The 72,089-nt window shown below is 43.4% G+C and overlaps 1 protein-coding gene and 1 long non-coding RNA gene across 2 annotated transcripts in view; one reads left to right on the top strand and one right to left on the bottom strand.

Annotated features, from left to right (window-relative positions):
• LOC120044596 overlaps positions 1 to 681 on the bottom strand; it is an 18,216-nt gene extending 17,535 nt beyond the window's left edge. The window contains exon 1 of the long non-coding RNA XR_005476565.1: positions 633 to 681. This is a non-coding gene — a long non-coding RNA (uncharacterized LOC120044596). The remainder of the gene's footprint in view (positions 1 to 632) is intronic.
• A 33,351-nt stretch (positions 682 to 34,032) lies between these two features.
• On the top strand, positions 34,033 to 66,626 carry LOC120044595 (phospholipid phosphatase-related protein type 5-like). The gene is made up of 6 exons (XM_038989266.1): positions 34,033 to 34,236; positions 59,465 to 59,585; positions 62,754 to 63,004; positions 63,155 to 63,331; positions 65,607 to 65,734; positions 66,518 to 66,626. Exons 1-6 carry the CDS (start codon positions 34,033 to 34,035, stop codon positions 66,624 to 66,626), a joined length of 990 nt encoding a protein of 329 aa, XP_038845194.1.
• Positions 66,627 to 72,089: the final 5,463 nt, after the last annotated feature.

Here is a 72,089-nt window from a genome sequence, read left to right as displayed (position 1 = left end):
TGTTGCCATGGAGTAGGTTAGTTAATGAAGTGCTCACTGTTAGAGGTGTGTCAGTCGTCTATGACTGACAGGTTGTTTATCAGTATTGAGTGGGTCACAAAAGCAGCTATTTTAAATGCACAGCTTATATTAATGTGCACCAAGTCACAGTCATCTCTCCTATACCAAAGGCAGGGATTTGTGTCTTAAACTTTGCCAATAGAGTGAGGTGACAAAGTTCTTCAGTTCAGGAATGCCCAAAAATGACCATTTATTATTTAACATCAGGCAGTCTATTGTGAAATGATGCAGGTACTTGGTTTTTACACTTTGAACAGGAATACAATGAAAGCTGAAGAGATTAATTTCACATGATATTCATACAAATGTGTCATTATATTGAACCAGCCCAGTTATAACATTATAATAAGCAATGTTGCAAAACAAAATCAATTTTTTTTAAAGATCTGTGGCACAACCTCAATGTTGAATAATATTGCAAAATGGGATCCAACTTGGTACAACTTCATGGGATATGATAATACGAAGTTGACCCGCAGAGTGGACTTTTAAAAGAGATGATGAGCTACAATAATTTACATACAACTGAAATGACGTGTAAAGCATTTGAACAAATAGGTAAATAGCCTTACCTTGCGTAACTTTCACTCGCAGTTGGAATGTAGAACAAGCGCACAGAAAGATATGGTTCAAGGACTCAGGTTGAAAAAGTTATGAACTCTTCAATCAGATTTGACTGTATTTTCCACCTCTACGATGTGTAACGTTTGGTATGAAAACTGCTGGGAAGTTAGTAAGAAAACACGAATTCGTTTGTGGGAGTGACCACAAAGTTCAGTGAGACGTAATAGGAGGCTAGAGTAGCCCACTCCATAAGGAACACTTCGGCGCGCCTCTCGTTCAGGGAAGGTACCAAGGAAGAAGAATAGCATGCTCCAGAAGAATGCTCGAGACCGTTAACTACCGCAGTAGTCTTAGCCTTTTACTTTCTAAAAACAGTTTTAGAATATGTCTTGCTGCCAGGATAGGTAGCTAAAAAAAAAAGTGAAACGTTAACTTGAGGTCGGCTGTTCTTGGTTATCTCATCAGTTTTCATGGGGGTCGGTTAAGTTAAGATAACAAGGTGCAGCCTATGGCCAGATACCAGATACCGTATGGGCCATATGCCACACAGTAGACATGTTAGGGACCCTTCCATGGTATGTGCTCTATTGTAAACGTCATTGTCACATGTCTGGAAAAGGCCTCAATATGTATAAGCATACCTATACATTTAAAAAATATATTTAAACCATTGAAAACCCATTGATTATTACTTGATAATTCAGGAGAGGGAAGCCATTTAATCCACTAATAGTGTCTGCTTGGCTGACTGCATGGTCTATCACCAAGGCAGAGTGGAGTCATTATGGGAGTGCTCCTTTGATAGTGTACACATGAGACAGTGATTAATAATCAGCTCTGTAGGAGGTGCACTTCTTGTCATTATAATGAGCTTGTGTCCCCAGCCAAATTTGACAAATGGGATATTTTCTGCATGCAGGTTTTCTACCTGTCATTTGGGATGCCAGCCTGCTCCAACCTGAGTAACCTTGTAGCGGCATCCATTAAAATGAGCCCTGTGCTACCTACATTTCCATCTCATTAACACCCTAAACCTCAGTGTACTCTGCCTCGGGACCCCATCTGGTGTGTTCACAATAACATGCATCATTTCCCCCATGCCTGAAGGCTTTTCTGGGTCTTTCTTACATGAACAAGAAGCTCCATCAGAACCTGTAAAAATAACTGAAGCGCGTAAAACAAAACAGCATCAAAACATCTCACCTAGTCCCTGTCGCTTGCATGGCCAGCCCACTCATTGTATCCATTCCGTCCATATTTATTACACCAACCCGAAGCAGCCCAACACAAAGTATAGACTACAGTACAGCTCCAGCACTGCGAGCGCAAGCATGGAGACCACTCTAGCAGACATTTGCATAAGGTTAAGAGAGGTCAGTCAGGCATTTGCGAGGCTGACTGAACATTGTGTCACACCTTTTGTCGCTCTGAGCACCCTCTCCTCTCACATCTGTGTTACCTAACTGCTCATTTGGTTAGGGTTAACGCTAACTGATCATTTGGTAAGGGTTAACTCTAACTGATCATTTGGTTAGGGTTAGGGTTAACGCTAACTGATCATTTGGTTAGGGTTAGGGTTAACGCTAACTGGTCATTTGGTTAGGGTTAGGGTTAACGCTAACTGATCATTTGGTAAGGTTTAGGGTTAATGCTAACTGATCATTGGGTTAGGGTTAACGCTAACTGATCATTTGGTTAGGGTTAGGGTTAAGGCTAACTGATCATTTGGTTAGGGTTAACGCTAACTGATCATTTGGTAAGGTTTAGGGTTAAGGCTAACTGCTCATTGGGTTAGGGTTAGGGTTAATGCTAACTGATCATTTGGTAAGGGTTAGAGTTAACGCTAACTGCTCATTGGGTTAGGGTTAACTCTAACTGATCATTTGGTTAGGGTTACTGTTAACGCTAACTGATCATTTGGTTAGGGTTAACTCTAACTGATCATTTGGTTAGGGTTAGGGTTAACGCTAACTGCTCATTGGGTTAGGATTAACTCTAACTGATCATTTGGTTAGGGTTACTGTTAACGCTAACTGATCATTTGGTTAGGGTTAACTCTAACTGATCATTTGGTTAGGGTTACTGTTAACGCTAACTGATCATTTGGTTAGGGTTAACTCTAACTGATCATTTGGTTAGGGTTACTGTTAACGCTAACTGCTCATTGGGTTAGGGTTAGGGTTAACACTAACTGGACATTGGGTTAGGGTTAGGGTTAACTCTAACTGGTCATTTGGTTAGGGTTAGGGTTAACTCTAACTGATCATTTGGTTAGGGTTAACGCTAACTGGTCATTGGGTTAGGGTTAGGGTTAACTCTAACTGGTCATTTGGTTAGGGTTAGGGTTAACGCTAACTGCTCATTGGGTTAGGGTTAACTCTAACTGATCATTTGGTTAGGGTTACTGTTAACGCTAACTGCTCATTGGGTTAGGATTAGGGTTAACGCTAACTGGTCATTGGGTTAGGGTTAACTCTAACTGGTCATTTGGTTAGGGTTAGGGTTAACGCTAAGTGCTCATTGGGTTAGGGTTAACTCTAACTGATCATTTGGTTAGGGTTACTGTTAACGCTAACTGCTCATTGGGTTAGGATTAGGGTTAACGCTAACTGGTCATTGGGTTAGGGTTAACTCTAACTGGTCATTTGGTTAGGGTTAGGGTTAACGCTAACTGGTCATTGGGTTAGGGTTAACTCTAACTGATCATTTGGTTAGGGTTAACTCTAACTGAACATTTGGTTAGGGTTAGGGTTAACTCTAACTGATCATTTGGTTAGGGTTAGGGTTAACTCTAACTGGTCAATTCGTTAGGGTTAACTCTAACTGATCATTTGGTTAGGGTTACTGTTAACGCTAACTGCTCATTGGGTTAGGGTTAACTCTAACTGATCATTTGGTTAGGGTTACTGTTAACGCTAACTGCTCATTGGGTTAGGGTTAACTCTAACTGATCATTTGGTTAGGGTTGGGGTTAACTCTAACTGGTCAATTCGTTAGGGTTAACTCTAACTGAACATTGTTTTGTTTCTCAGTGAGTCGAGCAAGGCAGATCAAGGCCAAGAGTATGAGACTGTTTAGACAGCAGACCAAGCAGAGGAATGTACAGATGTAGGATTTTCATTTAACCTATATTGTCACAGCAAAATAATCCTGCAGCAGCAGGATTTGAACGTTTATTCCATAATGTTGCTTGATCGGTGGTCAGGCTATTAGCTGGACAAAAGTAGGCTACATGAAAAGTGCATTACTGTTAATATACCATGTGTATTGTGTGTTTTCAGTGAATTTATATAAATCACAAAGCTTATCTGCATTTTCTGCGGTCAGGAAGATTCTCACCAACAAAAGACTGATCATATTAAGATCCTACATCTGTTGTCTATTGTTGTGTGTCTGTTTAATGAGTTGCCCCTATGCACCACAGCTGGAGGCTTGGCTTGGCATTGTATGTGTGCACATATGTGTATATGCGTAGGCATGCACATGTGTCCTATTTTCCAGTCTTTCTGCAGACTGATCTTCCTGAGTGGAGGGTGTCCATGTAGGAAATGTGTTATGCCATTACATTGTTAAAGGAAATATGCAGTCATTTCTGCAATTAAATCCAAACCTCTGGATTTGTACTGCTATTTGTTCAGTTCTCTGACAGCCCATCAGACTGACAGCCCAATACTGCAGGATCATCACATTCTTTATATTGCATGGATGCCCATCAAATGTCAGACTCTCACAAAATCAATCACGTAAATAATTCAAACTGGTCAGTATGCAGGTGTTACAGGCAGTACAACCGGACCGGAGGTGCTTACGTATTCACATACATGTACAACATATATGAATATTAGTTTGGTGTATGCTCGTGCAAAGTGCATGTGTAAATGTATGTGTACATCCCATAAAGTCCACCCATGTTGGGTTTGTCTTTTTGTGTCTCGGTGTGCAGTGTAGATACATGGTTACCATGGTAACCACACATCCACATCTCCCACAGTGAGAATACCCGGCCCCTTCCACCTCCCTCTCTCCTTACCGCCCTCTATCCCTCCCTCTTCTCCCCATTTCTCCTCTGTCTGTATTGATCAGTCAGTAAGACAGCTCAGTTATGTTCTCACCGGGCAGGGCAGGGGAGGGAAGGGGAGGAGAGGAGACCCATGGGACAGACATCCAATGTGCTGTAACCCTAACGGCCTAATAATGGGCAGATTCCTCATTTCCACAATGCCGTAGCCATATCTCATCCCCACTCTGACAATCCCACCGAGCCAGAACAGCAATCCATGCTCAGCGCCTGAGTGGTAGTGAGGGGAGAGCTGGGCCTGTGTCTGGTGCTAGGGCTAGGGCTAGGTGAGTGAGCCAAACACATAGAAATATAACAACAGAACAAAACATAGAAAAACAACATAGAATGCCCACCCCAACTCACGCCCTGACCAACTAAAATAAAGACATAAAAAAGGAACTAAGGTCAGAACGTGACACTAGGGCTATAGAGCTGGGCAACTATCCTTTTAGTACAGCCCTAACATCCACATAATAGTCCCCATTTATATTTGACCATTGACTGACTTACTATGGCTATGATTAAATCAAATTTTATTTTATTTATCACATGCTTACAAGCCCTTCCTAACGAGTTTAAAAACAATAATAAAAAGAAAAAATGTTAACACAATTATGATAATTGTTTGTATACAGGCCATGCACAACTACAAATAGAAGTATAAACAGTCTTGCATTGCTTTATGCTTGCCTAGAGGGGTTACCCCCAGTGGCTGTGTTGATTTATGCTGTAGGTACATATTTATATACTGTATGTGTATAGGTCAGATACTATACAGAGAGCACTGTGTGTTAGCTAATGTGGCTAATGCCTATCAGCCTCCCAGTGGTAATGCTATATTAATGAAGGTGAGTGAGTCATTGTGGAGTTACCCGTGGTTGACCTGCTGATTCATTTAACACCTCAGGGTGGAATGGGGAGCACTTAGAGGTCCTCTGCTCATATAAACACTCCCACTAAAACTCAAGAGCTTTTCTGGCCACAAGGCATTTGGGCTCCTGAGTGGTGCGGTGCTCTAAGGCACTGCATCTCAGTGCCAGAGGCATCATTACAGACTCTGGTTCGATTCCAGGCTGTATCAGAACCAGCCATGATTGGGAGGTCCATAGGGTGATGCACAATTGGCCCAGCGTTGTTTGCCCTTGGGTAGGCTGCCATTGTAAATAAGAATTTGTTCTTATCTGACTTGCCTAGTTAAATAACGGTTAAATAAAAGATGCTCCTCACTACTGTCCAATCAATGTTTCAAAGTGCTAATGAGCATGTGTGAGAAGCTGGGGTTTTGAGACTAGACAGAATTGGGTGGGCATAATGGGGTCTATTAAGAAGACGTGTACTATGATTCAGATGTGAGCTGACTGCGGCTGTATTAAAACCCCGCTGGCTACCGAATGAGGACATTCTTCATGCGGTGAAACTGTGAGCCCCAGATCTTTGCAGTGTGATCACATAGCAAAGTTTGATGCGTACTTTCATCAATAGCCTGAGCCCACAGTCCCTTCCCCTGGAATGTTACACACACATTAATAATAGGCCAGACTGCCCCCATCAAGAATATCAGAGCGTGGCATTGATATTGTTAATGTGATAAGCCTTGGCATGCACATGTATGTCGGGCGGCAGCGTAGACTAGTGGTTAGAGTGTTGGTCAAGTAACCAGAAAGGTTGCAAGATCGAATCCTCGAGCTGACAAGGTACAAACCTGTCGTTCTGCCCCTGAACAAGGCAGTTAACCCACTGTTCCTAGGCCGTCATTGAAAATAAGAATTTGTTCTTAACTTGTGATCACACTGCAAAGATCTGGGGCTCTGGGGCTTGCCTAGTTAAATAAAGTTAAATAAAGGTACGTTTAAAAGAAAATTGTCGACGCCCCTCAATTTAAGGGCTTTATTGGCATGAGAAACATACGTTAATATTGCCGAAGCAGATAATACACAAAAATGAAATAAACAATAAAGATTAACAGTAAACATTACACGCACAAGAGTTCCAAAAGAAGAAGAATAAAGACACTACAAATGTCATTATGTGCAAATAGTTAAAGTACAAAAGGGAGAATAAATAAACATAAATACAAACATAAATATGGGTTGTATTTACAATGGTGTTTGTTCTTCACTGGTTCTTCACTGGTTGCCCTTTTCATGTGGCAACAGGTCACAAATATTTCTGCTGTGTGGTATTTCACACAATAGATATGGTAGTTTATCAAAATGTGGTTTGTTTTCGAATTCTTTGTGGATCTGTGTAATCTGAGGGAAATATGTGTCTCTAATATGGTCATACATTTGGCAGAAGGTTAGGAAGTGCAGCTTAGTTTCCACCTCATTTTGTGGGCAGTGTGAACATAGCCTGTCTTCTCTTGAGAGCCAGGTCTGCCTACGGCGGCCTTTCTCAATAGCAAGGCTATGCTCACTGAGTCTGTACATAGTCAAAGCTTTCCTTAATTTTGGGCCAGTCACAGTGGTCAGGTATTCTGCCACTGTGTACTCTCTGTTTAGGGCCAAATAGCATTCTAGTTTGCTCAGTTTTTTTAACTTCTTTCCAATGTGTCAAGTAATTATCTTTTTGTTTTCTCATGATTTGGTTGGGTCTAATTGTGTTGCTCTCTCTCTCTCTCTCTCTCTCTCTCTCTCTCTCTCTCTCTCTCTCTCTCTCTCTCTCTCTCTCTCTCTCTCTCGCTCTCTCTCTCACACTCTCTCACTCTCACTCTCATTCTCTACACTCTGATTCTCCCTTCCACTATAACAGTTCCCTTCTGGCTGTTGACCCTGTCCTGTTTAACAGTGGCAAGCAGGCAGCCAGCCCCTATCTCTTATCAGTCCTGACCTGCAGTATTAAACCCGCACCAGCACTAGATCAATAGCCATGTATTCATTGGATTGTGTGCCCTGAGGCAGGCAGGCTGCAGCCCGACACAGAAGCACACCTGAGCTCCCCCCCTCCATCCCTCTCTCTCTCTCACACACACACCACTCTGTTTGGGTTTTACATCCCCTCCCTCCCTCCATCCCTCTCTCTCACACACACACCACTCTGTTTGGGTTTTACATCCCCTCCCTCCCTCCATCCCTCTCTCTCTCACACACACACCACTCTGTTTGGGTTTTACATCCCCTCCCTCCCTCCATCCATCCCTCTCTCTCACACACACACACCACTCTGTTTGGGTTTTACATCCCCTCCCTCCCTCCATCCCTCCCTCTCTCTCTCACACACACACCACTCTGTTTGGGTTTTACATCCCCTCCCTCCCTCCATCCCTCTCTCTCTCTCTCACACACACCACTCTGTTTGGGTTTTACATAATCTCCCTCCCTCCATCCCTCCCTCTCTCTCACACACACACCACTCTGTTTGGGTTTTACATCCCCTCCCTCCCTCCATCCCTCTCTCTCTCTCTCACACACACACCACTCTGTTTGGGTTTTACATCCCCTCCCTCCCTCCATCCCTCTCTCTCTCTCACACACACACCACTCTGTTTGGGTTTTACATCCCCTCCCTCCCTCCATCCCTCTCTCTCTCTCTCTCACACACACCACTCTGTTTGGGTTTTACATCCCCTCCCTCCCTCCCTCCCTCCATCCCTCTCCATCCCTCTCTCTCACACACACACCACTCTGTTTGGGTTTTACATCCCCTCCCTCCCTCCATCCCTCTCTCTCTCACACACACACCACTCTGTTTGGGTTTTACATCCCCTCCCTCCCTCCATCCATCCCTCTCTCTCACACACACACACCACTCTGTTTGGGTTTTACATCCCCTCCCTCCCTCCATCCCTCCCTCTCTCTCTCACACACACACCACTCTGTTTGGGTTTTACATCCCCTCCCTCCCTCCATCCCTCTCTCTCACACACACACACCACTGTTTGGGTTTTACATCCCCTCCCTCCCTCCCTCCATCCCTCTCTCTCTCTCTCACACACACCACTCTGTTTGGGTTTTACATAATCTCCCTCCCTCCATCCCTCCCTCTCTCTCACACACACACCACTCTGTTTGGGTTTTACATCCCCTCCCTCCCTCCATCCCTCTCTCTCTCTCTCACACACACACCACTCTGTTTGGGTTTTACATCCCCTCCCTCCCTCCATCCCTCTCTCTCTCTCACACACACACCACTCTGTTTGGGTTTTACATCCCCTCCCTCCCTCCATCCCTCTCTCTCTCTCTCTCACACACACCACTCTGTTTGGGTTTTACATCCCCTCCATCCCTCCATCCCTCTCTATCTCTCACACACACCACTCTGTTTGGGTTTTACATCCCCTCCCTCCCTCCATCCCTCTCTCTCTCTCTCACACACCACTCTGTTTGGGTATTACATCCCCTCCCTCCCTCCATCCCTCTCTCTCTCTCTCTCTCTCTCTCTCTCTCTCTCTCTCTCACACACCACTCTGTTTGGGTTTTACATCCCCTCCCTCCCTCCATCCCTCTCTCTCTCTCTCTCTCTCTCTCACACACTCCACTCTGTTTGGGTTTTACATCCCCTCCCTCCCTCCATCCCTCTCTCTCTCACACACACACCACTCTGTTTGGGTTTTACATCCCCTCCCTCCCTCCATCCCTCTCTCTCTCACACACACACCACTCTGTTTGGGTTTTACATCCCCTCCCTCCCTCCATCCATCCCTCTCTCTCTCACACACACACACCACTCTGTTTGGGTTTTACATCCCCTCCCTCCCTCCATCCCTCCCTCTCTCTCTCACACACACACCACTCTGTTTGGGTTTTACATCCCCTCCCTCCCTCCATCCCTCTCTCTCACACACACACCACTGTTTGGGTTTTACATCCCCTCCCTCCCTCCATCCCTCTCTCTCTCTCTCACACACACCACTCTGTTTGGGTTTTACATAATCTCCCTCCCTCCATCCCTCCCTCTCTCTCACACACACACCACTCTGTTTGGGTTTTACATCCCCTCCCTCCCTCCATCCCTCTCTCTCTCTCACACACACACCACTCTGTTTGGGTTTTACATCCCCTCCCTCCCTCCATCCCTCTCTCTCTCTCTCACACACACCACTCTGTTTGGGTTTTACATCCCCTCCATCCCTCTCTCTCTCACACACACCACTCTGTTTGGGTTTTACATCCCCTCCCTCCCTCCATCCCTCTCTATCTCTCACACACACCACTCTGTTTGGGTTTTACATCCCCTCCCTCCCTCTCTCTCTCTCTCTCTCTCTCTCACACACCACTCTGTTTGGGTTTTACATCCCCTCCCTCCCTCCATCCCTCTCTCTCTCTCTCTCACACACACACCACTCTGTTTGGGTTTTACATCCCCTCCCTCCCTCCATCCCTCTCTCTCTCACACACACACCACTCTGTTTGGGTTTTACATCCCCTCCCTCCCTCCATCCCTCTCTCTCTCACACACACACCACTCTGTTTGGGTTTTACATCCCCTCCCTCATTCACTGCGAGAGAGAGGGAGGACAGAGAGAGAGAGGGATGGAAGGAAACACGTTTTGAATACAAATGAGCTTCTCTCTAGTGGCACAGATACCACACATCCCCTCTCTCTCTCTTACTCACACACGAATACACAATCTTCCACACACGCTGCCTCTCGGTCTGTATTGGAAGACAGCACATGCAGTAATTCCCGCCACTTAATTGATTAACCCAGGCTGCTTATTTGAAGTGGCTAATTAGAGGGGGAGTGTGTCGAGTGTGTGAGGAGGGCTGGGGAGTCGCTGGCGTGCTTTATCTCCGTGCGCGCGTGTGTGAGTGTCTGTCTGAGGAGCTCCGGTACCACACTTCACTCTGGAGCAGGAGGAGGAGAGAAGAAGAAGAGAAGAGATAGAGAGGCAGCTGGGTGGGGAGATTTTCACAGCACTCTCCCTCATCTGACATGGCCTCCGCGTAGGAATCTTGTGCCACTGCAACAGAGGAGCTAGGCAGCAGCGAGGTGTCTAAGGTAAGAGGGAGGGGGTGATGGGTTTTCCTCTCCTCTGTCTGCATGGGTTGCAGTATGAGGAGCATTAGCATGTTAGCATTGCGTTGTATGTCAATGGTTCAGATTGTGGTCTGATGCAGAGAGGAAAATGAGAGTGTTTTGGTGTTTATGTAGAGGTGAGGAGTGTTTCACCGTGGTATTCCCCAAAGGGAAGCTCTAATAACCTAGCGTTCTGAAATCCTATTAGCCCCCCCCCCCCCCCCCCCCCCCGCCCTACCTACACCCTCCACCGCCCTATTAATAGCATGAAGTGGAATTGTCTCTCTGGCAGTGGGGTAGTGTATGTTTTTATTACCGCATGTAAGTGAAGGAGTAAGTGTGTGTGTGTGTGTGTGTGTGTGTGTGTGTGTGTGTGTGTGTGTGTGTGTGTGTGTGTGTGTGTGTGTGTGTGTGTGTGTGTGTGTGTGTGTGTGTGTGTGTGTGTGTGTGTGTGCGTGTGTGGTGTGTGTTTATGCATTCTGCACACTGATATCTGCAGATTCAGCATGTGGTCTGGTTTGAGTGGAACATGTCTGTCAAGAGCAAGGCACACACACTCAACATACTACCATCCTGCATGCTTACTACACACACCTTGGAAATGCACCAAGACAACAGTACAGTGATTAAAGGGACTTGGACTGATCTCTTTGAACGTGATTGGTTATAGGAGAGTATTCAGCAGCACAGGATAGCCACACACAGGGTGAAAGAAAGAAGCAGACAGTGCCATGTAAATGCTGCATTGGACTGTACGAACACATTGAATATACTACCTTGTACCTCTCTGAGTAGTACTGTGTCAGGGGGATGGCTACATTCAAGGATGAAAGGATCAACCAGACTGCCATATACAGTGCCCTTCACAAAGTATTCCCACCCCTTGACTTTTTCTACATTTTGTTATGTGACAGTCTGAATTTAAAATTGATTTATTTTATTTTATTGTCACTGGCCTACACACAATACCCCAAAATGTCGAAGTGTAAATATGTTTTAAAAATTAATTAAAAATGAAAAGCTGAAATGTCTTGAGTCAATAAGTATTCAACCCCTATGTTATGGCAAGCCTAAATAAGTTAGTGTATACATTTGGGAGGTTTTCCAATGCCTCACAAAGAAGGGCACCCATTGGTAGAGGGGTAAAAAACAAACAGCAGACATTGAATATCCCTTTGTGCATGGTGAAGTTATTAATTACACTTTGGATGGTGTATCAATACACCCAGTCACTACAAAGATACAGGCAACCTTCCTAACTCAGTAGCTGGAGAGGAGGGAAATGATTCAGGGATTTCACCATGAGGCCAAAGGTGACTTTGAAACAGTTACAGAGTTTAAAGGCTATGATAGGAGAAAACTGAGGATGGATCAACAAGATTGTAGCTACTCCAAAATACTATCCTAAATGACAGAGTGAAAAGAAGGAAGCCTGTACAGAGTAAAAATATTCCAAAACATGCATTCTGTTTGCAATAAGGTACTAAAGTAAAACTGCAAAATTAAAAACATTATCGTGAGAATACAAAGCGTTATGCTTGGGGCAAATTCAACACAACCGATCACTTCACTTCATATTTTCAAGCATGGTGGTGGCTGCATCATGTTATGGGTATGCTTGTCATCGGCAAGACCTAGGGAGTTTTTTAGGATAAAAAGTAATGGAATAGATCCTAAAGGAAAACCTAGTTCCGTCTACTGAGAGACTGTTGAGAAATTCACCTTTCAGCTGGACAATAACCTAAAACACAAGGCCAAATATACACCGGAGTTGCTTACCAAGACGGCATTGAATGTTCCTGAATAGGCTTGAAAGTCTATGACAAGACTTGAAAAGGGCTGTCTAGCAATGAACAACAACCAACTTGACAGAGCTTGAAGAATTTTAAAAAGAGTAATGTGCAGATATTGTACAATCCAGGTATGCAAAGCTCTTAGACTTACTCAGAAAGCCTCACAGCTATAATCGCTGCTAAAAGGTGATTCTAACATGTATTGACTCAGGGGTTTGAATACCGATGTAAATGAGATATTTCATTTTCAGTAAATTTGCTCAAATGTTTTCACTTTGTCATTATGAGGTATTGTGTGTAGATCGGTAAAAAAAAATATTGAATCCATTTTGAATTCAGGCTGTAACACAACAAAATGTGAAATAAGTCAAGGGGCATGAATACTTTCTGAAGGCACTGTACATTGTACTTTGCTCTTTTATGTTCATATAGAATATTGCAATATACATCTGTGCAGATGAAATATATCTCTGCGCAGTTGTAGTATCTCTCAGTATGTGGTAGAAATAGCTGGACGTGAAGGCAGCCGTGATACAGATTGTAGTGTCCAATTAGCCTTTGTGTCCCCGGGCGGTGTGTGTCTGTACATGTGCCTGTGTGTGTGTGTCGCACGCGTGCGTGTTCGTGTGTGTGTGTCTGAGGGAGGAGAGTGGACATATGATTTCCTGGGCTCCTCTCCTAAGACTGTGGATTCAGACCAGCAGGATATTGTATAGTTCTCCTCCTCCTCCTCCTCCTCTGTGTCAGCTAACTAGTCACTTTATTCATATTAACAACCTCATCCTCTTTCATTCCCTTCACATGTCCTTTCCTCCTAACCCCCATCTCTCATTCCAGTGTTCATTCTACTGTTTTCCAACAATAGTTTTGCCTCCTCCCTCTCTCTTTCCCTGGTATTTTCCTCTCTTCCCTCAATTTCTCCCTCTTTTGTGTGTGTGTCTGTGGGCTGCAGTGTCTCAGTGACGACAGGCTGGCTGGGCTCTCTGATGGATGGCAAGCCAATAAGATCAGGACTCCTGTCACCCTGCCTCCCTAATCAGATCAAATCCAGCTGTACTCACGCACACGCAAACACACACACACACACACACACACACACACACACACACACACACACACACACACACACACACACACACACACACACACACACACACACACACACACACACACACACACACACACACACGCATGCATGCGCAGGCAGGCATATGCTAACAAACAACACTCTCTCTCTCCTATCTCTGGGTAAATTGCCCCTGGTGTCCTACTTTTATCTTCCTCAACAAATCTCCCTCTCCTCCCTCTCCTCCCTCTCCCTGCCCACCCATAAGGTTTCTACAAAATACTACATCTTGTCTATTCGGTATGTAGCACATATGGACACAAAGGTTTTCTCTTTGACAGACACTGTCCCATCTCGAAACAGCAACACCTGTGTTCTGACCTGCTCCCATCCCTCCTCCTGACATCCTGATCTTAGGGACGTTAGATACCCGGCCGTCCACTCAGGCTGCATTACACTTCCCATCTGTTGCTGGGATCAGTAGAGCAGGATCACCAAAATATCCTGGATGATTTTCCCTTACCTGGGGCCTCAGCTTGTTCACGGTCACAGCTACAAGATGTTTCCTGGCCGTCCACTCAGAGAGAGAGAGAGAGAGAGCGCTTTCTAAAAGCAGCCCCGCTTTGCGTTGTTCTCTCTGCAGCTAAGAGCCCAGTCTCATTCCTTATTCATCCTCACAGCCTATTCTCTGACATCCTGCCTGACTGACTGTCAGTGTGGGGGGAAAAGGGAAAGCTTTCCAGCACACAACACTAATTTCCCCAGAATAGAGGTCAATCTGACAACGCCCAGGAAATGAGAACTCTCACAGACCAGATCCAAGCTATAGGATCTCTTCAGGATGAGTTCTGGTCCACTTCAGAGGTTGGATGGCCGTAAGAAGGGCCCTGAGTTTCACCTGACCACCTGACTAGCAATAGCCTATGACTAGGGCCTGAAGTTTTTCCTGTAGTCAAGGAAAACCTAAATTCTGAGCTCAGGAGACTGTTCACTGACTGGGCACAATGTCCAGTTTGCATTGTTCCTATCTGTCCCTTAGCCTTGCCTTGAACCGATAAGGCTAGCGTGTTGTATTCTTCCGCTCAAGCTAATTCTGCTGGGGATACAGTGTATTTATATTTTATTTCACCTTTATTTAACTAGGCAAGTCAGTTAAGAACAAATTCTTATTCTACCAAAAGGCAAAAGGCCTCCTGCGGGGACAGGGATTGTGATTAAATATAGGACAAAACACAAATAAAGACAAGATAGACAACACAACACTACATAAAGAGAGACCTAAGACAACAACATAGCAAGGCAGCAACACATGACAACACACCATGGTAGCAACACAACATGACAAGAACATGGTAGCAGCCCAAAACATGGTACAAACATTATTGGGCACAGACAACAGCACAAAGGGCAAGAAGGTAGAGACAACAATACATCACGCAAAGCAGCCACAACTGTCAGTAAGAGTGTCCAAGATTGAGTCTTTGAATGAAGAGATTGAGATAAAACTGTCCAGTTTGAGTGTTTGTTGCAGCTCTTTCCAGTCGCTAGCTGCAGCAAACTGAAAAGAGGAGCTACCCAGGGATGTGTGTGCTTTGGGAACCTTTAACAGAATGTGACTGGCAGAACGGGTGTTATATGTGCAGGATGAGGGCTGCAGTAGATATCTCAGATAGGGGGGAGTGAGGTCTAAGAGGGTTTTATAAATAAGCATCAACCAGTGGGTCTTGCGACGGGTATACAGACATGACCAGTTTACAGAGGAGTATAGAGTGCAGTGATGTGTCCTATAAGGAGCATTGGTGGCAAATCTGATGGCTGAATGGTAAAGAACATCTAGCCGCTCCAGAGCACCTTTACCTGCCGTGTAAAGCGTGTAGACATGACATTGAAAAAGACATGCAGACAGAGAGTTGCGCCTTGGTTGGAATATAATCTAATTCAGTATAGATGTGAACATAAATGTGATTATGCAAATGTCAAGAGCATATTTCTAATCTAAGACTACTTTGTAGCATGCATCATTAAGATATGCTATTTCCATGTTGTGTATTGGCTGGATTTATGTTTATTCTAGCTCATAAAGGTTCCATTCATTATAGTGGCATTCAGTGTTAGACACAATCTGTATTTTCATTTCAACACTGACTCATCAGGACTGAGGGAGAGGCTCATTACAGCACACTGATAGGCTTATTTGATACTATTTAGTTGTTTCTTTGTGTGTGTCGGGGAGAGTGGGAAGGAGTGTGTGGGTGGGGGGTGGGGGGGGGTTCTTTGCACTTTGTCTCATGGCCACAGAGGTAACATGTAAACAAAATTGTTATTCTGTATAAGAACATCAAGACCCATTGTTCCATCCAACGCTACATTATTGTCATAGGATAAAACTTAATGTTATACTTTGAACTTGGCCTCAAGCTGCCTTTAGATCAAGACAACTCTTACTGACCTGGAACGCTCTTTCCTTCACAGGTGTGAGGAGAGAGAGAGTGCTGGAGAGAGGACAGGAGAGAAAGAACGAGAGAAGGCAGGAGAGAGAGAACGAGAGAATGATGGCGGCGGAGGAGGAGAAGCCGGGTTTGAAGAGCAGCAGCTCCATCGTTCCCTGCTTCTTGTTTGTTGAGGTGAGTTGCCATGTCTTTCTTTTCCTGATTGGCTAAAATGACACTACTGGGAGGAGCTGATGAAATACCCTCCAGTAGGGCCTCTTCATGCTGTTTGATGATATCTCTTTATGGGGAATTTCCATATCCCTTAACCTTCCCCATATTCAGTTTCTCACCCCCCTCCGCTCCTCTCAGAGCTCAATGAGCTCCATTCATTCTACTACTTGACCTCAATTGGCTGTTGTCTGCTGTCCAGCCACCAGGGAACACTTTCTCATCTTTAGCTTCGGTGGAAAATGTTATAAATATTGTCAGCTCAACACACATCCACCACACTGCCACGGTCTCTCTGCCATGGCTGAGACAGTAACGTGGACATGGTATAAAATAGTTGTTATAGTATGTAATCTGTTCAGATGGCGCTTCCCGTCTTCACACTGCTACAATATGTGATCTCTGCTTACTGTTTATATGAGTCTTTGCATCTGATCCATTGAAGTATTTAGTGATATCACAGCTAACTGTGTTTTGTATAGTTACTGGATGCTCTGCACACACTGTCAGGCACACACACACACACACACACACACACACACACACACACACACACACACACACACACACACACACACACACACACACACACACACACACACACACACACACACACACACACACACACAGACTCACATACAGACTACAGGCGCGCACACACACACACACACAGACACAGACTCACATACAGACTACAGGCGCGCACACACACACACACACACAGACACAGACTCACATACAGACTACAGGCGCACACACACAGGACAAGGTCTCTCCCGTAGGCGTGTCCCGTATTGCTGTGGGAGCTACATTACTCAGAGGGTATTGAAGGTCTCTATGCTGCTAGATTATGGTCCACAATAAAAGCACTCCCTTAGTCCACTGTGCCATCCCTCGCACATATTTAATGTGAGGTGGAATAGGTGATATTTGAGGTACAAGGTGTTCTGTGTCATGTGAAATATGGAGGTCTATATGTGAGGTGTGATGTATGACATGGAAGGTGAAAAGTATTGTATAAGGAATGAAGTGCTATATTATATTGAATGTAAGACCTTGTGGTATTCAGTACAGTTGTAGTGATATGTGGGATTTGTGAAATCATAATGTGCAATAAATGGGGTAGCAGTGAGTGAGTGCAGAAGATGTGACAGTGTGGTCTGACTGAGACCCAACCATTTTAGCTCCTCTGTCCCTCTCCCCTGACCCTCTCCCCATCCCCCTCCCCTCCCCTCCCCAGCGGTGTGTCACAGACAGACAGTGATTTAGACTGAGCCAGGACCTGCTCTTTTATTTAGACTCACACCTCATCAGCCCGTTTCCATGGAAACCAATCAGTTGGATTCATTTTCTCTCTGTCTCTCTCTCTTCTGCCTCCTTTCATCCACTACCTACCCTCTTATGCAGGCTATAGTCTCTCTCTCTCTCTCTCTCTCTCTCTCTCTCTCTCTCTCTCTCTCTCTCTCTCCCTCCCTCCCTGAAAGTCATAGATATTTGTTAGATATAGATATCTCCTTCCGTCTCTTCTATCTGAATGTGAATTTCAACATCAATAGCGCTTATACAGGTCAGTTTCTCTCAGCACTGGGTTGATACAAAAGATGCATGGAAATGGCATTGTCAGAACATAGACATGCTTTTAGGAAATAATCCACTGTGTGGATAAGTAATCAGGTGTAGCAGAGAACACAGCTTTGGGGTTGTAAAGGCCACATTAACATAAACAGTTATCCAGACCAATGGAGGAGGAAATACAAGCCCCTCTGCTAGCTTTGGATGTACTGCTATTGGACAGCCGGTGTCATGTGATTGGGGTGTGTGGTGCATCATGTGACCTAATATTGATATGTCCTGTCCACACAGGACCATGTATGGGTTGTCACAGATTCCGTTTATGAAGTGTAGGAATGTGTTTTGTATAATGACTGCAGCTGTAATGTGGAAGCAGGAATAACCTAATAGTTGGAAACATCACCTTCAATGAACAAAAATAAATAGTAAAATAATATGCTCTACACACACTCTACTCTAACATTAAAAGCAACGATAACCTGTTTTACTCTCAATTTTTCAAATGTTTTATTTGGACTTGAAAATTACCCATTCTGTTATACATTATGTGCTTTAGCCTCTTATCGAACATGTCGCACTTTTCTCAGCCACTGTTATGGACTGAATGGTTATGAGTCAGAATCATTGTGATGTTGGAGATTTCCTTGACTGCAGGGGTGTTTGTCTTTGGCATGAGCAATACTCATAATTGTGTTTGTGTGGGCATCATCTATCTCTCACCACATGCAGTGTGATGGACCATTCCCCTTGGCGTTTCATGCAAGGACTCTATACCCACCAGAGGGCACTGTTGATGTACTGTTAAGGCTTTCAGAGCTGCTTTTGGAAGCTCAGTAACACTGTTTCGTCGGGGTTTTGTGTGTCTAACCAGAGTCAATATGTCTTTATATTCTGCTAATGTTGAATTTAGCCAATGAAGCTCAGTTTTGTTGTGTTGGTTTATTCACAGTAAGGACAAGGAATGGTAATGGTGACAATTTACTGTAATGAAAATTCCACATTTGTCAATTTGAAAAGGAGTTGCCTTGATTTTCATAGAATTGTAATTAATGTTCAGAAGAACGCACACACACATACACACACACACACAGCCTCATTAACACTTGAAATAGGTGAAAGAACATCTTTCCTTCTCTTTTGCTTCCTCCGTCTCTAAAAATAACCCCAGTGTGTGATGGTGGGTAACACTTGTGTAATCACACCTGTCGGAGAGAGTCTTTCAAGTGAAGTGCACAAAGAACACACACACACACACACACACACACACGTTTTTTTTAGAGTGCTGTTATCAGCTGGAGCGCTAAGACACAAAGAAAAAATGACTTTTCCTTTGGTTGCCATCTGGTAAATGTCCATTAAAGAGCTGCCCCTGCTTTATGTTTTGGCCTCTGAATCAAAGCAGGGGGAATGCACTCAGCACTCAGCCAGCCAGCCAGCCCAGCTTGAGGTAGCTACAGCACAGTGTTTTCAGCAGCTCTGCACTGTGGAAGGGAAAGTAGTTGTTCAAGTTAAATAATGAGAGAAGCATGAATGACTGGTGAAAATACTTTGAGATTCGGAGGTCCCTATTTCAGAAGTATTTGGACAAATTCATTGTTTGTTTTGCTTTTGTTTCAGATTATGTTGTACCCAATATAAGTGTTTCATGGAAATAATTCTGAATAATGATGAGTGAGAAAGGTACAGAGGCATAAATATCATGCCCTCCAAAAACTATGTATTGTGGGTGTGGCCTTTGTGCTTCTGTAACTTTCTCACTCATCATTATTCATGATTCATTTATGATTATCCGTAATCATGGTAGCATCCACATTAATGTAGAAGTGGTCGGAAAAACATATTTGATTCTTATTTAGAATAAAATTACTCCAAATTGGCACCATACATTATTTACCATTCATTTCTATTGGGCAAAAAATTATCTGAAACCGAACCAAAACAAACAGCAAATACATCCAACAAGTTTGTAGTCACAAGCTTGATGTAGTCATTGCTTGCTAGGAATTAAACGTCCTTGAGATGTTTCTACAACTTGATTGGAGTCCACCTGTGGTAAATTAAATTGATTGGACATGATTTGGAAAGGCACACACCTGTCTATATAAGGTCCCACAGTTGACAGTGCATGTCAGAGGAGAAACCAAGCCATGAGGTCGAAGGAATTGTCCGTGGAGCTCCGAGACAGGATTATGTCGAGGCACAGATCTGGGGAAGGGTACCAAAAAATGTCTGGAGCATTGAAGGTCCCCAAGAACACAATGGTCTCCATTACTCTTAAATGGAAGAAGTTTGGAACCACCAAGACTATTCCTAGAGCTGGCCGCCCAGCCAAACTGAGCAATTGCGTGGAGAAGGGCCTTTGTCAGGGAGGTGACCAAGAACTCAATGGTCATTCTGACAGAGCTCCAGAGTTCCCCTGTGGAGATGGAAGAAACTTCCAGAAGGACAACCATCTCTGCAGCGCTCCACCAATCAGGCCTTGATGGTAGAGTGGCCGGACGGAAACCATTCTTCAGGAGAAGGCACATGACAGCCCACTTAGAGTTTGCCAAAAGGCACCTAAAGACTCTCAGAACATGAGAATCAAGATTCTCTGGTCTGTTGAAACCAAGATTGAACTCTTTGGCCTGAATGCCAAGTGTCACCTCTGGAGGAAACCTGGCACTATCCCTACGGTGAAGCATGGTGGTGGCAGCATCATGCTGTAGGGATGACTAGTCAGGATCGAGGGAAAGATGAACGGAGCAAAGTACAGAGAGATCCTTGATTAAAAACCTGCTCCAGAGCGAAGGTTCACCTTCTAACAGGACAACGACCCTAAGCACACAGCCAAGAGTGGCTTCGGGACAAGTCTCTGAATGTCCTTGAGTGGCCCAGCCAGAGCCCGGACTTGAACCTGATCGAACATCTCTGGAGAGACCTGAAAATAGCTGTGCAACCTTACAGAGCTTGAGTGGATCTGCAGAGAAGAATGGGAGAAACTCCCCAAATACAGATGTGCCAAGCTTGTAGCATCATACCCAAGAAGACTCGAGGCTGTAATCACTGCCAAAGGTGCTTCAACAAAGTACTGAGTAAAGGGTCTGAATACTTATGCAAATGTCATATTTCAGTTTCTTATATTTAAAAAATTCTAAAAACCTGTTTTTGCTTTGTCATTATGGGGTATTGTGTGTAGATTGATGAGGGGGGAAAACGATTTAATCAATTTTAGAATAAGGCTGTAACATAACAAAGTTTTGAAAAATTCAAGGGGTCTAAATATTTTCCGAATGCACTCTAAGTGAATTTGTCAAAAAACTTATGATGCCTTCACATTTTACCTTTATTTTACTAGGCAAGTCAGTTAAGAACAAATTATTTTTTACAATGACAGCCTACCCCGGCTACATTGTAGAATAATAGTGAAGACATCAAAACTATGAAATAACACATGGAATCATGTAGTAACCAAAAAAGTGTTAAACAAATAAAAATGTATTTTAGATTCTTCAAAGTAGCCACCCTTTGCTTTGATGACAGATTTGCACACTCTTGGCATTCTCTCAACCAGCTTCATGAGGTAGTCACCTGGAGTGCTTTTCCAACAGTCTTGAAGGAGTTCCTACATATGCTGAGCACTTATTGGCTGCTTTTCCTTCACTCTGCGGTCAAACTCATCCCAAACCATCTCAATTGGGTTGAGGTCGGGTGATTGTGGAGGCTAGGTCGTCTGATGCAGCACTCTATCGCTCTCCTTATTGGTCAAATAACCCTTACACAACCTGGAGGTGTGTTTTGGGTATTGTCCTGTTGAAAAAACAAATGATAGACCCACTAAGCGCAAACCAGGTGGCATGGCGTATCGTTGCAGAATGCTGTGGTAGCCATGCTGGTTAGGTGTGCCTTTAATTCTAAATAAAGGTGACATCCTGTACTGTTGCCTTGTATTAAACATTTTATTTCAAATAAAAAATGCCAGAGTATAGAGCCAAATTAAACGTTTTAGCTTCACTGTCAAAATAAATATGAATAAATACATAGGGGAGTGTATATTAAAGGTGGATTTACATTTAGTAAAATATGTCTAGTGAGATCTATCAGATTAGCAACTTTTCTATTTACACAAGCCTTTGATGTGGTGTGACCAAAGCCACATTCCTGCTTCATGTGTGAGTGTAGCTATTAGCATACTGTTAATGTCATAGTATATGAACAAACAAAATGAGGATAGCAATTCAAACTATACAGGAGCTTCTCATCTAAACCATATTGCACATAGTGTTGCAGACTTGATTAATGCAATGATTCACAAATTTGATTAACAAAACAAAAATGCTGCGTACTGGTATTAGGGTAATTAAGGTAATTCTTGCATGGACATGTGGTGTGGGAGAGCTGTTGTCTTTACACTGTACCACTCAGAGGGGGGTATGTGGTGTAGATTTCTTCCACATATCTTAAAGAGAGATTTAAATTGAGAGCATGTTGACAAGCTGCATCACCGCTTGGTATGGCAACTGCTTGGTATGCGACAGGCAAGGCGCAACAGAGGATAGTGTGTACAGCCCAGTACATCACTGGGGCCGGGCTCCCTGCCAACCAGGACTTCTATACCAGCCGGTTTCAGAGGAAGGCCCTAAATAATGTCAAAGACTCCAGTCACCCAAGTCATAGACTGTTCTCTCTGCTATCACATGGCTAGCAGTAGCGATGCACCAAGTCTGGAACCAACAGACCATGAACAGCTTCTACCCCCAAGCCATGAGACAACTAACTAGTTAGTCTGGCTAGCTATTTGGTTAACTATTTAACTATCTGCATCAACCCTTTTTTTGACTCATCTCATACACTTCTGCTACTTTTATCTATCATCATATCACTTTATTACTAGTTATATGTACATATCTACCTCAATTACCTCGTACCCCTGCACATCGACTCAGTAATTCTACCTCGTATATATAGCCAAGTTATCGTTACTCATTGTGTATTTATTATTACTTTTATTATTACGTGTTCAACTTTTCTATTGTTTCTCTATTTTCTTTCTCTCTGCATGGTTGGGAATGACACGTAAGTAATCATTTCACTGTTAATCTGCACCTGTTGTTTACGAAGTACGTGACGAATGAAATTGTATTTGATGATTTGAGTTGATTAGAATCTAGATCCATCTCTTTACACTACACTGAGTATCTCTCTTGGACCTAGTTTGTGTTATCAAAGAGGCTCTAAAGCATTCCTGATTGGAGCATTCTACCATTTTGCATTCAGGAAGTTTTTTATTCATTTTTTTATTTCACCTTTATTTAACCAGGTAGGCCAGTTGAGAAAAAGTTCTCATTTACAACTGCGACCTGGCCAAGATAAAGCAAACCAGTGCGACAAAAACAACAACACAGAGTTACACATGGGATAAACAAACGTACAGTCATAAACACAATAGAAAAATCTATGTACAGCGTGTGAAAATGTAGTAAGATTAGGGAGGTAAAGGCAATAAATAGGCAATAGTGGCGAAATAATTACAATTTAGCATTAACACTGGAGTGATAGATGTGCAGATGATGATGTGCAAGTAGAGATACTGGGGTGCAAAAGAGCAAAAATAAATAACAATATGGGGACGAGTTAGTTGGGTGGGCTATTTTCAGATTTGTTGTGTACAGGTGCAGTGATCGGTAAGCTGCTCTGACAGCTGATGCTTAAAGTTAGTGAGGGATATATAAGTCTCCAGCTTCAGTGATTTTTGCAATTCGTTCCAGTCATTGGCAGCAGAGAACTGGAAGGAAAGGCGGCCAAAGGAGGCGTTGGCTTTGGGGATGACCAGTGAAATATACCTGCTGGAGCACGTGCTAGAGGTGGGTGCTGCTATGGTGACCAGTGAGCTGAGATAAGGTGGGGCTTTACCTAGCAAAGACTTATAGATGACCTGGAGCCAGTGGATTTGGTGACGAATATGAAGCGAGGGCCAGCCAACGAGAGCATACAGGTCGCAGTGGTGGGTAGTATATGGGGCTTTGGTAACAAAGCCGAAGTCTAGGATCGGTAGGGTAGTCAGTTTTACGAGGGTATGTTTGGCAGCATGAGTGAAGGAGGCTTTGTTGCGAAATAGGAAGCCAATTCTATACTTAATTTCGACTTAGTGTAAGTCTGGAAGGAGAGTTTACAACCTAACCAGACACTTAGGTATTTGTAGTTGTCCACATATTCTAAGTCAGAACCGTCCAGAGTAGTGATGCTAGTCGGGCGGGCGGGTGTGGGCAGCGATCGGTTGAAGAGCATGCATTTAGTTTTACTAGCATTTAAGAGCAGTTTTAGGCCACGGAAGGAGTGTTGTATGGCATTGAAGCTTGTCTGGAGGTTTGTTAATTAACACAGTGTCTAAAGAAGGGCCAAAAGTATACAGAATGGTGTCGTCTGCGTAGAGGTGGATCAGAGAATCACCAGCAGCAAGAGCGACATCATTGATATATACAGAGAAAAGAGTCGGCCCGAGAATTGAACCCTGTGGCACCCCCATAAAGACTGCCAGAGGTCCGGACAACAGGCCCTCCAATTTGACACACTGAACTCTATCTGAGAAGTAGTTGGTGAACCAGGCGAGGCAGTCATTTGAGAAACAAAGGCTGTTGAGTCTGCCGATAAGAATGCGGTGATTGACAGAGTCAAAAGCCTTGGCCAGGTCGATGAAGACAGCTCCACAGTACTGTCTTTTATCGATGGCGGTTATGATATCGTTTAGGACCTTGCGCGTAGCTGAGGTGCACCCATGACCAGCTCGGAAACCAGATTACATAGCGGGGAAGGTACGGTGGGATTCGAAATGGTCAGAGTTCTGTTTGTTAACTTGACTTTCGGAGACTTTAGAAAGGCTGTGCAGGATAGATATAGATCTGTAACAGTTTGGGTCTAGAGTGTCTCCCCCTTTGAAGAGGGGGATGACCGCGGCAGCTTCCAATCTTTAGGGATCTCAGACGATATGAAAGAGAAGTGGGTGATTGCTGTCACTGTAGCCAGCTGTCAATCAATCTTCTGTGAATGTGGTCTCTTAGTATCACTTTGTCAAAGTTCCCCATCCTTTTAGTGTTTCTTTTATAATACCTCATTTGGGATTAAATGTGTTTCAAAACATGTGGAAACACCATACAGTGGGGCAAAAAAGTATTTAGTCAGCCACCAATTGTGCAAGTTCTCCCACTTAAAAAGATGAGAGAGGCCTGTAATTTTCATCATAGGTACACTTCAACTATGACAGACAAAATGAGAAAAGAAAATCCAGAAAATCACATTGTAGGATTTTTAATGAATTTATTTGCAAATTATGGTGGAAAATAAGTATTTGGTCACCTACAAACAAGCAAGATTTCTGGCTCTCACAGACCTGTAACTTCTTTTTTAAGAGGCTCCTCTGTCCTCCACTCGTTACCAGTATTAATGGCACCTGTTTGAACTTGTTATCAGTATAAAAGACACCTGTCCACAACCTCAAACAGTCACACTCCAAACTCCACTATGGCCAAGACCAAAGAGCTGTCAAAGGACACCAGAAACAAAATTGTAGACCTGCACCAGGCTGGGAAGACTGAATCTGCAATAGGTAAGCAGCTTGGTTTGAATAAATCAACTGTGGGAGCAATTATTTGGAAATGGAAGACATAAAAGACCACTGATAATCTCCCTCGATCTGGGGCTCCACGCAAGATCTCACCCCGTGGGGTCAAAATGATCACAAGAACGGTGAGCAAAAATCCCAGAACCACACGGGGGGACCTAGTGAATGACCTGCAGAGAGCTAGGACCAAAGTAACAAAGCCTACCATCAGTAACACACTACGCCGCCAGGGACTCAAATCCTGCAGTGACAGATGTGTCCCCCTGCTTAAGCCAGTACATGTCCAGGCCTGTCGGAAGTTTGCTAGAGAGCATTTGGATGATCCAGAAGAAGATTGGGAGAATGTCATATGGTCAGATGAAACCAAAATATAACTTTTTGGTAAAAACTCAACTCGTCGTGTTTGGAGGACAAAGAATGCTGAGTTGCATCCAAAGAACACCATACCTACTGTGAAGCATGGGGGTGGAAACATCATGCTTTGGGGCTGTTTTTCTGCAAAGGGACCAGGACGACTGATCCGTGTAAAGGAAAGAATGAATGGGGCCATGTATCGTGAGATTTTGAGTGAAAACCTCCTTCCATCAGCAAGGGCATTGAAGATGAAACGTGACTGGGTCTTTCAGCATGACAATGATCCCAAACACACCGCCCGGGCAACAAAGGAGTGGCTTCGTAAGAAGCATTTCAAGGTCCTGGAGTGGCCTAGCCAGTCTCCAGATCTCAACCCCATAGAAAATCTTTGGAGGGAGTTGAAAGTCCGTGTTGCCCAGCAACAGCCCCAAAACATCACTGCTCTAGAGGAGATCTGCATGGAGGAATGGGCCAAAATACCAGCAACAGTGTGTGAAAACCTTGTGAAGACTTACAGAAAACGTTTGACCTCTGTCATTGCCAACAAAGGGTATATAACAAAGTATTGAGATAAACTTTTGTTATTGACCAAATACTTATTTTCCACCATAATTTGCAAAGAAATTCATTAAAAATCCTACAATGTGATTTTCTGGATTTTCTTTTCTCATTTTGTCTGTCATAGATGAAGTGTACCTATGATGAAAATTACAGGCCTCTCTCATCTTTTTAAGTGGGAGAACTTGCACAATTGGTGGCTGACTAAATACTTTTTTGCCCCACTGTAAGTAGTTGGCTGCATAACTTTCTGCACTCCCCTTTCTCACTCAGTAGATTTCCATACACCCAGTTCTAGTATGGTTAATATGTCTCAGGATATTTCAACATTTCAAGTTAGAACCCAACATCGTAGACTGCAGCTTTAACTGCTATTCCTGTGTAATTACATATTTATAAAGGACCTGCAATGTAAAGATTGTATAAGCCTTCATTCACATAATTTGCAGCTGAGTGTGTCTACACTTGTAAGAAGCAGGTACTGTGATATGTGCTATAGCAGTAATGGATGTGTTTTTGCAGTGTAATCAGTGTAATGTGGGTACAGGGCCTCCTACCTGGTCCCACACTATGCAGGGGTGTGGATCTGACTGAATATTTACACCCAGTGATTCAGGCCCCCCTGTGTGTTGGTCTGTGGGTCTGTTTACCAGCCATTATAACCCAGTTTACAGCCCCACCCATCCTCACATAGTGTTCGACAGAGACATCACTGGGATAAAAGAAGAGTTAAACTGAAAATAGGGCGAGAGGGATTTCATGACAAGAGGGGGAAATCAGAGGCTAAGATAAGAGTTACATGGAAAAGAAAGAGTGGTTGTGAGAGGGAGTGAAGATTGAAAAGCAGAAACAGAGAGAAAGAGATATTTAAAGAAGGAGCCCTAGAGATGTTTTCTGGAGGACGATCTAAGCTCAACTCACATCTCTCTCTTTTGTACCCATTCTACTCTCCCCATCCTCCACTCTTTCACACAGATCAGTCATCTCTCTCTTCCTCTTTCTCTCTTCCTCTCTCGCTCTTACTCTCCCTCCCTCTATCTCTCTCTCACTCTCTCTTTTTCTCTCTCTCTCTCTCTCTCACACACACACACACACACACACACACACACACACACACACACACACACACACACACACACACACACACACACACACACACACACACACACACACACACACACACACACACACACACACACACACACACACACACACAGCCCTGAAAGCATGCCAAACTACCAACCTCTCCATGCTACAGTACCTCTCATATGCCAGTTTCACTCTCCTTCCTCTCTCTTCACTCACCCCCTCTCAACCTTTCTCTTTTCCTGTCCCCTCCACTCCCCCGCCATCCCTTCCTCTCTTTCCTCCCTCCATCCTTGTACACCTCCTCTTCCTCTGCTTTCCTTTCTTCCTCCCACCACTGGGATCTGTACAGCCCCAACAATGCACAGTGAGACGTACTTCTTGTTCATTTAATCTCCCATCCCTCCTCATCCATCTATTTTTCCTCCTCCATCTCCGTTATTTTGCTCTCTCATGCTTTCACACTCTCTCTCTGTCTCTCTCTCTTTCTCTCTGTCTCTGTTTCTCTCTCTGTCTCTGTCTCTTTCTCTCTCACACTCACACTCTCTCACACTCACACTCTCTCACACTCTCTCACACTCTCTCACACTCACACTCTCTCACACTCTCTCACACTCTCTCACACTCACACTCTCTCACACTCTCTCACACTCTCTCACACTCTCTCACACACACACGTTTCTATTGACTATTTTCTGCGCTGTCAAATAGTCACATGATCAGCTTCTGGCTGGCAGAAATAGCAAAACATATTATCTCTAATGTTGCTAGCTATTCGACATGTGAGTCTGATAGATGTTGAGATGGATCTTATGAAAGAAATGAAGAGAAAGAGAGAGAAGGATTGAAGAAAATTAAGCGTATATTTTTCTTCAATCAATCTATCTCCATTCAGCTCACCTGTTTGTCTGGCACAGGCCTGAGATCAGGATTAGACCACAGCCCTGCCAACTCTACTGTAGTCTGTAGCTGAGCTATAATTAACACTGACCTGCTGTCAGCTGCATGGATGGCAACATCTACCTAGGAGAGATTTGGTTGTTGACACACAATAAGAGTATAGTAAGTTGTATGTAATGAGGGCAGCACCAACTCCTTAGACTGAGGATGCCAGTGATAACTGTCTCTGTGTTGTTGCATCGTGTCTTATAGTGTGGAGGGCACTTTACAGTCAGTTACAGAGGAGCCTCCCAGCTCAACATGCGATTCAGCACACACCAACACACACACAAACACTTGTATGCACATAGGGTAAGGTAAGCAAGTTGAAGGGAATTTTCTTTAATCTACACACTTAGTGAATCATAAAATCATCTGTTATTGTGCCCTCTACCCTCACCGTTGGACCTGGTCCTCAGTGAATGTTATTTTTGTGACTGTGGAGGGGGGAGAGAGGGGACTTCTGCTGCTACCACCACCACCCCCAGTCCTGCACCTGTTCCCTGCATTCCCCCTCCTCTCTCCCCATGTCTCCTGTCATGTCTGGGCGGTTCAGTGTAGCGTGTGTGATGGCAGTAGAGTGGAAGGCTGTTGGGGGCTCTTAATGGACAGTGTGTGTTTGACGTGCCCAGCTCTCCATCTGAACCCGCACACCCCACCCAGCAAAACACAAAACTGCTCTTTCAGAGTACACTGCTTTAGCAGCACAAAGGTACATGGCTGTTCCTCCTGAGAAAAACAGACTGTACGTTGAGACAAAGCTATGTACAAATATTTCAGCTGACCCTGTGTTAGAGTATGGTGGTCAGTGGTGGTGAGCATCACGCTACACAGGCTTGTCCACTCAGCATGGGAGTCCATCTGCAAAGTTGTCCTCTCAGTGGGGGGTGAGGTCTGTCAGCAGAGCTTGGAGTGATGGAGTAAGGTTAGACCGTGTACTGTAAGATGGAGCGAGAGAATGCATCATACATGGAGGCAGAGAAAAGCACTTTGAAAAGCAAACTGCATCTCTACAGATGTAGGATCTTAATTTCCTCATTCTTTTGTTGCTGAGAATTTTTCTGCACAGCAGGAAATTAAAACTTGCAAAGCGTATTTGAGATTTAAAAAGGCTTCTAAAGATTGTCATTTCCACTTAGAAATGTCAGAATTTATTTTCTCTCGAAAAATGCATCAACCCCTACAAAAATGTCCACATAATGATTCACATTTTCTGTTGCTGCAGGATTATTTTCCTGCTGCAGAAAACGGGCTCAAATTAAGATCCTACATCTTTCATCCCCCATAACATTCATAAAACATAATTTAACATACATGACATATGTTGTTTACAGGTCTGCTTACACATGAATGGCAGGCACACAGGTCAGGAATAGTATATTATGTACTCTTTAGGGAGATACACTGAGTGTACATTAGGAACATTAGGAACACCTGCTCTTTCCGTGACATACTGTAGACTGACCAGGTGAATCCAGGTGAAAGCTATGATCCCTTATCGATGCCTCTTGTTAAACCCACTTTAATCAGTGTAGATGAAGGGGAGGAGACAGGCTACAGAAGGATTTTTAAGCCTTGAGACATTAATTGTGTATGTGTGCCATTCAGAGGGTGAATGGGCAAGACAAAATATTTAAGTGCCTTTGAACCAGGTATGGTAGTAGGTGCCAGGCGTGCCAGTTTGAGTGTGTCAAGAACTGCAGGGCTGCTGGGTTTTTCACGCTCAACCATTTCTCGTGTGTACCAAGAATGGTCCACCACCCAAATAACATCCAGCCAACTTGACACAACTGTGGGAAGCACAACTTGGTGTCAAAATGGGCCAGTTTCCCTGTGGAACCCTTTCAACACTTTGTAGAGTCCATGCTCCAACGAATCAAGGCTTTCTGAGGGCAAAAGGATGTGCGACTCAGTATTAGTAAGGTGTTCCTAATGTTTTTTACATTCAGTGTCAACAGCGTGCCCTTACCAACCCAGTCTTGATCTGAGATCTGAGTTCTTGTATCAGTATTATAGGGAACATGGATTACAATAATTTTTTTAAATGAAAGGGACAAAAGAAAAGATTTAGGATTACACCCAAGGATTAGGATTAGGATGTAGAGTTAGGATTATGATAAATGTTTTATCTGGAAGCTTGTGGTGAGAGTGATGGAGTATTCCCTGAGTTTAGTGGCGTAGTCTAAATGGTGTCTTCAAGTACTTTATGTCTTTCTGGTCTGTCCTGAACTTGTAAACACAGATGTACAGCTATGAAATATTCACCAGAGTTAAAACATTTAATGTTAGAGAACAGCTGGGAAAATACGAGTGGAGGAGACGTGGAGAACAATAAATCCTGAGGGGAGACTGAGGGGAAAAAGAGCGAAAGATCGTTTTAGGAGGTGAATCAGGGGGTTGAGAGAGGGGAAGGTAAAGGTTAAGATTTGAGGGAAATTAAGAAAGACAGGACATAAAATGTGACATGTTGAAAGGAAAAGATACACACACAATGTGAAATTCCTAATGTCATACTTAAGCAAGGAGGTGGAACAGTCATTTCAGAAAAGGGCAAAATTGCTTCCTGTCTGTGTCATTTTGAATACTGATGCTGTGAGGATGTGTATGACATGCCAGCCTTTGTTGCAAAGGTGAACAGCAGGGTAACTGTGTTCAGCAGTGTTGGTGTCACGACTGCTACTCAAACTGTGGTCATTGAAGGTAATGACAATTATCTCCCCCTGTGTTTGAGTGCTAACAATGCAAGATCCCAAGCAAGAAAGTATCTCTCTGCGAGGGATGCAGGTCATTTTGAAACGATTCCACCACAAACAACACATAACAGCGCTCTAAAGTGGGACTAGCTAGCACAATACTCCCTGCAAAACACCTGATCAGGAGAACATAGTTGTATAACTGTATAACCACAGTCAGGATACCTGAGCGAATGTCCACTTGCTTAGGCTCGGAAACAGAATAGTTCCAAATGTAGATCTGTTAAACTATTCAGTCTTATGAAACATGCTTAATAACTTAAATTACCTTGAAGAAAATGAAGAGGACAAACTGTTTTAACATTCATCATCACATTAGATAGTCCCTGGCCCCGACCCAGAAGTGTGTGACTAAGAATAAAGGAAGAGCTTTCTAGTTGGACAGGTGTTGGGCGCTGGGCGCTGCGCTCTGCGGGTGGTCCTCAGCTAGCTCCACGTCAATTAACACTTAATGATTTTAGAATAGAGGAGGAGAGGCGCCTGTCACTCTGCAGTGGGCAAGTTCTTCCTCCAGGCTAGAGGAACCATCATTTCCTGTAGAAAAAAAACATCATCCCAACTGAACAGGCTGAAATTCCATGATTTTTAAAAAAACAGCTCTTACACAATAAGTGCATTATCATTTTCACAATTTCAGTGTTATTTTGACCTCATAGAGTGGAAATATTTCTTTGAATTTTTATTTAATTTTTTTACTATTCTGCCCCTTTAAAGGATTTTTTTCATACTGGTTGATATTAAAAGGGACCGGCCCACATTGTAAACAGTACTGCCATGTTTCACATTGTGACCATCCAATCACAGGTTAGGAATTATGACTGACCAGGGATTGGTTGACATGAGTTCTGACAGCAGCACAGCTGGACCAGTCAGATACAAGCACATTGGTGTGCTTGAGAGAGAGAGAGATACTGTAGACAGTGATTGAGTGTGAGAGAGGGAGGAAGAGAGAGACAGAGAGAGAGCAGCAGAGGGAGGTTGAGGAGGTGTCATGGTGTAAATAATGAGTCTGAACATCACCGGTCCAACGAGTCAGATGAAAGTGAGACTGGCACAAAAAACAACAAACCCACAACTGGATTTGGACAAGAGGGCACCTGAATGGGAATAATGTCCTCACTGCTGTACTGTACTGTGTCTTTTTGAACGATGTACTGCTAATAACACAATGCCATACATTTTCTCAGACATCTTTAAAATGTATTACTGTCAGATGGACAGTTCTCAGAATGTAATGATTCAAATCCAACCCAAATCCCTCCCAGATCATATGTAAAATAATGATACGGGAAAATGATATGACTCACTCCTACTTCAAAATATTTCTGTTTCTCTCCAGGCTGTTGGGGATAAAGATACACAATGAGAGAATAACATTAGCTTGGGATGTGATAAATCAGGGGCTTTGGGTATCATTGTTGATAAGATAATGTTGTATTTGGAATAGCCTACATTATTGCAGATGTGTTACTTAAACATAAACCTACTCCGCATACTAATTGTCAGGATAGAACATACAGTTAATAAACAGTATAATTTAATATAAGGCAATTATAAAGTATATGAGGTTATGTTTAGCTCTTATGTATCTTTCAGTGATGCTGCTGATCATCATTACTCTTCATTACTCTTACAATGATCTCCCTTGAATCATTCTGAATGAGGACAATATACCTCCACACTTTATGCAATCATAAATCCTGCTGAGAGGAAATGAAATTGCACAATATTGTGAACTCATCTCTACCGTTATATTCTTCACCATGACAACCGCACATGGCATAACATGTCTCTCTCTCAAGGGAGGGTAGAGAGAGTGAAGACAAAATATATATATATATATCTGAGTACCCTAGTGTGTGTGTGTGTGTGTGTGTGTGTGTGTGTGTGTGTGTGTGTGTGTGTGTGTGTGTGTGTGTGTGTGTGTGTGTGTGTGTGTGTGTGTGTGTGTGTGTGTGTGTGTGTGTGTGTGTGTGTGTGTGTGTGTCGCAGATGTCTGCAGTGTCTATGGTCAGAGGGAGATGGAGCACAGATAATATCCTAAGGGAGTGTGAAGCTGAAACATGTCCCCTCATCCAGCACCATGTCCCTAGCTAAGTGGAAGTAAAGGGGCTATTACTATCCCTTCACTTCCCTGATAAACGAGGCCATACAGCTAAGATGTATTGTGGGTATTTGAGTTACAAAGTTAGATGCAGCTCCATTCCACCATCCTACTGTACAGTGTATATTCCATGTGATACAAAAAGTAATGGAAAAGTATATTTTGGTCTATTCAAGATGTGGGAAGATATATAACTGGTTTGGAGGATGCTTATGATCACATTCACACTACTCTTCATACACAGCATCCAAAAATACACCCACTGCTCCTCTGTAGTAGACTCAGGCGCGCCGGCACCGATACCAATGCAAGCAGTTCCCCCTCTCCCTCTCCCTCTATCTCACACTCTTTTCACCCTCCTCACTCCCAGTCTCTCTTTCGCTCTCTGATATTCTTTGTTTTCTCTCTTCATGTTGCAGTAGAATTCTATTTATTCTGTCTTTATTCCATCTTCCTCCTCTCCCCTGTAGATGCTCCCTTCTCTCGCTCTCTCTTCCTCCAGCTTTCTCTCTCTCTCTCTCTCTCTCTCTCTCTCTCTCTCTCTCTCTCTCTCTCTCTTTCTCTCTCTCTCTCTCTCTCTCTCTCTCTCTCTCTCTCTCTCTCTCTCTCTCTCTCTCTCTCTCTCTCTCTCTCTCTCTTTCTCTCTCTCTCTCTCTCTCTCTCTCTCTCTCTCTCTCTCTCTCTCTCTCTCTCTCTCTCTCTCTCTCACACACTCCACTCTCTCTCTGTCTCCCGCTGCACTGGTCAGGCTTACAGTAGGTGCTCTCTCCCTCTATTGATCTCTTCACCGGACCTCTCTCTCGCTCCCATCACTCCTATGCCTCTCTCCGTGGATGAGGGGAACCGGGACTTGACTCTCCCTCCTTCCTCTCCTCCGCCACCTCCTCTTCTTGCCTAACGCGGGGATCATGTTCTATTTCCAGCTGGTGATCATGGCAGGGACGGTTCTCCTGGCGTACTACTTTGAGTACACAGACACGTTCCCCGTGCACATCCAGGGCTTCTTCTGCTACGACAAGACGTTCTCCAAGCCCTACCCCGGCCCGGATGAAACCAGCAAGATACCCCCACTGCTGGTCTACTCACTGGTTACAGGCATCCCCTGCTTCACGGTAAGACCATGTGGGTAATCCTGTGTGTGTGGGGGGGGGGGGGGGGGGGCTCTGGTCGATGAAGACAACTTGTCAGTGTGGGAAGTGAGAGCATGAGTGCATGTATGTGTGGTATTCCAAGGGGGTGTGTTTGAGTACCTGGATGTGTTTTGTATGTTTACCCGATCCTATATGTTTGTTTGTGTCTCGTAGGAGAGGGGCTATGGTTCTGTATATTACCATTCATCATTTGTCTGAATGTTGGATCCTGTCTGTCATTTGGTGAGTCAAAGCATCTCCAGTGCATCTCTGCTTTATGACAGACATGGTGAACAGATTGGTGAGCCACGTGGAGCCCCCTCCCTCCATTTCAGAGCCTGTCACAGAAAGGTGTGTGTGTGTGTGTGTGTGTGTGTGTGTGTGTGTGTGTGTGTGTGTGTGTGTGTGTGTGTGTGTGTGTGTGTGTGTGTGTGTGTGTGTGTGTGTGTGTGTGTGTGTGTGTGTGTGTGTGTGTGTGTGTGTGTGGTCAGCCAGGGAGGAGAGCTCAGGCTTGTGGAGAAAGCTGAGTATGGATAGATATAAATAGAGATTGGGTGAAGATAGTCACACCACGTAAAGATATAATGGAAACAAACAGAGTCGGCGAAACGATTGGCGAGAGAGTGAGAAAAGAACATGGAAACAGCAACGTTTTAGAGGCTGTGAGGGTGATACGGTCAGTGGGTTTTATTTGAAAGAGACAGAGAAATAGACAGAAAGGTCAATTGAATGGAGATGTGAGAAGATGAGAGACAATAAAGAGAGACAAAGAACCACAGAGATGGTGGATAGAAAAGAGATGGTAATGTGGATGGAAGGGTACCAATGTTGTGGAGCTGTCAGTGTGAGAGATTCAGTGGGCGTAAAACATGGAGCACCTGGCACTGAACAACACAGGCCAAGCCTGCTTCCTTGTTTCAGACAACAGACAATATCGGCCTTAGCTGAAAACCACCTCAGTCTACACAATGAAAGACCACAACAGCTTTAAAGTGCATTAACCAAGATTTGACCTGGGTCAAGCCTCATTTCACTGCATCAGAGCACAGCCAAAACCCGACCTGACCTTAACTGACAGGGGCCAAACACGTAACCAGTGGGCAGGCATATTCATGACACCTCCCGCCTATAGTACCTCTGTCATTTTGTTGTTGACTCTAGTCTAGAGGCATTTGATCCCTTTTCCCAACAGCTACAGTACAGTGCACCAGTCAGTCCTTTACCTTTGCTTGTTGGTATTTGGGTCAGTGCCAGTCCTCCAGGGCTAGTAGTTGGCACTATCCTCCTCACTCATCTTCCCAGGGGTCCCCTCTTTCCTAATTAAAGTAGTCAGTCATCCTTTGACACCTCAGCTCTGCATTAGGAGCCATTCCCCTGCTTAGAGGCCAACAGTATCCACACAGACCAAAGAGGGAACTTTGTTTGGCCACTTTCACGCCTCGTCTGTGACTTTTCAGTTGGTGCTTGTTGATAATTGACCCCTTTTCTCAGAATGCTGCATTATGTATGAAGTACTACTGTATGATGGCCCTGTACAGTGATACGGTCACAGATCTCATAGCTGTTTTATGTACAACACCGTGTTGGAACTTTGTCCCGAGTGTCTGTGGTGGTCACCAGTCCAGTGGTTAGACCTAGTATTTGTAGAAATGACATCGTGATGATGTAGTGTCAGCATCCAGTGGGCTCTACTAGAAAGGGGGTGTGAGTGATCTAGGAAAAAGTGTGAAAAACAATTGTGAGGGTGGATGATGAATGGGCAGCAGTTGATATCACGCTGAGGTAATGACAGGATCCTTTACACCAGTGTTATCACGCTGAGGTAATGACATGATCCTCTACACCAGTGTTATCACGCTGAGGTAATGACAGGATCCTTTACACCAGTGTTATCACGCTGAGGTAATGACATGATCCTCTACACCAGTGTTATCACGCTGAGATAATGACATGATCCTTTACACCAGTGTTATCATGCTGAGATAATGACAGGAACCTCTACACCAGTGTTATCACGCTGAGGTAATGACAGGATCCTTTACACCAGTGTTATCACACTGAGGTAATGACAGGAACCTCTACACCAGTGTTATCACACTGAGGTAATGACATGATCCTCTACACCAGTGTTATCATGCTGAGATAATGACATGATCCTCTACACCAGTGTTATCATGCTGAGATAATGACATGATCCTCTACACCAGTGTTATCATGCTGAGATAATGACATGATCCTCTACACCAGTGTTATCACACTGAGGTAATGACAGGAACCTCTACACCAGTGTTATCACACTGAGGTAATGACATGATCCTCTACACCAGTGTTATCATGCTGAGATAATGACATGATCCTCTACACCAGTGTTATCATGCTGAGATAATGACAGGAACCTCTACACCAGTGTTATCATGCTGAGATAATGACAGGAACCTCTACACCAGTGTTATCATGCTGAGATAATGACAGGAACCTCTACACCAGTGTTATCATGCTGAGATAATGATAGGAACCTCTACACCAGTGTTATCACACTGAGGTAATGACATGATCCTCTACACCAGTGTTATCACGCTGAGGTAATGACATGATCCTCTACACCAGTGTTATCATGCTGAGGTAATGACATGATCCTCTACACCAGTGTTATCATGCTGAGATAATGACATGATCCTCTACACCAGTGTTATCATGCTGAGGTAATGACATGATCCTCTACACCAGTGTTATCATGCTGAGATAATGACAGGAATCTCTACACCAGTGTTATCACGCTGAGGTAATGACATGATCCTCTACACCAGTGTTATCATGCTGAGATAATGACAGGAACCTCTTAACAAGTGTTATCACACTGAGGTAATGATAGGAACCTCTACACCAGTTTTATCACGCTGAGGTAATGACAGGTACCTCTACACTAGTGTTATCACGCTGAGGTAATGACGGGAACCTCTATACCAGTGTTATCACGCTGAGGTAATGACAGGAACCTCTACACCAGTGTTATCATGCTGAGATATTGACAGGAACCTCTACACTAGTGTTATCATGCTGAGATATTGACAGGAACCTCTACACCAGTGTTATCATGCTGAGATATTGACAGGAACCTCTATACCAGTGTTATCACGCTGAGGTAATGACAGGAACCTCTACACCAGTGTTATCATGCTGAGATATTGACAGGAACCTCTATACCAGTGTTATCACGCTGAGGTAATGACAGGAACCTCTACACCAGTGTTATCATGCTGAGATATTGACAGGAACCTCTACACTAGTGTTATCACACTGAGGTAATGATAGGATCCTCTACACCAGTGTTATCACGCTGAGGTAATGACATGATCCTCTACACCAGTGTTATCATGCTGAGATAATGACAGGAACCTCTACACCAGTGTTATCACACTGAGGTAATGACAGGAACCTCTACACCAGTGTTATCATGCTGAGATAATGACAGGAACCTCTACACCAGTGTTATCATGCTGAGATAATGACAGGAACCTCTATACCAGTGTTATTACGCTGAGGTAATGACAGGAACCTCTTATCACGCTGAGATAATGACAGGAACCTCTACGCCAGTGTTATCACACTGAGGTAATGATAGGAACCTCTATACCAGTGTTATCATGTTGAGGTCATTTATTTGTATTTTTTATTTTACTAGGCAAGTAAGTTAAGAACAAATTCATATTTTACAATGACAGCCTACCCCGGCCAAACCTTCCCCTAACCCAAATGACACTGGGGCAATTGTGCACCGCCCTATGGGATTCCCGATGACGGCCAGTTGTGATACAGCCGGGATCGAACCAGGGTCTGTAGTGACGCCTCTGGCACTAAGGTGCAGTGCCTTAGACCACTGCGCCACTCAAGATGACAGTATGCTCTACACCAGTGTTTTCCAACTCCAACAGTACACATTTTTGCTGTGGCCCTTTGACAAACACATCTCATTCAATTCATCTAGGGCTTGATGATTAGTTGACAAGTTGAATCAGGTGTGCTTGTCCAGGGTTGCAATAGAAATGTGTACTGTTGGGTGTACCGGAGGACCAGGGTTGGGAAACTCTGCTTTACACAGAAGCAGAGCTGAATCCCTGCAGGGAGCCAGACCCCATGGAGTTTACATTCAGCTGGAGTGACGTCATTCTGATGCTGGCTTTTGATTCAATGTTATCTCAAAAACACTGCTTTTGTTTGTGTGTGTGTGTGTGTGTGTGTGTGTGTGTGTGTGTGTGTGTGTGTGTGTGTGTGTGTGTGTGTGTGTGTGTGTGTGTGTGTGTGTGTGTGTGTGTGTGTGTGTGTGTGTCAACTGAATTATTCCAGAAAAACAAGTGAACTTTAAAAAGACAGCTGCATTTATTTATTTATTAATACATTCCATCCAGTAGGATACTGTGGGCTTTTACCCCAAGGCTGTTGCTGCATTTGCAGTTACTGTGGCCCCCGCTCCACACGCAGATCGTCACACAAATGCAAGCAAGCGCATGCACACACACACTTCAGTTTGGTTTATTTGTAGGGAATCTTAGAAGTAGGTCTGAGACTTAATTACATTTTACATTTTAGTCAATTGGCGACTTACAGTTAGTGCATTCATCTTAAGATAGATAGGTGGGACAATCACATATCACAGGCATAAAAATTAACACTTTCCTCCATAACGTAGCTATCAGTAGAGTCAGAGCTAGAAAGGCGGGGTCAAGTGCTGTTTAAGAAAATGTTTGAAGAGGCAGGGTTTCGAATGTTTTCGAAAGATGTGCAGGGACTCTGCTGTCCTAGCTTCATGGGGAAGCTGGTTCCACCATTGGGGTGCCAGGACAGAGAAGAGCTTGGACTGGGCTGAGCGGGAGCTGCCCCCCATAGGGGTGGGAGGGCCAAGAGACCTGAGGTGGCAGAAGTGCTTGGATTGTAGTGTAGGGTTTGAGCACAGCCTGAAGGTAGGGAGGGGCAGTTCTTCTTGCTGGTCCGTGGGTAAGCACCATGGTCTTGTAGGGGATGCGAGCTTCGACTGGAAGCCAGTGGCGTGTGCGGAGGAGCGGGCTGATCTGAGAGAACATGTCTTATAGTAGATTCTATCTGACAGTTGATGAGTGTGTGTATGTGTGTGTCTACATTGTCATGCAGAGATGTAGTGAGATCTGACACATCATCCCCAAGAGTCCTTTATCAATTCCCCCCATCAAAATCTCTACCTAGATAAAGAGATGGATCCTCTGCTTAACCTGCCCTCTCACTTCAGCCTTAATGGACTACCACTTGGCCTACCAAACCTGCTCACCAGAGAATACTTTTCCAGCATATACTATATTGTAGGCCTATGAGAGAAATACTGCATCTGGGGTGAATCCCAATACTCTACCAGGGCAAATCATCCTCTTCTACTCCAACAGTTATCTGAGAGGACAGAACAGATGGAAACGATCTGGTTAGTGCCCATTATGTGTCTCATTGAGGAGAGGCTGAATCTAACAGGAACCTGAGGAATTCACACTAGCAGTCCTTGGTTTTGCTAGCAAATAGGCTCATACCATAGCACGTCTGCCCATCCAGTCTCTTCATATCAGGAAAGGGTAATGGGGATGACAGGTAGCTCTAATGGAAGAGAAGCGAGAGTTTTGGGACTAATGTGTTTAAAATAGACTAGAGCAGGGATCGTCAACTAGATTTAACCATGGGCAATGTTTTTTTCTTGAGTGGATGGTCGTGGGGTCGGAACATAACTACAAATAATTTGTAGACTGCAAATGAACTGCAAGAAGCCCAAACAGAATTAATATTTGACTAAAACATAATAATTTCAAACCTTACTTACATTTGTATACGATCACGTGCCTCTCTGTTATGCTTGGGAATACTTGGAACAGATTTCCGAAATTAAAATCACTTGGAGTTGATTTCCTGGTGTTTGTACAGTATTTTATGTCCAACAATGAAAATGATAAATAACACAAATTTAATAAAAAAACATACTTTGTTTTGTCAGAAAAGGGGCCGAATTTGCACAGGCTTGCCAGTTGGGGAAACCTGGATAAGAGTTACCAGTTACCATTACCATGTAATTTCTTATCTATACCCTTACTTTAGTGACATCAAAGTAATAAGGGCTCTAAGATGTCATCTCTTATTAACAGTTAGCTTTTAGAAATGGCGTTAGATGCCAGCTCTATGGGTGAGCTCTAGAACTGCTTGTTCAGTACAGTTCCATCAGGCCAAGTCGAAGTGAGATCTCATGCACATGATCCAACTGGCAGACAGAAAAGTTTCAGGTGTCCCATACCCTGTCAGCTGACTTTGCTCTCCTCACCCTTCCTCACCCCTCCTCACCCTCCATGTCTCGCCTCCCAATTAACACCTCTCGTCTCGGAGCTGACGGGAGTCTTTGCTCGTAAGCGAGCATTCTAATTACCACGCAGATGATTGCAATTTAACCCAGAGAAGATGTTTTCTCTCCTGCGTCTCCCTGCTGCTCAGAGGCTGGGAGGGGTGGGGGTGGGGTAGATCAGCTTTAATAATGCAGATAGATTGTGGCTTCCATCAATGTAATTGTCTGCATAATTTCCAATCCCCCATATATATTTTTAGTAAATATATACACTACCGTTAAAAAGTTTGGGGTCACTTAGAAATGTCCTTGTTTTTGAAAGAAAAGCAAAAAAATTTGTCCATTAAAATAACATCAAATTTATCAGAAATACAGTGTAGACATTGTTAATGTTGTAAGTGACTATTGTAGCTGGAAACGGCTGATTTTATTATGGAATATCTACATAGGTGTACAGAGGCCCATTATCAGCAACCATCACTCCTGTGTTCCAATGGCACGTTGTGTTAGTTAATCCAAGTTTATCATTTTTAAAGGCTAATTGTTCATTAGAAAACCCTTTTGCAATTATGTTAGCACAGCTGAAAACTGTTGTTCTGATTAAAGACGCAATAAAACTGGCCTTCTATAGACTAGTTGAGTATCTGGAGCATCAGCATTTGTGGGTTTGATTACAGCCTCAAAATGTCCAGAAACAAAGAACATTCTTCTGAAACTCGTCAGTCTATTCTTGTTCTGAGAAATGAAGGCTATTCCATGCGAGAAATTGCCAAGAGACTGAAGATCTTGTACAACGCTGTGTACTACTCCCTTCGCAGAACAGCGCAAACTAGCACTAACCAGAATAGAAAGAGGAGTGGGAGGCCCCGGGGCACAACTGAACAAGAGGACAAGTACATTAGTGTGTCTAGTTTGAGAAACAGACACCTCACAAGTCTTCAACTGGCAGCTTCATTAAATAGTACCCGCAAAACACCAGTCTCAACGTCAACAGTGAAGAGGCGACTGCAGGATGTTGGCCTTCTAGGCAGAGTTGCAAAGAAAAAGCCATATCTCAGACTGGCCAATAAAAATAAAAGATTAAGATGGGCAAAATAACACAGACACTGGACAGAGGACAGAGGAACTCTGCCTAGAAGGCCAGCATCCCGGAGTCGCCTCTTCGCTGTTGACGATGAGGCTGGTGTTTTTCCACGTTAAGTTACGTTATAGCCTTATTCTAAAATTGATTTTTAGAATTTTCAGAAGTATTCAGAACCTTTGCTATGAGACTCAAAATTGAGCTCAGGTGCATCCTGTTTGCATTGATCATCCTTGAGATGTTTCTACAACTTGATTGGAGTCCACCTGTGGTAAATTAAATTGATTGGACATGATTTGGAAAGGCACACACCTGTCTATATAAGGTCCCACAGTTGACAGTTCATGTCAGAGCAAAAACCAAGCCATGAGGTCGAAGGTATTGTCCGTAGAGCTCCGAGACAGGATTGCATCGAAGCACAGATCTGGGTAATGGTACCAAAAAATGTCTGCAGCCTTGAAGGTCTCCAAGAACACAGTGGCCTCCATCATTCTTAAATGGAAGAAGTTTGGATTCACCAAGACTCTTCCTAGAGCTGGCCGCCCGGCCAAACTGAGCAATCGGGGGAGAAGGACCTTGGTCAGGGAGGTGACCAAGAACCTGATGGTCAATCTGACAGAGCTCTGGAGTTCCTCTGTGGAGATGGGAGAACCTTCCAGAAGGACAACCATCGTCTGCAGCCCTCCACCAATCAGGCCTTTATGGTAAAGTGGCCAGACGGAAGCCACTCCTCAGTAAAAATATACATGACAGACGGCTTGGAGTTTGCCAATAGGCACATAAAGACTCTCAGAAGATGAGAAACAAGAATCTTTGGCCTTAATGCCAAGCGTCACGTCTGGAGGAAATCTGGCACCATCCCTACGGTGAAGCATGGTGGTTGCAGCATCATGCTGTGGGGATGTTTTCCAACAGCAGGGACTGGGAGACTAGTCAGGATCGAGGCAAAGATGAACAGAGAAAATTACAGAACGATCCTTGATGAAAACCTGTTCCAGAGTGCTCAGGACCTCAGACTGAGGATGAAGATTCACCTTCCAACAGGACAACGACCCTAAGAACACAGCCAAGACAACGCAGGAGTGGCTTCGGGACGAGTATCTGAATGTCCTTGAGTGGCCCAGCCAGAGCCCGGACTTGAACCTGATCGAACATCACTGGAGAATCCTGAAAATAGCTGTGCAGCAACTCTCCCCATCCAACCTGACAGAGCTTAAGAGGATCTGCAGAGAAGAATGGGAGAAACTCCCCAAATACAGGTGTGCAAAGCTTGTAGAGTCATACCCTAGAAGACTCGATGTTGTAATCACTGCCAAAGGTGCTTCAACAAAGTACTGAGTAAAGGGTCTGAATTCTTATGTAAATGTGATACAAAATAAATAATCATACATTAACAAAAATGTCTAAAAACCTGCTTTTGCTTTGTGATAATGGGGTATCTTGCCACATATTTTTTCCACTGTGCTGTTTCACAAAAGTTCTGAACCTTTCTATTCTCATAGTTTCTACAGATAGTAAATTAAAGATACATTTTTTTGCTGAGAGTATTACTATATTGATCTACTGACTATGACTTTTAAATCACCCAGCGGTGCTATTTGCGGAGTTAGCTCCAGGTATTGCAATTCATCAGCCATTTCTGAACCTGCAACCAAAAACAAGCTACATATGGACAGTACCAAAACTATTTATCTAATAATTCTGTCTCTTCGCAGCAAAATTTGCAGAGCTGGGATGGTTGTATCCCTCATATACAGATGAAGTCAGAAGTTTACTTACACTTAGGTTGGAGTCATTAAAACTAGTTTTTCAACCACTCCACACATTTCTTGTTAACAAACTATAGTTTTGTCAAGTCTGTTAGAAAATCTGCTTTGTGCATGACACAAGTAATTTTTCCAACAATTGTTTACAGACAGATTATTTCACTTATAAATCATTGTATCACAATTCCAGTGGGTCAGACGTTTACATACAATAAGTTGACTGTGCCTTTAAACAGCTTGGAAAATTCCAGAAAATTATGTCATGGCTTTAGAAGCTTCTGATAGGCTAATTAACATAATTTGAGTCAATTGGAGGTGTACCTGTGGATGTATTTCAAGGCCTACCTTCAAACTCAGTGCCTCTTTGCTTGACATCATGGGAAAATCAGCCAAGACCTCAAAAAGAATTGTAGACCTCCACAAGTCTGGTTCATCCTTGGGAGAAATTTCCAAACGTCTGAAGGTACCACGTTCATCTGTACAAACAATAGTGCTCAAGTATAAACACCATGGGACCACGCAGCTGTCATACCGCTCAGGAAGGAGACGCGTTCTGTCTCCTAGAGATGAACGTACTTTGGTGCAAATCAATTAATCAAAAGTGCAAATCAATCCCAGAACAACAGCAAAGGACCTTGTGAAGATGCTGGAGGAAACAGGTACAAAAGTATCTATATCCACAGTAAAACGAGTCCTATATCGACATAACCTGAAAGGCTGCTCAGCAAGGAAGAAGCCACTGCTCCAAATCCGCCATAAAAAAGACAGACTACGGTTTGCAACTGCACACGGGGACAAAGATCATACTTTATGGAGAAATGTCCTCTGGTCTGATAGAACTGTTTGGCCATAATGACCATCGTTATGTTTGGAGGAAAAAGGGGGAGGCTTGCCAGCCGAAGAACACCATCTCAACTGTGAAACATGGAGATGGCAGCATCATGTTGTGGGGGTGCTTTGCTGCAGGAGGGACTGGTGCACTTCACAAAATAGATGGCATCATGAGGCAGGGACAATTATGTGGATACATTGAAGCAACATCTGAAGACATCAGTCAGGAAGTTAAAGTTTGGTCGGAAATGGGTCTTCCAAATGGACAATGACCCCAAGCATACTTCCAAAGTTGTAGCAAACTGGCTTAAGGACAACAAGGTCAAGGTATTGGAGTGGCCATCACAAAGCCCTGACCTCAATCCCATTAGAAAATTTGTGGGCAGAACTGAAAAAGCATGTGCGAGCAAGGAGGCCTACAAACCTGACTCAGTTACATCAGCTCTGTCAGTAAGAATGAGCCAAAATTCACCCAACTTATTGTGGGAAGCTTGTGGAAGGCTACACAAAACGTTTGACCCAAGTTTAACAATTTAAAGGCAATGCTACCAAATATTAAATTGAGTGTATGTAAACTTCTGACCCACTGGGAACGTGATGAAAGAAATAAAAGCTGAAATAAATCATTCTCTCTACTTTTATTCTGACATTTCACATTCTTAAAATATAGTGGTGATCCTAACTGACCTAAAACAGGGAATTTTTACTAGGATTAAATGTCAGGAATTGTGAAATACTGAGTTTAAACGTATTTGGCTAAGGTGTATGTAAACTTCCGACTTCAACTGTATATAACATTATATTGGTTGAAAGAATTGTGTATAATTGTTTGAATTGAAAAACTCTTGTGTTTTGAATCCAGCGTAATTTTGGGTTAGCCTAACCCTAACCCAATTTTGGGTTACCCTAACCCTAACCCATGAACCAAGTGCCAATGGAATCGGTACATCGAAAATCTCTTTCCAACTATTTTGCAATCTATATGGCACAGCTTTCAAAAATGTGGTCCTTAAATGAAACTGGTATACTTTTTATTTATCACATTTTTCTTAACCCATTTTGGTATTTAATGCAGGGCCGACAGACAAGTTCCTTACTTTTTCCCCTTCCACTTGCCTCTTCCATTTTTGTGGTAAGGCTGTAATTAGTTGGTTGTAATTTTGAGTAGAGCAGACATTTCCATATATTTTTGATAGCTGCATGTGTGACATAACTCCACCGGTCCTATTTATGATATATCTTACAAAAACTATAACGTTTTTAAACATTTAAAAAATGTATTTATATATATATATATATATATATATATATATATATATATATATATATATATATATATATATTTTAATCAATTTGTATATTTGAGTTGAACCATCATATTTGTTGTAACATTTGTTCTGTCTGTTCTGGTGGATTAAACTCAAAATGCAACCAACTTTCTATGGCTTGTTTTAAAATAGAGATATTATGGAGATTATTTCATTTTCAAATAACCGAAAGTGAGAGGTTGTAATCTGAATAAAGGGAAAAAGGCCATTATTGAGCATGGGGTGAGACATTCGTACTAATCTGCTAGAGAACCAGTTTGGATTTAAGTATAAATTTTGTATGACTGAAGCCTTTAGTGAGAGGTCTAATGCTTTCATGTTTAATCATTTCTGCCCGCCGAATTCATATTCATTATATAAATAGTCCTGCTTAATTTTATCTGGCTTGCTATTTCAAATAAAATGAATATTTTTTGCAGATATTATTTAAAAAACAAGTGGCTGGGTGTAGGCAAGGCAATAAGAAAATATATAAACTGAGATATGAATAAAGAGTTCATCAGGGTGATTATTCCACAAAGACAGGTATTTTCCTTTCCATGGACCAAGATCTTATCTATTTTTGATAACTTTTTATTAAAATGTATTGTAGTGAGATCTTTTCTTTCTTTCGGGATATGAATACCGAGAATGTCCACTTCACCGTCAGACCATTTTATTGGTAAACTACAGGGTAATGTAAAAGTTTTATTTTTTAGTGATCCAATACGTAATATGGTATGTTTATCATAATTTGGTTTTAATCCAGAGAGGTTAGAAAAAATTATCTAGATCAGTGGTCGCCGACCAGTCGATCACTGGTTGATCTTCAAGACTTCAATCTTCAATTCCTAGTTGATCACCAAATATTTCTGTAAAAAAGCCAACGAACGATAAAGGCTTGCGCTCCTTTTTAAAAATTGTGTTGAGCTGTTGCTGATAGGTGCACTTGATTCAAAAGTCCTGCGCACCGGGTAAGCAAAGTGTTCCCATGAGACAAACTCCGCCTACCCGGCGGACCGGCAAATCTGTGACTAAATCGAGTGCACCTACTGCGCTGCCCAATCGGATAGCTCAAATCACCGTGGCTACAGAGCTTCCATGACCCTGGCCACAGCCAAGTTTAAAGGCTACTAACCTATGTAAGATTTAATAACTTTTAAAACCATGACCACAGAGAGACTGTAAATGAATACAGCAAAGAGCTGCTATTTTTATGAGTGAGTTCATGTTTTAAGTTTATATTCAACACTATTACAAAACGTGCTTCTCTGTACTTCCACTCGGGCTCCAGCTGCAATGAATGAGTAGCCAAGTATCGATAGCCCTGCGTTTTATTATTATTAGCAGCTTGTCGTGTCGATTTTAAAATAAAGGAATATTTAACTTTCTCTGGTCATAGGAACAACATGAATTTGTGCATGAGGCAGATGCGGTGTGACTCGAGTTTCGCCATCAGGTGGAAGACGGTGTCCCCTCTCTCTGGTCAGTCTCACCGGAGGAAAGGAAGGATCGTGTTGAACGGTCATCCAACTCGGGAATTCCAAGTCGGAAACTCAGCATCTTTCTAGAGCTCCAACTTTTCAACCTGAAGATCACTGACGTCGTGATTTGACCTCGTTGACCATCAGATGCAGGTACCATCAGTCCAGTAAAATAAAAAAAGCTAATTATTTCAATTCATGCTCCACAGTGCCTCACAAGTGCTAAACATCCTGATCTATTTTGTTATCAAAGCTCGAGTTTTGAAATATAATATGGTCTGATTAACAATATTGGCAGGCCAATCATGTAGCCAATATGCTGTGATAATGTATTAGGCTTTGGGCCTACTGCCCAAACCTCATTCCTACAAAACTGTTTGTGTGAGGTTAATGTAAAAAAAAAACAATCTGAGCAGTAGATCTCAGCTTGCTTTTTGACTGCGAAAGTGATCTTGACTCAGAAAAGGCTGGTGACCACTGATCTAGATCATCTATGAGGCTGTGGAAGGATCCAAATTGTGGATTTTAAAGAAAACATGAATCATCAGCGTACAATGACACCTTTGTTTTTAAGCCCTGGATTTCTAGGCCCTTGATATTATTGTTGGATCAGATTTTAATAGATAACATTTTGATGGCCGTAATAAATAGATATGCCAATAGTGTACAACCTTGTTTTACTCCTCTTGACAGTTTAATACTTCATGAAAAGTAGCCAATATTAACTATTTTAGACCTAGAATTACTATACCATCTTACTATACTATCTATACCACTACCATCTTAAATAAGCATGCCCCTTTCAAAAAAAAATTGAACTAAGAACAGATACAGCCCTTGGTTCACTTCAGACCTGACTGCCCTCAGCCAGCACAAAAACATCCTGTGGCGGACTGGACTAGCATCGAATAGCAACTTTTCAGGGAAGTCAGGAACCAATACGCACAGTCAGTTAGGAAAGCAAATGTAACAGTATAACTTTAGTACGTCCCCTCGGCCCGACCTCGGGCGCGAACCAGGGACCCTCTGCACACATCAACAACTGACACCCACGAAGCGTCGTTACCCATCGCTCCACAAAAGCCGCGGCCCTTGCAGAGCAAGGGGCAACACTACTAATAGGTTTCAGAGCAAGTGACGTAACTGATTGAAACGCTACTAGCGCGTACCCGCTAACTAGCTAGCCATTTCACATCCGTTACACTCACCCCCCTTTCAACCTCCTCCTTTTCCGCAGCAACCAGTGATCCGGGTCACGGCACCAATGTAACAGTATAACTTTAGTACGTCCCCTCGCCCCGACCTCGGGCACGAACCAGGGACCCTCTGCACACATCAACAACTGACACCCACGAAGCGTTGTTACCCATCGCTCCACAAAAGCCGCGGCCCTTGCAGAGCAAGGGGCAACACTACTAATAGGTTTCAGAGCAAGTGACGTAACTGATTGAAACGCTACTAGCGTGTACCCGCTAACTAGCTAGCCATTTCACATCCGTTACACAAAGACTAGCTTTTTCAAACAGAAATTTGCATCCTGTAGCTCTAACTCCAAAAAGTTTTGGGACACTGTAAAGTCCATGGAGAATAAGAGCACTTCCTCCCAGCTGCCCACTACACTGAGGCTAGGAAACACTGTCACCACCGATAAATCCATGATAATCGAGAATTTCAATAAGCATTTCTCTACGGTTGGCCATGCTTTCCTCCTGGCTACCCCAACCCCGGCCAACAGCTCCGCATCCCCCGCAGCTACTTGCCCAAGCCTCTCCAGCTTCTCCTTCACCCAAATCCAGATAGCAGATGTTCTGAAAGAGCTGCAAAACCTGGACCCGTACAAATCAGCTGGGCTAGACAATCTGGACCCTCTCTTTCTAAAATTATTCGCCACCATTGTTGCATCCCCTATTACCGGTCTGTTCAACCTCTCTTTCGTATAGTCCGAGATCCCTAAAGATTGGAAATCTGCCGCGGTCATCCCCCTCTTCAAAGTGGGTGACACTCTAGACCCAAACTGTTATAGATCTATATCCATCCTGCCCTGCCTTTCTAAAGTCTTCAAAAACCAAGTTAACAAACAGATCACGACCATTTCGAATCCCACCGTACCTTCTCCGCTGTGCAATCCGATTTCCCGAGCTGGTCACGGGTGCACCTCAGCCACGCTCAAGGTACTAAATGATATCATAACCGCCATCGATAAAAGACAGTACTGTGCAGCCGTCTTCATCGACTTGGCCAAGGCTTTCGACTCTGTCAATCACCTTATTCTTATCGGCAGACTCAACAACCTTGGCTTCTCAAATGACTACCTCGCCTGGTTCACCAACTACATCTCAGATAGAGTTCAGTGTGTCAAATCGGAGAGCCTGTTGTCCGGACCTCTGGCAGTCTCTATGGGGGTACCACAGGGTTCAATTCTCGGGCCGACTCTTTTCTCTTTATATATCAATGATGTCGCTCTTGCTGCGGGTGATTCCTTGATCCACCGCTATGCAGACAACACCATTCTGTATACATCTGGCCCTTCTTTGGACACTGTGTTAACAAACCTCCAAACGAGCTTCAATCCCATACAACACTCCTTCCGTGGCCTCCAACTGCTCTTAAACGCTAGTAAAACTAAATGCATGCTTTTCAACCGATCGCTGCCCGCACTCGCCCGCCCGACTAGCATCACTACTCTGGACGGTTCTGACTTAGAATATGTGAACAACTACAAATACCTAGCTGTCTGGCTAGACTCTAAACTCTCCTTCCAGACTCATATTAAGCATCTCCAATCCAAAATTAAATCTTGAATCGGCTTCCTATTTTGCAACAAATCTTCCTTCACTCACGCTGCCAAACATACCCTCGTAAAACTGACTATCCTACCAATCCTCGACTTCGACGATGTCATTTACAAAATAGCCTCCAACACTCTACTCAGCAAACTGGATGCGGTCTATCACAGTGCCATCCGTTTTGTCACCAAAGCCCTATATACCACCCACCACTGCGACCTGTATGCTCTTGTCGGCTGGCCCTCGCAACATATTCGTCGCCAGACCCACTGGCTCCAGGTCATCTGTAAGTCTTTGCTAGGTAAAGCTTCGCCTTATCTCAGCTCACTGGTCACCATAGCAACACCCACCGTAGCACGCGCTCCAGCAGGTATATCTCACTGGTCATCCCCAAAGCCAACACCTCATTTGGCCGCCTTTCCTTCCAGTTCTCTGCTGCCAATGACTGGAACGAATTGCAAATATCGCTGAAGTTGGAGACTTTTATCTCCCAAACTAACTTTAAGCATCAGCTATCTAAGCAGTTTACCGATCACTGCAGCTTTACACAGCCCATCTGAAAATAGCCCATCCAATCTACCTACCTCATCCCCATATTGGTTTTATTTAATTTTTTGCTCTTTTGAACACCAGTATTTCTACTTGCACATCATCATCTGCACATCTATCACTCCAGTGTTAATATGCTAAATTGTAATTACTTCGCTACTATGGCCTATTTATTGCCTTACCTCCTCACGCCGTTTGCACACACTGTATATAGACTGTATATAGCTTTATCTTGGCCAGGCCGCAGTTGTAAATGAGAACTTGTTCTCAACTGGCCTACCTGGTTAAATAAAGGTGAAATAAAAAAAATTAATGCATAACTTTAACACATTGTATACGAGATTTTCCAACATGTAAATATTCCAGGCATTTATATATCATTTCCAGTCGTACTTTATCAAAAGCCTTTTCAAAATCATCCATGAATACCAGTCCTGGTTTCCCAGATTTTTCATGGTGTTCTATTGTTTCCAGTACTTGTCTTATATTATCTCCAATGTATGGTCCATGTAAAAAAAACTGTCTGATTAGGATGAATAATATCCAACAACAACTTCAGAATTCTATGCACTATGAATTTTGCTTGAATTTTTGCATCACAACACTGAAGTGTAAGGGGCCTCCAATTTTTTTTATGGACTGGATTTTTATATTTACCACGTGGGTCCTGTTTCAGTAATAATGAAATCAGACCTTCTTGTTGAGTATCTAATAATCTACCATTTTTATAGGAGTGGTTAAAACATGCAAATAACAGTCCTCAGAGTACATCAAAAAAGCTTTGGTATACCTCAACTGGTATGGCATCCAGTCCTGGAGTTTTCCCAGACTTAAACGCTTTAGTTGCATCAAGAGGTTCCTCATCTGTAATTTGGCCGTCACATGAGTCTTTCTGTACAGCTGTTAATTTTACATTATTAATAAAACAAAAAAATCCTTACAATTAACTTCGATTAGTGGAGATGGAGGAGTCTGAAATGAGTACTTTTGTAAGGATCGACGCTGGTAGAGACGAGAAGCAGGTACAGGGAGTGAACATTTAATAGCAACGGACATGGAACAGGACAGGACAGCGTCTGGACATGAACGCATAACGACAATAATGCTGACACAGGGATAAAATGGGGGAGCAGACAAAAATAAGGAGGCAATCAACAAAGTGAAAGAGTCCAGGTGAGTCCAATGATTTGCGTAATGATGGTGACAGGTGTGCGTAATGAAAGGCAGCCTGGCGCCCTAGAGCGCCAGAGAGGGAGAGCGGGAGCGGGGATCTTTCTTGAATAAGTTCCTCCATTTCTTTTAGTTTTTTCTCTAACATATTCTGTGCCTCTATGGCACAGTTTTTATTGCTATCTATCTGTACTGTTGGTCCCTCTATTTCCTTTGATAATATGAGTTCTTTTGACATAAATTGCTTTTGTTTTAAAGATGAGTATTGAATTACATGGCCTCTAAATGCACCTTTTAAAAGTGTCCCATACAATAAGGGGATCTGATTTGCCTATATTATGTCAGAAAAAGTAAGTTATAAATTATTCTGTCCTGGTTAAAAACAAAGTGTTATCCAATAAAATGTAAGTAAAATGTCCAATATCCTCACCCACGTGGAAATTCTATAAGAGTAATTCTATAAGAATTATTTGACTACCTTTTAATCATAGTGATACATACTGAAATTTGAAATTTGGGTCCAGAAAGTAAGAAAGGATCAAATGAAGGACATCTGGAGTGCAAATGAGCGCATACACACACACAGATGCAGATGGCAGGGTGGTCTCCAGGGGGACGTGTTGGCTGTGTTTCTTCTCTGTCATGGGACCATATGTGTCTAGAAAGAGTCACTGTTGTCGCTGGGGCCGCTGTGTACTGCTTCAGGGAAGGAGGGGTGTCGATGGGGAGGAGGGGTTAAGAGAGGGGTGCAGAGGAGGAGGAGAGGGTAAAGGAGGGGTGCAGAGGAGGAGGGGGTAAGGGAGGGATGCAGAGGGGAAGGGGGAGGGGGTAAAGGAGGAGTGCCAAGGGTGAAATGACAAATTGAGAAAGGTGAGAAGAGTACCAGATGATGAAATACAGGGAGGGGATAGAGAAAGATTGTGTGGAGGCACAGACAGAGATGGTGGGAGAGTAGGACTTTCCTTGACCTCCTTAAGAGAAAAACACAATAGATCTAGTAGAGAGGGGTTGAAGTGAAGGTACATAGTACACACCATTAAGAAAAAGAGAGGTTGTCGCCTATTATTGTAAGGAGAATGACAGTGTCTAGTTTAACCACTGTGAAGTGGTTACCATGGTAATACCCAGCTTTCAGAGTGGTGCTATATCTGTTTGGTATCCGTGCAGCAGTCCAATTTACAAGCAGCTTCACAGTCCCACTCACTCAACACAATCACAACGATTAATATGACTGACCGCATTGATAATCACTTTACTGAGCTCGATCAGAGCCGATACACTGATCGCACCATCAAACGATTCACTCTATCCCTTTATCGCTTCTTTCTATCTCTTTTCTGATCTGGTTCTCTTGCTCTCTACTGTTTCTCTCTCTTTTGCTCTTGCTCTCTTTATTTGCATTACTTTCTCTCTGAGAGTGGGTATAGTTTATATATAGTGTATGTATGGTTTATGGTATAGTTTATGTATAGTTTATGTATAATTTATGGTATAGTGTATGTATGGTTTATGGTATAGTTTATGCATAGTTTATGGTATAGGTTATGGTATAGTGAATAGTATAATTATAGTATAGTTTATGGTATAGTTTATGTATAGTTTATGTTATAGTGAATAGTATAAATATAGTATAGTTTATGTATAGTTTATGGTATAGTGAATAGTATAATTATAGTATAGTTTATGTATAGTTTATGGTTTAGTTTATGGTATAGTGTATGTATAGTTTATGGTTTAGTGAATAGTATAATTATAGTATAGTTTATGGTATAGTTTATGTATTGTTTATGGTATAGTGAATAGTATAAATATAGTATAGTGTGTGGTATAGTTTATGTATAGTTTATGGTATAGTGAATAGTATAATTATAGTATAGTTTATGTATCGTTTATGGTATAGTTTGTGGTATAGTGAATAGTATAGTTTATGGTAGTTTATGGTATAGTTTATGTATATCTTATAGTATAGTTTATGTATAGCTTATAGTATAGTTTATGGTATAGTTTATGTATAGCTTATATTATAGTTTATGTATAGCTTATAGTATAGCTTATAGTATAGTTTATGTATAGCTTATATTATAGTTTATGTATAGCTTATAGTATAGCTTATAGTATAGTTTATGTATAGCTTATAGTATAGCTTCATTTATAGCTTCATGTATAGCTTTATGTATAGTACTGTATATGACAGCTGAAGACATACACCCGCTTGTGCAATGTGATTAGAGTGAACTCGTCAGTCACAGCTCCACAGCACGGATGACTGATCCCTTTACGCTCAGGCAGAAAGCAGAGACACCTCAGTGGTCCTGGCAGAGGGACATGCTTCACTCAACACCCCAGAGACCAGTTAGCAGCATCATCCAATTCTGTTTTACACACTCATTCTCACTCTCTTCAGCTTCTGCTCTCCTTCTCTCGGTTCCTCCCTCTTCATTTCGCTCCTCTCTTTTGCCTCTCTTCCTGCATCTCTGTGCTTTTTACACTAAAGACAGACTCTGTTCCTCATCTGCAGCTGTGGCTTAGCTGTTTGGCTGGCGACAGGGAATTTAGAGGGATTTAACAGAGGAGATTTTGGGAAAAGAGAGCATGAAATGAAAGAGTTCAAGAATGGAGGGGAAGTACAACGAGAGAAAGGGAGAGAGAAATCCTAACCTACTTTCCCTGTTGGTTGACTGACATAGAAAAAGACATGAGGGAGGAAGGAGTGGGTAAGACAAGAGTGATGTAACACAAGACTAAAGGGTTATGGTTGGTAAGACTATAGAAATCACAGCATTAGAACATAGTAAACCGAAAACAGCCAGAAGGATTAACCATACATGTCAACCATAGAAACAGCGAAGTTCAGCTGTTTACACTGAAATAAGTGCGTTGAAAACAGTTATTTTCCCTTCAAATCAGAGAGCTATAGCTATCAATGTCCATGAAGTGCACTCACACATTAGTTAATTGAAGTGTGTGTGTGTGCGTGCGTTCGTGCATGAACGCGCGTTTACTGATTTCATTCAACCGCGATAGTGCTTGTTCCCTCTTGTAACGGTTCATGTTGAACAAATGGTTTTAACAATCCCCAGCCTGGCCAGCTGTTCAAACCCTCTGTGGAGATGTGGTACAGCCTGGATCCTCTTCATATTAACATGATACTGTATACACTATACAATCCCAGCCACTACTGTATGTACTAGATGGGCTCTAACTCCAAGTCGCCAAGGCCCTTAACACTTCCTTTATGTACCATTCATAGTGTTGTAGGCTGTAGCTTATTCTCTCAGCACCAGAGGATAATCAACTCAATCCACTGTGACATGTACCCTACATGGTAGACCTATCTAAAGCCCAGTGTATGTTGAGGTGATTCAGGTCAGATTCCACTGTAGGTGATGACAGATACAAACAAACAAACAAACAAACAAACAAACAAACAAACACAATAGCAGTAGAGGTGGTATACCATGTACCATAATGCATCTGTTTATGGGATTGGAATTGTCAGCCTTCCATTTCCCCACACACTCATCTTAACAGAGTCAGCTGTTGGACCAGAGCGGTGTGTTTCAGTTCGCTGAGCATCTGTAGCCCTGTGTGTGTGTGTGTGTGTGTGTGTGTGTGTGTGTGTGTGTGTGTGTGTGTGTGTTAATAAGCCCTATCTGAGGAACAATGGTCCTGCTCCAGTGCTGTGTTGTTGTCAGGAGGCTGCTGCTGTTCTTGTCACTCTCAGTTTTATTGTTTGTGTTTATCTGGGATCTAACAGGCCTCTTGGAATTAGCCTCAGATGATTACCTAGGGCTGTTATCTCCCTGCCTCTTCTCCTCCTTATCTTCTTTCTGCCTCTTCTCCCTGTATTCATATCTCCTTCCCCCTCTTTCCCGCGTGATTAGAACTGATTCCCAACATATTTTGATATGCACAGTAAAGATATTTACCCAGTTGCTTACACACAAACACAAACTGACTCCTCCAACTTGCTCTAACTCTGGCAGGAATGTATACACACACATACACACAGACACACGCACACATGCAAACACACACACACATACACCCCAACAGTGTCAGGGTGCAGTTCATCCCACTTGTCAGAGCTTTTCTCTGATTCAGCGGCAGACGAGGGTGAAGTGCAGGACATGTTCTCTTTTCTCTTCTCCTGTCCGCTCGGTGTTTCCACGCAACGCGTATTAGACTGATGTCACAGCCCAGGCACGTGATTGGTCAGATACTATTCTTAGTCTGTTGAGGGGATACTGCCTGTCTGCAGTAGGTTGAGGTAAGTAAGGTTGAGGTAAAACATTTTGTTTAATTCCAGTCAATTTAGGAAGTATACTGAAATTCACAATTAAATTCTAATTCCCTTCAATGCTTTTCATTGAGGAAAGTTTGGAATTGGAATTAGAATTTGGTTTACTTCCTGAATTGACTGGGATTGAAATGTAATTGACCCCAACCCTCCTGTGTGTTTTCCACTCTCTCTCTCTCCTTTCCTCCTCAGAGGTGTGGTGGAGTGGGTCTAATAACACTGGGAACAAACACTTACTGTAGAGTACCCTGCTTCACATCAGTCAACTGGTGCTGTGTGGAAACAGAAATGTTACGTGATTGTGTTGTAGACAGCACATTGACTGTCGTACTTAACTTCCTTGACATTAAACACAAACCCTCCAGCAATGTTACCTTGACTCCTTAATAAGAGAGCAGTAAGAATAGAGACACGCAGCAGAGCGAGATCCAGCGTGATGGAGGGGATCATTTAAAAGACGTCAGTTGAAATAATGTGCAACATGATTCACCATGCAGACAGGGTCCAGGCACATCCGTGAATAATTCATTGCTACAGTTTGCTCTCTCTCTCTCTTTCTGTGTCCCTCTCCCTTCACTCGCTCCCTCTCCATCTCGACACGCGCTTCTATCTCCCTCTGTACTGATTGTATCTCCAAAGTGTATTCATCTGCTCCAATTCTGGAGGATGTAGCTATTAACAGTGGTGAAAGAGGGATGGTTGTACAGTATTGACTATGTGATATGCTTCCGAACAGGATCACCACCCTACTGCTGAACAGCTTTTAGCAGACTGAGAATCAGTGTTTCAGAGTACTGATTCATGCAGGAGTAGGATGGGATGAAGCCCAATACCTCACTTCCCTAACACATGCTAACAGATTTACTGTGTGGACATATGTTTGTCAGTCAGCGGTGCCCTCGGCAACCTCTAGTTTATGTTGATCCTCTCCTTCCAATTTGATATCATGGTTCATATTAGAGTTAGTTTAATGTTGCTATTGAACCATTAGTCGCTATGATGTATGTTTCCCTAATGGAGGGGGAGTGCTATTGGGCACGCACAAAGGAACACAGAGCCTTTGCTTCAGAGGCTGTTAGCTCATTCAAACTCTCCAGTCTTAATTTTTCTTAGATCTGAGACTTTTATTTCTCTCTCATTTCTATAAATAAGGGAAGGTAATATGTTATTCTCTGCTATTCCGCTGTATTGTGGATCCCGAGTGCATTTTACATTTATATTTCATGAGAACATAACTTGGATTCAGTTATGCTTTAGTGTTAGGGTGGCTATTAGCTTAAGTCCTTGCTGTTGGAATAATAAACACATGGTTTTCTACAGAAGGACAAGCAAATGTTTTGTTGAGTCAAGTCGTTTCAGAAACTGGAAATAGTTGATGTTGTCTGAGTACCGTGCATAAAAGAGTGAGTTTCACAGTTCAGGGCCCTCAATAAAGCAATCATGTTAGCACATGCACTCAGTGGGTGTGCGATGTAGCTACAGTTATCTGGTTTCTGCGGCTGTCACGAGCCTGGCACGTTCCTCGCTCCAATGGTGGGTATTTTTTGTAACACAAATGAATGGCTGGACTCCTGCGAATGTGATGTTGACGATGAGGGTTTCAAATGAAACTGTGCGGGTGTGAACATGGGGATCACTAGCCACGCGCTGACATTAGGCCACGTGTTGTGTGAGAGAGTTGAGGTCTGTGTGGGCATGTGGCTTTTCCAGAACTTGTGCATAGCCTAAATTAAATCAAATAACTTGTTGTTTTCAATACATGCACCCTCTCGCTCAGTTCAGGGCCCTCAATAAAGCTAACTGTCTCTCTCTCTCTCTCAAAACAGTAACAACAATAACCAAGGGTCAAAATAACCATACATTCAACAATAACAATAAGCATACAGTAGAGTACATGTGCAGGTTGATTGGTCTGTCAGACACTGTCCCTCAACTTATGGCAGGCAGCAATGTAGTGCGCTGCCAACCCACAGCTCTCTGCGTCCTCCCCCAACAGGACAGGTAGCCTATTCTCATCAGAGAAGTATTTGAAACCTTGAATAAGGGTTTCAAATTTGGGAAAATGACACTCTCTAATTGTTTTATATTTTTTACATTTTGTCAGGAAATGCAGCTCCGTCTCAAGTTCTGCTGTTGTGCAGTGGTTGCACAGCCTTTCTTCTACAGGGAGCCAGGTTTTCCTGTGTCTACCCTTCTCAATGGCAAGGCTGTGCTCACTGAGCCAGTACTTAGTCAAGGTTTTTCTAAGGTTTTGATCAGTAACCATGGTCAAATATTTAGCCACAGTGTACTGTTGATTTAGGGCCAGATAGCACTGCATTTTGCTTTGTGTTTGTGCTTGTGTTTCCCAATAAGCAATGTAGTTTTGTTTTGACTGTGTTGTAATTTGGTTTATTCTGATTGATTGGATGTTCTGGTCCTGAGGCTTCAGTGTGTTAGTAGAACAGGTTTGTGAACTCAGCCCCAGGACCAGCTGGATGAGGGGACTCTTTTCTTTGCTCAGCTCTTGGCATTGCAGGGCTTGGTAATGATATTAGAGGGGGTCACTGTATTTTAGATGTTTCCAAAACTTAATTGCTCTTTTTTGAGTTTTTATTATTAGTGAATGTTGGCCTAATTCTGCCCTGCATGCATTGTTTGTAGTTTTCCTCTGGACATGTAGGATAATCTTACAGAACTCTGCATGCAAGGTTTCAATGGGGTGTTTGTCCCATTTGATGAAATCTTGTTTTGCAAGTGGACCCCACACCTCGCTGCCATAAAGTGCTATTGGTTCAATGACATATTCAATTAGTTTTAGCCAAATTTTTAATAGGTATTTCAATTTCAATTTGCTTTTTAATGGCGTAGAATGCCCTGCGTGCTTTCTCTCTCAGTTCATTCACTGCCCATTAAGGTGTCCAGTTGAGCTTATTTTTAAACCTAAGTAATTGTAGTGTGTACAGTACTCTATATATTTTGTACCAATTGAGAACTTTGGTCTAATTCCCTGAGATCTGGATCTTCTCTGGAAAATCATTATTTTAGTATTTTTGGGGTTTACTGCCAGGGCCCAGGTCTGGCAGTACTGCTCTAGCAGGTCCAGGCTCTGCTGTAGGCCATGTGCTGTGAGTGACAGCAGGCATAGGTCATCTGCGAAGAGTAGGCATTTAACTTCTGAATTGTGAAACTGTCTCTCTCTTTGTCTCTCTCTCTCTCTCTCTCTCTCTCTTTGTCTCTCTCTCTGCCTCCCTCTCTCTCTCTCTCCCTCTCTGCCTCCCTCTCTCTCTCTCTCTCTTTCTCTCTCTCTCTTTCTCTCTCTCTGTGTGTGTCTCTCTCTCTCTGTCTCTCTCTCTCTGTCTCTCTCTCTCTCTTTCTCTCTCTCTCTCTTCTTTGTCTTTCTCTCTCTCTCTCTTCTTTTGTCTCTCTCTCTTTGTCTCTCTCTCTCTTCTTTGTCTCTCTCTCTGTGTGGGTCTCTCTCTCTCTCTGTCTCTCTCTGTGTCTGTCTCTATCTCTCTGTGTGTGTCTGTCTCTATCTCTCTGTGTGTGTCTCTCTGTCTCTCTCTCTCTCTGTCTGTCTCTCTCTGTGTGTGTGTGTCTCTCTCTCTCTACAGATCCTGGTGGGGGAGCTGGTGGCGTTCTTTCTGAAGGCTGAGGGGACGCAAGAGAAGACCATAGTGACAGCAGACTGCTGCTACTTCAACCCCCTGCTGCGACGCATCGTCCGCTTCCTAGGTAACCACTACAGCCTCTAGAGTTTAGACCAACACCACCCAGCCCTGCCTGAACTAGTCTTGAATGATTAGTGTGTCTAACAAGATGATATAAACACACCTGGAATTGGAAATATCTATAAAAGGGAATCTGAATTTGATGTCTTTTTAAGGGAAAATGTAGATGTTGATTGGATTTGTCACTGTGCACAGGATATAACTGGTATAAAACAATATAGTGAGAGCTCTTTCCCAACAGTGCAGTGATAACAATAATAATAATGATAATATAAATAATAATGATAATACTTATTATAATAATAGTACAGATAATAATAGTATAGATATTAATAATAACATAGAAAATAATAATAATAAAAATAATATTAACAATAATAATATAGATGATAATAATAATGTAGATAATGTTATAATAATAATAATATAGATAATATAAATAATATAGAAAATAATAATAATATAGAATATAATAATAATAATATAAATAATAATATAGAAAATAGTAATAATATAGAAAATAATAATAATATAGAATATAATAATAATATAAATAATAATATAGAAAATAGTAATAATATAGATAATAATAATAAAATAGATAATAATATTATAGATATAAATATGAATAATAATATAGATAGTGATATAAATAATAATATAATATAGATAATAATGTAGGTAATATAAAATGTCATAAAAAAACCACACAAAAAGTACGATATAAGTTTGAGTAGAGGCGTAACTGAATGAACACCAGAGACGGAGTGCAATATGAAATTGTATTAAATAATTTGCGGTATGGCCTCACGGAAGAATGCTCCTTGGAGCCAGACAGGTAGCCCTTTGCTGGACAGCTGGCATCAACCCCCCCGGCTCCAATGACAGGCCTTGAGGTTATTATAGCTGCTGGTTGTGGGAAGGTCGATGGTTGTTGAAAACTGCTGCTGAAAAACAGCAAGTGAGAGAACATGGGTAAGTTGACATAGAAATACATCCCAAGATTGACACCCATTGGTTGAAAGAGAGGAAAGTGATAGGTTAAACAGTAACCCTGCAGAATGTGCATTATTGTGCCATGCTTATAGGCTAAAGGTAAATAGGTGAATGACATTCTGCACATGGCTAATAGGATAGAGGAGAAGAACTAGATGCTATGCTGATGATGAAACGTTTGTATTCATTCCCACTATGCCCGTATAATAGGAAACAGAGTGAATTATGTTATGCTGACTGGATGAAGTTAAACAAGCATTCAGACCAGCCTTCCTGATTGAACTTGCTACATTTGAAGAAACACGAGAATGCAAGTAACACAACAATAAAACAGGAAGAGACATGCCTCAGCAGTTTGTGATGGTGATGGCTAAAACTGGTGTGAAGAATTTCATACATACAGTTGAAGTCGGAAGTTTATATACACTTAGGTTGGAGTCATTAAAACTCATTTTTAAACTACTCCACAAATTTCTAGTTAACAAACTATAGTTTTGGCAAGTCGGTTAAGACATCTACTTTGTGCATGACACAAGTAATTTTTCCAACAATTGTTTACAGACAGATTATTTCACTTATAATTCACTATCACAATTCCAGTGAGTCAGAAGTTTACATACACTAAGTTGCCTTTAAACAGCTTGGAACATTCCAGAAAATGATGTCATGGCTGTAGAAGCTTCTGATAGGCTAATTGACATCATTTGAGTCAAATGGAGGTATACCTGGATGTATTTCAAGGCCTACCTTCAAACTCAGTGCCTCTTTGCTTGACATCATTGGAAAATCAAAAGAAATCAGCCACGACCTCAGAAAAAGAATTGTAGACCTCCACAAGTCTGGTTCATCCTTGGGAGCAATTTCCAAATGCCTGAAGGTACCACATTCATCTGTACAAACAATAGTACGCAAGCATAAACACCAAGGGACCACGCAGCCGTCATACCACTCAGGAAGGAGACGCGTTCTGTCTCCTAGAGAGGAACGTACTTTGGTGTGAAAAGTGCAAATCAATTCCAGAACAACAGCAAAGGTCCTTGTGAAGATGCTGGAGGAAACAGGTACAAAAGTATCTATATCCACAGTAATATCGACATATCCTGAAAGGCCGCTCAGCAAGGAAGAAGCCACTGCTCCAAAGCCGCCATAAAAAAGCCAGACTACGGTTTGCAACTGCACATGGGGACAAAGATCATACTTTTTGGAGAAATGTCCTCTGGTCTGATGAAACAAAAATATAACTGTTTGGCCATAATGAACATCGTTATCTTTGGAGGAAAAAGGGGGAGGCTAGCAAGCCGAAGAACACCATCCCAACCGTGAAGCATGGGGGTGGCAGCATCATGTTGTGGGGGTGCTTTACTGCAGGAGGGACTGGTGCACTTCACAAAATAGATGGCATCATGAGGCAGGGAAAATTATGTGAATATATTGAAGCAACATCTCAAGACATCAGTCAGGAAGTTAAAGTTTGGTCGCAAATGGGTCTTCCAAATGGACAATGACCCCAAGCATACTTCCAAAGTTGTGGCAAAATGGCTTAAGGACAACAAAGTCAAGGCATTGGAGTGGCCATCACAAAGCCCTGACCTCAATCCTATTGAAAATGTGTGGGCAGAACTGAAAAAGTGTGTGCGAGCAAGGAGGCCTACAAAACCTGACTCTGTTACACCAGCTCTGTCAGGAGGAATGTGCCAAAATTTGCCCAACTTATCGTGGGAAGCTTGTGGAAGGCTACGCAAAACGTTTCACAGAGGCTAAACAATTTAAAGGCAATGCTACCAAATACTAATTGAGTGTATGTAAACATCTGACCCACTGGGAATGTGATGAAAGAAATAAAAGCTGAAATCAATCATTCTCTACTATTATTCTGACATTTCACTTTCTTAAAATATAGTGGTGAGCCTAACTGACCTAAGACATGGAATTTTTACTAGGATTAAATGTTAGGAATTGTGAAAAACTGAGTTTAAATGTATTTGGCTAAGGTGTATGTAAACTTCCGACTTCAACTGTATTTGCATGTTCATCACTTCAGGTGATCATGAAGGCTTTTGCAATTTCACACCTCAGCTGATAACAGCGGCTCCCAGGTAGGCTGGGGGAAAACTAAACTCCTCCTCTTTTAGTTGGCTGTCATTGCTCTCTCTCTCTCTTTCTCTCTCTCCTTCAGGGGTGTTCTCCTTCGGCCTGTTCACCACCACCATCTTTGCCAACGCGGGTCAGGCGGTTACAGGAAACCAGACGCCTCACTTCCTGTCTGCCTGCCGGCCTAACTACACGGCCCTGGGGTGCACATCCAACATGCAGTACATCACCCAGCCCCGTGCCTGCACTGGAAACCCCCTGGTAGTGGCGTCTGCACGCAAGTCCTTCCCCTCCAAGGACGCAGCGCTCAGTGTCTACTCTGCAGTCTACACGGTGGTAGGTTCTGGTCTGGGGAGTAGGAGTTTGGACAGTTTGATACACATGTTATGGTATACCACCCTATAGTAGAGTTGATACCCAGCCTACAGTATTACAATTCCTGACAGTCCTACCTGTCTACCTGTCTGTCCTACCTGTCTGTCTCAGATGTATGTGACGCTGGTATTCCGGACCAAAGGCACTCGGCTGACGAAGCCTACGGTCAGCCTGACCCTGCTATGCCTGGCCATGCTGGTGGGAGTGGTCAAGGTGGCAGAGTACCGCAACCACTGGGCCGACGTCCTGGCCGGCTTCTTCACTGGAGGAGCCATCGCTGTGTTTCTGGTGAGAGGGAGGGAGGGAGGGGAGGGAAGGATGGATGGAGGGAGGGAGCTGCTGAGGGAATGGTGAGGCAGAAGAGGGTGGTTAGGGAAGTCATTATTCCGGGAGATGAGATGAGGGTGATAGAATGTAACAGTGATGTATATTGATGACATTTTACGTTGATATTTAAGTTCATAAACACAGGGGCTGTTAATCCTGGTACTTCTCGCCATGGGATGAGAAATGTCACTCTCATTTCACTTACAGTGAGCTCCAAAAGTATAATAATGAGGAGTGAGAAATTTAGAGGCCTGAATTTCATACACCCCCCCCCCCCCCCCAAACAAAATGCTAACCTTCCCTGTTATTGTAGTGGTAAGAGGTTATTCATGATTCATTCTTGACTATCTTTAATCATGGTAGCATCCACATTTAATGTAGAAGTGTTTAGAAACATATTCTATTCTTATTTACAATAAAAGTGACTCCAAAAATGTACCATTCATTTCTATTGGGCACAAAATAATGTGAAACACAGGCAAAACAAACAGTAGATGCATCCAACAAGTTTGTAGAGTCACAAGCTTGATGCAATCATTGTGTGTTAGGATACTAAATCCTAACACACATAGGATACCAAATACTAAACTTTTGACTACTTTAATACACCAGGCGGTGTCAGAGGAAGGCCTTAAAAACGGTCAAAGACTCCAGTCACCCAAGTCATAGACTGTCCTCTCTGCTACCGTACTTGTGTATTAAACTGGTGTATTAAACCAAGTCTGTGACCAAACTGAGCAATCGGGGGAGAAGGGCCTTGGTCAGGGAGGTGAACAAGAACCCGATGGTCACTCTGACAGAGCTCTAGAGTTCCTCTGTGGAGATGGGAGAACCTTCCAGAAGTACAACCATCTCTGCAGCACTCCACCAATCAGTTCTTTATGGTAGAGTGGCCAGACGGAAGCCACTCCTCAGTAAAAGGCACATGACAGCCCGCTTGGACTTTGCCAAAAGGCACCTAAAAACTCACTCAGCATCACGTCTGGAGGAAACCTGGCACCATCCCTACGGTGAAGCATGGTGGTGGCAGCATCATGCTGTGGGGATGTTTTTCAGCAACAGGGACTGGGAGACTAGTCAGGATCGAGGCAAACATGAATGGATCAAAGTACAGAGAGATCCTTGATGAAAACCTGCTCCAGAGCTCTCAGGACCTCAGACTGGGGTGAAGGTTCGCCTTCTAACAGGACAAAGCACACAGCCAAGACAACGCGGGTGTGGCTTTGGAACAAGTCTCTGAATGTCCTTGAGTGGCCCAGCCAGAGCCCAGACTTGATCCCGATCAAACATCTCTGGAGAGACCTGAAAATAGCTGTGCAGCAACTCTCTCCATCCAACCTGACAGAGCTTGAGAGGATCTGCAGAGAAGAATGGGAGAAACTCCCCAAATACAGGTTTGCCAAGCTTGTAGCGTCATTCCCAAGAAGACTCAATGCTGTAGTCACTGCCAAAGGTGCTTCAACAAAGTACTGAGTAAAGGGTCTGAATACTTATGTAAATGTCTTATTTCAGTGTTTAAAAATAAAAAGAATTGCAAAAATGTCTAAAAACCTGTTTTCGTTTTGCATTATAGGTTATTTTGTGTAGATTGATGAGGAAAATGTTAAACATTTTTGATTAAGGCTGTAACGTAACAAAATGTGGAAAAAGTCAAGGGGTCTGAATACTTTCCCAAGGCTCTGTTACATACTGTATTACATCAATTACCTCAACTACCTCGTACCCCTGCACATTGACTCAGTACTGGTACTCCTTGTATGTATATCCTTTTTTTTTTTTTGTCTTACTATTTAGTTTTTTTTGTGCAAGTATTTGTCTTACTTTTTAACTATGCAATGTTGGGAATGGGCTCGTAAGTAAGCATTTCACTGTAAAGTCTACACCTGTTGTATTCGGCACATGTGACCAATACAATTTGATTTGATGAACTTGTTCCAATACTTTTGGTCCCCTAAAATGGGGGAACTATATACAAAAAGTAATGTAATTTCTAAATGGTTCACCCAATATGGATGAAAATACCCTCAAATTAAAGCTGACAGTCTGCACTTTACACTCATAGTCATTGTATCATTTCAAATCCAAAGTTTTGGAGTACAGAGCCAAAAAACAACACAATTATCACTGTCCCAATACTTTTGGCATTACCTTTTCTTATTAACTCAGTTTTTCCCTGTCTCTCTCTCTCTCTCTCTCTTTTCCGTTCTCTCTGTCTTTCTCACTCCTCTCTCTCCAGGTGACGTGTGTGATCAACAACTTCCAGCAGACGAGGCCCCCTCCCCCTCCCCCGCGGCCACAGCGCCCTGAGTCGGTGCTAGGCATGCCGATGGTGGCTCTGCCATGTGTGGAGAGTCCTCTCGAAAAGTTAAGTGGAACTCAGGTAAGGGGTGGGGGAGGGTGAGCGGCAGGGCTGCACACACGGGGGGGAGCAGACATGCACCCCTTCTCTCCCCTTCTGTCGTCCCCCCAATCCCAAAAGAGGATGTCCCCTCACAGCGCATTCCCCAGCACCACCCCCTAACCCTCAACCCCGACCAAAGCACAAGAACACCAAACCTTGTCTTTGAGCCAGTAACCCTTTACTCAGAAATGTGTGGCTCTTTAGAGGGAGCCGTTTGCAGTAGTCTTCCTCAGCATGCATTCACCATCCCTCAGTGGTTGAAGCTTTGAAGGCCTCTTAGAAGTTTGAAGTGAATGAGAAGTGCACTGTGAGCTCTTTAGATAAGGGAGAGCAGAAGGCACTGGGGAAGGACAACCTGTTGGAAGTGTGATTCAAGGGAGCAGCTTTGAGATTGCTTGTGTCTCCTCTTGTCTGTCACCTACACTAACCCTCACCTGACCTCCTCTCCCCTGTCTCCCACCTTGCTCTTTTCCCTTATCCCTCACTTGATCTCTATCCTTCTATCTCTGTCACCAGCATCCTGCACTCTCCTCCTCCTGCCCTCCCTACCATCCCTACGTTCACCAGCCATTCTGACCAACTTTTGATCTGTTTCTCTTGCTCCTCACTCGTTTTTCTTTTTTTCATCACTCTTTCCACCCCATCTTTCTCTCTCTCTCTTTCATTCCCTCTCTCTCTCCTTCTTCCTCCCTTTCTTCTCTTCTGTCCCTCCCTCTCTCTTTTTCACTCCTCTCTCTCCCCTGCAGACTCCGAGGGGATCTCCTTTCACAGAGATCACATGACCATCAGCCGTATCGGTTCCCCGCCACCCCAGATGTCCTCATTCCGTCTCGCTCCATTTCCAGCGAAGTCTAGACCAGCCACATGAACATGAACACTCACACGAACACCACTGCGCAGCCCACCCGGCAGGCCGCTACTCCACCCTCTACAGATCCTACTCCACGCAGGTCTAGACTTTCAAAACACACGCACACAGCAACCTCAGAACTCTACAAACCTCCCCCTAACCTTGTCCAAGCCCAAACCCCTGGGGGAACCGAGAGGTAAGCTCTCAAAGTGAGACTCGCAAAGACTTAACAGCTATCCAGCTGAACATTCAGTACAGTGTCAGGTAACAGGTATGCCTCTTTCATTTTGTTGTTTTCAGAGGCTTCTTTTTTGTTTTGCAGACTTTTTTTGAATGTCCTTCATTGTGTGAAGTACACATTTCACTGATATTACAAGGTGATGTTTCATCTTCTACGTGCTTGTAAGGAGAAACTGTCAATCCATTTGACAACTGTGTTCTTTTGTGTTTTCAACTGTCTGTTGGAGATGTCCTCACAGCCAATGCAGCCAGTCATCCTGAAACACTTCAGTCATTTGTGTCTCTGTACACTTAAGATGAATCCAAACAACTGCTCAATGAACGCTCTCTGCTGGCTTTAGGGCTCATTTTCAGTATCCTAGAATGCGCCAATCATCAAATATCTGCACGAGTCAACAAACTCAAGTGAACAAATGTTTACGGACCAATCACTTTCTGTAGCAACTGTGGTACTTAATTACTGTACCTTCCAAATACAGCATAGAGATAACACACACAGATCAGGATCCTGGTAGGTCTACACGCATCGCATTAGCTCTCTGGCAGACCTCTCATCAGCTCTGCATGACATTACCCAGATCAAAGGATTCTGTTCATATCACTGAGGAGAAGACAATACAAGAACAAACAGGATGAAACTGCAGACAGTTTATTTTTCTCCGCTTTCGATTGGTTGCAGCTGCAGCAAGTCAGCATGAAATATATATACAGATTTGGTAAGACCGGATGAGACACATTTTGAAATACATCACAAGTGACAGGACATGAGCATTGTACAGTACAAAACATTTTCTTTTACACTCAATGTATCTGGACAGGGAACCTTGGTTACCAAAGCTTTGTCATTGTGATGTCACTAAAATACTTGTTTACATTTACATTTACATTTAAGTCATTTAGCAGACGCTCTTATCCAGAGCGACTTACAAATTGGTGCATTCACCTTATGATATCCAGTGGAACAGCCACTTTACAATAGTGCATCTAAATCTTTTAAGGGGGGGGGGGGGGTTAGAAGGATTACTTTATCCTATCCTAGGTATTCCTTAAAGAGGTGGGGTTTCAGGTGTCTCCGGAAGGTGGTGATTGACTCCGCTGTCCTGGCGTCGTGAGGGAGTTTGTTCCACCATTGGGGTGCCAGAGCAGCGAACAGTTTTGACTGGGCTGAGCGGGAACTGTACTTCCTCAGAGGTAGGGAGGCGAGCAGGCCAGAGGTGGATGAACGCAGTGCCCTTGTTTGGGTGTAGGGCCTGATCAGAGCCTGAAGGTACGGAGGTGCCGTTCCCCTCACAGCTCCGTAAGCAAGCACCATGGTCTTGTAGCGGATGCGAGCTTCAACTGGAAGCCAGTGGAGAGAGCGGAGGAGCGGGGTGACGTGAGAGAACTTGGGAAGGTTGAACACCAGACGGGCTGCGGCGTTCTGGATGAGTTGTAGGGGTTTAATGGCACAGGCAGGGAGCCCAGCCAACAGCGAGTTGCAGTAATCCAGACGGGAGATGACAAGTGCCTGGATTAGGACCTGCGCCGCTTCCTGTGTGAGGCAGGGTCGTACTCTGCGGATGTTGTAGAGCATGAACCTACAGGAACGGGCCACCGCCTTGATGTTAGTTGAGAACGACAGGGTGTTGTCCAGGATCACGCCAAGGTTCTTAGCGCTCTGGGAGGAGGACACAATGGAGTTGTCAACCGTGATGGCGAGATCATGGAACGGGCAGTCCTTCCCCGGGAGGAAGAGCAGCTCCGTCTTGCCGAGGTTCAGCTTGAGGTGGTGATCCGTCATCCACACTGATATGTCTGCCAGACATGCAGAGATGCGATTCGCCACCTGGTTATCAGAAGGGGGAAAGGAGAAGATTAATTGTGTGTCGTCTGCATAGCAATGATAGGAGAGACCATGTGAGGTTATGACAGAGCCAAGTGACTTGGTGTATAGCGAGAATAGGAGAGGGCCTAGAACAGAGCCCTGGGGGACACCAGTGGTGAGAGCACGTGGTGAGGAGACAGATTCTCGCCACGCCACCTGGTAGGAGCGACCTGTCAGGTAGGACGCAATCCAAGCGTGGGCCGCGCCGGAGATGCCCAACTCGGAGAGGGTGGAGAGGAGGATCTGGTGGTTCACAGTATCAAAGGCAGCCGATAGGTCTAGAAGGATGAGAGCAGAGGAGAGAGAGTTAGCTTTAGCAGTGCGGAGCGCCTCCGTGACACAGAGAAGAGCAGTCTCAGTTGAATGACTAGTCTTGAAACCTGACTGATTTGGATCGAGAAGGTCATTCTGAGAGAGATAGCAGGAGAGCTGGCCAAGGACGGCACGTTCAAGAGTTTTGGAGAGAAAAGAAAGAAGGGATACTGGTCTGTAGTTGTTGACATCGGAGGGATCGAGTGTAGGTTTTTTCAGAAGGGGTGCAACTCTCGCTCTCTTGAAGACGGAAGGGACGTAGCCAGTGGTCAAGGATGAGTTGATGAGCGAGGTGAGGTAAGGGAGAAGGTCTCCGGAAATGGTCTGGAGAAGAGAGGAGGGGATAGGGTCAAGCGGGCAGGTTGTTGGGCGGCCGGCCGTCACAAGACGCGAGATTTCATCTGGGGAGAGAGGGGAGAAAGAGGTCAAAGCACAGGGTAGGGCAGTGTGAGCAGAACCAGCGGTGTCGTTTGACTTAGCAAACGAGGATCGGATGTCGTCAACCTTCTTTTCAAAATGGTTGACGAAGTCATCCGCAGAGAGGGAGGAGGGGGGGGAGGGGGAGGAGGATTCAGGAGGGAGGAGAAGGTGGCAAAGAGCTTCCTAGGGTTAGAGGCAGATGCTTGGAATTTAGAGTGGTAGAAAGTGGCTTTAGCAGCAGAGACAGAAGAGGAAAATGTAGAGAGGAGGGAGTGAAAGGATGCCAGGTCCGCAGGGAGGCGAGTTCTCCTCCATTTCCGCTCGGCTGCCCGGAGCCCTGTTCTGTGAGCTCGCAATGAGTCGTCGAGCCACGGGGCAGGAGGGGAGGACCGAGCCGGCCTGGAGGATAGGGGACATAGAGAGTCAAAGGATGCAGAAAGGGAGGAGAGGAGGGTTGAGGAGGCAGAATCAGGAGATAGGTTGGAGAAGGTTTGAGCAGAGGGAAGAGATGATAGGATGGAAGAGGAGAGAGTAGCGGGGGAGAGAGAGCGAAGGTTTGGACGGCGCGATACCATCCGAGTAGGGGCAGAGTGGGAAGTGTTGGATGAGAGTGAGAGGGAAAAGGATACAAGGTAGTGGTCGGAGACTTGGAGGGGAGTTGCAATGAGATTAGTGGAAGAACAGCATCTAGTAAAGATGAGGTCAAGCGTATTGCCTGCCTTGTGAGTAGGGGGGGAAGGTGAGAGGGTGAGGTCAAAAGAGGAGAGGAGTGGAAAGAGGGAGGCAGAGAGGAATGAGTCAAAGGTAGACGTGGGGAGGTTAAAGTCACCCAGAACTGTGAGAGGTGAGCCATCCTCAGGGAAGGAACTTATCAAGGCGTCAAGCTCATTGATGAACTCTCCAAGGGAACCTGGAGGGCGATAAATGATAAGGATGTTAAGCTTGAAAGGGCTGGTAACTGTGACAGCATGGAACTTACACATCCCTTTTGCCTGGAATGGAACGGATCACATCGGCATGGAACGGAACGCCACACTGGAAAACCAAGATTCCCTGTCTCTGGGCTGTAGAGAGATATTATTGGACTTTGCCTATTCATGTGATTTATTTATGAGGAGATTAATCATAGATGTATTTAGTTGATGTGTATATATGGTGTGGTTGCCACAAACAGTTTAATTTTGATTTGCACAGCCCTCACTCATATCCAGTGGTGTAGAGTACTTAAGTAAAAATACTTTAAAATGCTACTTAAGTAGTTTTTTGGGGTATCTACTGTACTTTACTATTTATATTTTTGCCAACTTTTACTTGTACTTGACTACATTCCTAAAGAAAATGATGTACTTTTTACTCCATACATTTTCCCTGACAGCCAAATCATTTTGAATGCTTAGCAGGACAGGAAAATGGTCCAATTCATGCACTAATCAAGAGAACATCCCTGGTCATCCCTACTGCCTCTGATCTGGAGGAGTCACGAAACACAAATGCTTTGTTTGTAAATTATGTGAGTGTTGTAGTGTGCCTCTCGTTATCCGTAAATTAAAAAGATTTGCTTAATATAAGGAATTTGAAACGATTTCTACTTTTACGTTTAACTAAGTATATTTTAGCAATTACATTTACTTTTGATACTTAAGTATATTTAAAACCAAATACTTTTAGACTTTTACTCATGTAGTATTTACTGGGTGACTTTCACTTGAGTAATTTTCTATTAAGGTATCTTTATTTTTACTCAAGTATGATAATTGGGTACTTTTTCCACCACTGCTCATATCTCACCCGCCACTCTCCACTCCCTCCCACTGGCATATGGTTTTCTACCACTGTTTGGTTTTCTTCTTTGTGTTGTATCCTGACTATACCATCACTGTGCTGTGTAATGTTTCCCTCTGCTGGACAACACACACACACACACACACACACACACACACACACACATGAAAACGCTCATAAGAAAACATACATTTAATATTGACAAACTTACCAAAATACACACACTTTTGGACGAACATACACATACTCACCCAACGAAACAAACAAACACACACACTCACTTACCTCTCCTAATCTCTAGCCTATACCTCCCCTCTTTTCCACTTTCTTACACTTAAACCTGTTTGTATGGTTTTGTAAATAGTTATTTTTTGTAATGAGAACGTGATTTTTACACAGACACCCCACTGCTCTCCTTACATTAAGTGGTTATGGAGAAATGGGAACATTAATCGTATTAACTGTATTACTAAAGACAAGCGTGTATGTAAAGGTCCTGGTCCACTCTAAATCAGGCCTGGATTGGACCTCTCCTCGTCCCAAACTGGCAGCCATTCTGCATCAAACCAGGTGCCCTCCCGGACCAAGGTTGGAGTCAACCGAAGATGGCCCGTGGTTTTATGCTAACAATAGAATCCCCTCATGGTTTAGTTTCTCATGTAATAGTTCACCTGCCAGTCCATATTGGGCCAGTAACCGAAAGGTTGCTGGATCGAATCCGCAAGCTGACAAGGTAAAAATCTGTCGTTCTGCCCCTGAGCAAGGCAGTTAACCCACTGTTCCCCAGGAGCCGATGACATTGATTAAGGCAGCCCCCCATGCCTCTCTGATTCAGAGGGGTAGGGTTGAA

Source organism: Salvelinus namaycush, chromosome 3 (assembly GCF_016432855.1).
Source record: "Salvelinus namaycush isolate Seneca chromosome 3, SaNama_1.0, whole genome shotgun sequence".
Taxonomy (NCBI): Eukaryota; Metazoa; Chordata; class Actinopteri; order Salmoniformes; family Salmonidae; genus Salvelinus; species Salvelinus namaycush.
The sequence above is the reverse complement of the archived record's forward strand: the minus strand, read 5'-3'. Positions and strand labels throughout refer to the sequence as shown.

Excerpts from the sequence above, each read along its gene's own strand:
- LOC120044595 (XM_038989266.1), top strand. The coding sequence starts at position 34,033 with ATGTTCTATTTCCAGCTGGTGATCATGGCAGGGACGGTTCTCCTGGCG. Across the intron at positions 34,237-59,464 it reads CAGGCATCCCCTGCTTCACG|ATCCTGGTGGGGGAGCTGGT; the intron begins GTAAGACCATGT and ends CTCTCTCTACAG. Across the intron at positions 63,332-65,606 it reads GAGCCATCGCTGTGTTTCTG|GTGACGTGTGTGATCAACAA; the intron begins GTGAGAGGGAGG and ends CTCTCTCTCCAG.